Genomic DNA, 51,782 nt, shown 5'->3' with positions numbered 1-51,782 from the left:
CAGAGGGACAAGAAACCCTTCCCTAGCAGATCCTAAAATACTTGGCTCTGACGCTGGGGTACTGGTGAACTAATTCAAGACCACAGAGTAGTTTCCTTCATAAGCTTTAGAGGTCACTTTCCTCGAAGTTGTTAAGGTGTGAAGTTTAGAAACCGAGAGGAGAGAGAGTTTGAGACTTTCTTTATCCTTCTTGTCCTCTTTATGAGCTATGATTAAGTTTCTTCTCCTTGGGGATATTTTGGAGCTCTAGAAGTATTTTAATAATTTTGAAAACTTATCTCCTGGTACTAAATTGAGATTTTAACATTTTTCATCCTAAGTTTAAGTAGTTGGGAGGACTTTAGGATATTGTTAATACTGCCTTTTTAAAAGAAGTAGAACTGTTAACATGCTTTTAAGTGTATCTAAAAGACTCTAAACACCATAATGATTTTGATAATCCATCATCATCCATTCTACTTCCTCTGAAGAACTTTATTCTACTTTTATTATGTGTGAAGGTCATACACTGACGATTTACTCACACGTTTGCAACTACATTTGAAATTGCTTCCTGTAACATTAAGATTCTAAACATTAAAGTTTACGTCCAATTATTAATACACAGTTGCTCAAACTAGTATAAATGTATGTGGCAGAGACTGATTGATTGCTGAACCATTTCCTATCATGCAATTAGATTATTTCCACTGTTGTAAACAGGGAAGCTGTGTAACCGAGTTCTAATAAATCAGGTGAAGTGATGTTCAGGACTTCCAGGTCTGGTCTGTGAAAACCTCCGCCATGCAACCTTCCTCACCTTTTACCCTTCTACTAACTTGATGCAGAGGAGTATGTGGCTTCCTACTATACACTCAAGAAGGGATAAACTTGGCTTCCTGAATTACTGCTTAGAGGAGAACCACCCAGCAATCCTGGATATTCATTTTAGACTTCAGGTGAAGGGTGAACAAACATGTTCTGCCTCTGAATTTTTGAGGGTTGATCTGTTAAAGAGTTTTTAGTATTTACTAATGTAATATAGTTCAAATTTTGATGAACTGTTACTAAGGTTTTGTTTTTTTTTTTAAATCAGAAATACATCTTTTAGTGAGATGAACAGGTCTTAGGGGGTTTTCTTTCCCAAAATTTGTATCAGTATAATAGCATCAATTTTTTTTATCAAGTCCTAAGAAACTAAGCTATTCCAAATTAAAACACTTTTGCTCTGCAAAAGACCCTGTTAAGAAGATGGAAAGACAAAGCTACAGATCGGAAGAAAAAAAAAATATAAACCACATCTGACAAAAGACAAGTATCTAGGATATGTGAAAAACTCAAAACTCAACAGTAATCAAAATAATCCAATAACAAATAGCTACAAGAAACGAAGAGATTTCACTAAAGAGAATATAGATGGCAAACAAGCACATGAAAATAAATTATTCATCATTAGCCATTTCGGGAAGGTAAATTAAAGCCACAGTGAGTTTTCACAACATTCCTATCAGAATGGCTAAAATATAGTGACACCAAGTGCTGGTGAGATGCAAAGAAACTGAACTGTTCATTCATCAAATGTGTGACTATGAAATGGTACTCTGGAAACAGAGTGGCAATTTCTTGTAAAACTACACATTGAACCCAAACAGAAGTATCTCTCCCTTCACCCCTGACTCTGGGCAACCACTAATCTGTTCTCCATTTTATTAATTTTATCACCGCAAGGATGGTTAACATTAGAAAGGATGACAGAGATCATCAAGGATGACAGAAACCATGCCATTATATATATGGCATAATCTCTGTGACCTTTTGGGACTCGCTTTTTTAACCCAGTACAACTCCCTGGAGACCCACTGAAGTTGCTGCATATACCAACAGTTCCCTCCTTTTTACCGTTAAGTAGCACTGCTGTATTACACAGACGTACCACTGAGTTTTAAACTCTCACACATTTAAGCACATCTGGGCTATTTCCAGTTTAAGCTACTACATATAAAGCTGCTATGAACATTCACATACAGGTTTTTGTTTAAACAGTACTTACTTCACTGGGTAAATACCCAAGAGTTTTATAGGCATTGGAGAAACTCAGACCACTTCAAATGAATTATTGAACAAAAAAAAAAAAAAAAAAAAAAAAAGGACTGAATTTGACAACTCAGATGGAATAGAGCACTGTATTATATTTTTTTAGTAAGGGATTTCTTTATACACTATCTTAAGTGTCAAAGAAGCATCAATTGGCAACTAAGATGTCCTACACTTGCTGTGTCCTCCAGGGATTTTTTTTTTCCTATCAAATGAATTAAAAATATTCTCCAAAATTAAGTTTGAGATTAACATATACACACTACTATATATAAAATAAACACAAGGACATACTATATACCACAGTGAAGTATACTCAGTATAATTCCTATAATGGAAAAGAATATGAAAAAGAATATATATAACTGAATCACTCTGCTGTACACCTGTAACTAACACAACATTGTAAATCAACTATACTTCAATTAAAAAAAAAATCTCCAAACTTAACTGGTCCACCTCCTGAAGGTTCTTGGAGAATATCACTAATTACCCTGAGATCCAACTTCATGGGGTTACTTCAGAGGACCAAAAGGGTGAATACCACCTTTAAAACAATTCAGTTTTTGAGGACAGAAAATGGTCAGTTAACCCTCTACTGCCAGGTTCTTCTATACACAAGAAGAAAGTAGGTCTGAGTATTACAGCAACTAGATTTGAATTGCTAAAGAATTAATACACCACAAACTTTCTCTGAATTCTTTTATTTAAGGATAGGACACAGCCATTCAAAATCACAGAACACAATATCAATACAGAATAAAGTTGGAGAATTAAACTGAATTGTTATATTTCATTTACAATAATAAATACCTTAAAAGTAAACGTACATTTTAATATTCACTAAGATACTAATGACAAGTAACTAAGAGTTTCTAAGTTAACAGTGATACTGCTTGATTTTCAGGGTGAAAGATTATAATAACCTATATATTTCAATTAGATGGCAGCAAATACAAAAGCATTTTGAACTGTACAGTGCACTGTAAGCAGGAGTTTACAGCACTCCATCACTCCCCTGACCTCAGTCTATACGCAGAAGGCATGCTGGACACCAGCAAGTCACACCACATAAATCATCCACCACTCACAAGGTGTAAAATCTATTATGCATGTATTTGAAGAGAAATTATTTTTTAATGCCAGAAAGAATGCTAGTTACTTTGACAGACTTGGGATTTCCCAGCTTTGCTGCTGCTGAGCTGTTTAAGCCTGTGCTTCAGCTTCTTCATTTTTAAAATGAGAAGACTGGATAGATTTTGTCTAAGTATCTACTGAAGCCAATTTTGCAGTTTCTTCCTGTCCTGTCAAAAATTTACCAACTCTGATTTTCAAAACACACTTTCAAAGTGATTCTCAACAACCTCTTTCTAATGCATGATTATCCTTCTCAAAACTTTTGTCTAAAGTCTTCAGAGTTCCTAACACCTCCACTGAATGCACTAAACACATCTGCATGTGTTCGTCACGACAAAAACGAAGGTCACTATGTAGGTATGGAAGGCCATCCCTACCCAGGGAACATTACAACCTACTGGGTCTTCAATTTTGTACCCACCATCAGCAGATACTCTGACTTTCTTTGAAAACTGTGTCTCAATCTCCATCATAAACTACATACACTGTTGTCAAACACTCCATACCTGTATTAAGTTCCTTATCTTCATATGAAGGGAAAAACCTGAAAAAATTTTTCAGAAAATTGGCATTTAAGTGACTTGTTTATACAATTTTAGAACAGCCACATTCTTTGCAGTCTCCTGTAGGGCAAGGCATCAAATATTTCAAAAGGCAGCCATACGTTTCTATCATTTTCTAAAACAGCTTAAGTTCTAACAATTTAAAAATCAAACTGTTAAGCAGTTGTTTCTATTCTTATTTTTACAGGTACAGAGCAGAAGATAAACGTAACAACGTCCACTTCTCTTAACTTAACCACCATACTCACAAAACCCTCTGTGATTCATTCTAATACACACATCAGTGCGCTCGGCAAGACTACCACGGATAAAACGGCAAGCAGTAAAATCTAATTCATGCCAGAACACTGGAGAAGTTACATGGGAAACACACACATACACAACTTTACGAAAGCTGGGAATACTGTTAATTTCAAATAAGTGATGATCAAAGCGAGACCCTCATGCCAGAAGTCCCATTCAGTCAAAGTCACGGTTTGTAAGAACAAGCGGTGCTACCAGTGTCCAAACATACAGCACGATGCCGATCCAGCTAGAGGAGATCTTCACCCAGACAGCTGTCCACTGACTTTTCATCTCACGAGAAGGTTCATACCTAAAATTTAAGGACAACAAAAAGGGGGGAGGGAGGTTGGATTATCAGTCATCAAGTCACTAAACTTCACTACTTCAGAAGTGTTCTTTGTATGTAATCTGTGGTAACAGATACATCGTTGCTGGACTAACATCTGTTGCCTTGCTTTCATTACCACTTTGACAGCTACAAAGCAAACAATCAACTTTCTTTCAAGGAGTAAAGGACACAGCCCTCTAAAGTAGCTCCTTTACGTAATACTCAGAATCTTTATGTATTTCTGGCTCAGTAATTACAAGATAGCAGAGAAATGGAGTGTGACCTCTGGATAAATAAGACGCTACAACAAAGACCTACCAACCCTAACGTGTGTAAAGAATATAATTCGTTCAAGATGTATACGTGGGAACCCCATCCACCTTCTCAGATTTAAGAAACTGGGAAGGAAATCCATCCCAAATGTAGCTGATTCTTGTTTTAATGAAACGTACCAAAAATATTTTTGACTTAAAAGTCTTAACATTTACTATTACCTGACAGCCAAAGCTGTGAATTACTGAGAGCTATTTGGATTCTTGTACCTCAATATGCTGCAGTGTAGAAATTTTTAAATACATATTTTCTCAATAATAAATGCTGGTAAAGGCTGCTCTCAAAGAAATGAGGCAAAGAATAATCTTTTTTCTACATCTTTTGCTGGTATTCAAAGTCTTCTTACAAATTGTTAAGGGTATTATGCATTAAATTTTATTAAAAATAGAACTGCCCAAACCATAGAGTTCAACTGAAAATTTTAAATCTTTCAGTAATCCTTTGGACAAAATTAGAATTTTTAAAAACATAAATTGCTACCTTCCTCTTAACAAAAAAAGATTATTAGTTTTGAAGTTGACTTTTAAGAAGCCTAAATTACAGTTCTGAAGAGCTCGTTTGTTTTTTTTTTAAGAGTTCTAAGAACCCATCTATATTAATGTATAGGCACCCCAATTCTGAAATCTTCAGAGCTTTTAATGACAAAGTTGAACAAAACAGAACAAGACAGGTATCTTTTACTACACTATGTTAGGAACTGGTTACAATCAGTATTAAAAAGAAAACATTTGTTGGATCAACTGTCAACATGTATTTGCCTAAGAATGTGTTTCATAAAACTTCCTGCAAGATTTAGAAGTTTTTCAATGATTGCTATAACTAAAGCAACAAAGTAAAAGTCTGCCTTCTCACACTGATCTCACTATTTAGTTGTGAATTTTGAAATACACTCTACACATGTTTTACAACAGAATTACAGAAGAGCCACCAGTATTATCACAAGCAAAGTTTTCATAAAATGTAAGTACCTGTACCAGTTGGTAAGGGTCATCATGATATAAAGTGAAGCCAGGAAAAGCATAAAGTGAAAGAAGGAGTAACTGTAAGTGACACCATCTCTTTCGTTGTCTACAGCTCGGTGAACATCATCTCCTTCCTCCAGTGATCCATCACTTCTAGCTCCACCATCTTCTATTAATGTTGATTCATCACTTGTTAGAGTCAGTTTATTAACCTGACTATTGTTTGAAGTACGGATGCTGCATGAATGACAGTTTAGAGAAGGAAAAAGGGCATTTAAACAAAAGATGCATAAATGAATAGCAGGACTTCCTTAAAAAATAAAATTCGTAATTTTTCTTACCTTGAATAAAATACACACAATAAAAAGAGAATTAGTCCAATAATTCCTTGAGCATGCCACCACTGTACAGACTGCCCATCCTTTGGGATAGTGCTTGTTGTATTGTATCCAATTATGCTCAGTAGACTCGGGTTGCAGTCTGTTTCTGCAATGTAAGTTAAGGTCAAATTAAAATGTTAGAATAGTATAAAAACTAATTAAGAACAAAATTCAGATATTCTAAACTAAAACACTGTCTTTCTACTATATACTGTGATAACAATAGTGAGCTTATGAAATTTATCAATTTTTCAAAATACATTGCTATAAAGCAAGGTAGCAAACACATAAAGCCAGTTATTAGTATTTTAGCAAATAGTCTGTGAAAATGACCAAATAAGTCATAATGACCTAATGCCTATTCAGCTTCTTAACTCTTATAAGAAAGAATTAAAATGGGGTTTATATTCACTTAAGTGTCCCAGATATGTTTTTTCCCTCCCACAAAGTCAGATATGTCAATAGCCACCTTATTAATGAAAAATGATTCTTATCTAAAAGCCATTCAGGTAAGGACAATCCCTAGAGCAATTTAGTATTATTTTTTTCTACACATTTATTTTACAAAAACAGTAAGGAAGCCTTCTCTAATATACTAAAAAAAAAAAAAAAAAACCCCTTTCTCCAACTAGTGAAAAAGCACCTATGAAATTCATAAACTATATGAAATGAGATTCAGAAAACATTTTATAATTTTTCTTTACTTTGAGGAAAAGAGACCATTTTCTTCATTTTCAAAAAATAATGCAGCTGACTCTTGAACAACGAGGGGATTACGGCACCAACTCCCCACCAAGTGGAAAATTTATGTACAACTTTACGGTCGGCCTCTGTATCCAGCCCTTCGTATCTTCAGTTCTGCATCCATGGCTTCAACCAAATTCAGAACGTGTAATGCCGTAGTACATATTTTTGAAAAAAATCCATGTATAAATGGACCTGTGCGATTCAAAAACTCTTGTTGTTCGAGAGTCAACTATAATTAATTTCTCACTAATCTGTTATTATTCTCACTAATTTGTTATTATTCTCACTCATCTCACAAATGACATACATGGGTGTCTACTTCCATGAAGTGCAAAGTTACTAGCTTATAAAATGATTACAAAGACAAAATATATTCACCTGCAAGGTAGTTCCAGACAAAAAGAAAACTTTAATAATTAGTGGAAAAAAACACAAAACTATACTGTTTACAATTCAATCAACAAGCATTTTAACAGCTATTATTTCTTTCTACATACATTATCACATGCACTGTAGAAACTGGGTATATTTCTTACAATTTTCATATAATTTTTTTTTTTAGTTCTTTCAAAACTAAGTGAAAAAAACACAGCAACACATCAAAGATGAAAATCGTATTACTTCCCCTCCAGGAGTTTGATTCTCCTGGACAAAAAGAAAAGCTGCAGGAAATAAATCCAAGCAAACAAAACATACCTGGTTCATTGGTCATAGCAGACCATGTCAGATACATTGTGTAGACTGTAATTACTGAAGACTGTAACAAACCAGATCTTGGTTGTGATTCCTTCAAAAAAAAAAAAAAAAAAAAATCAAACACAGAAAAATATTCTGTTGGCAGTCAAGGTTCAGGAAAACTTAGAAGCTTCATAAAAACTAATGATATAAAGATCTTACTTGGATTTTAGGCAGGATGGACATTACAGAAGCACCAAGACAGAGAAGCATGTTGACACTGATGAATGCTTTATTTTCTGCACAACTGGCTGGATGAGTATAGTAAACAAAAAATAGGACAACAGCGACTAAAGACAGCAGATAATTCAGAGCTGTAGCTGATAACAAAGCTGTGAAAGAAATGCATTGGACAATTAGGCTTTATTACAAATATCAGGAATTAAGCATTTTAATTCATTTTAAAAACAATTTTATTCACAAATACATTTTAAGCAACATACGTTGTGTCAGCATTATACAGGTAAGTAAGGATATTAATTCTGAACTTTATCACAAGAAGAATTTAATAGTCTTTACACATAGCTCACTATTGTATTTCCAAGGACAGTAACATATTAACATGATTTTTCTTAGTAGGAATACTTATAGTACAGAGTTTCTAAAACACATTCACATGTTAGCCATTATTTTAAAAATTAAGAAAAATAACTAGAAGGTGAATATTACTTAAGGTTTTTAAAGAACAATAATCGTTTAGTTGTAAACAAGGGCATAAGAATTATTTTTATTAAGCTCACAAAACAATGATGCTTTTCCTCATCAACTAAAAGCTTTAAAAAAATTATGCAAGAATAAGTCATTATTATTTAGTGAGACAACATAAGTTTCTTCTATGTAAACTTCATCACACACAGTTTAGAGTGGGTGCAAATGTGTGCTTAATATACATGTATTTACGCAGATGTGCCTCACTGACAGCGGAGCCACTCAACATACACTTACTGAATGCCTACAAAGTTCCAGGCCCTGGGGATACAGTATGGACAGTATGGAACAAAACAAACTCCTGCATTACACTTACCGTTAAAAAATGAAATAATCTACATAAACAGATGTTCCAAATGACTAAAACTTACTTCTTGAATACCAAACTCTTTATTTTAAACACTGAGATCAAATACTACACACTAGTTGTGAGAGAGAAAACATGAAGCTAGCAGACATGCTGAGTTTAGCGTTCATTCTGGTTTTTTTATTATTATTATTATTATTATTATTATTATTATTATTATTATTATTATTATTATTATTATTTTAGCTGAAACTCAAGATCATTTCACATAAAAATCCAGACTTACAGCTTCTTTTGAAAAAAAATCAGAAAAATTAAGCAATACTGGGTTCACATTTCCACAAGGCAACTACTGGATGGAACTGAGCAGTAGCTATGTATTTTAGATAAGGACCTTCATACTCTCTAATTCATCAGTTTCTTCTATTTGCACAAGGATTTAAAATGCACTTAACCTGGTTCTCCTCCCTCGTTTTTGTCACCTGTTGTAAGCATCTGAATGTCAATCCCTATCTTAGAGTATAACCATAGGACTCAAGCTCATCACTGTAAATAAACATCACATACACTACTATAATAATTTTCTTTGGTGTTACTGTTACACATAAGACATCCTTTGCACTTATATATAAAATGTTTCAGAGCTGCTTTATTTTTCCTGCTTGCTGATGTTTAGGAATTGTACCACTGTTCGCTCATTTCTAGCAGTCCTTGTCCTTCTAATATTTTACTTTCAATCTGCTGTAGGCAGGTTAAATAAGGCTGTAAATTACAAACATTCAGCAATAGGCTTTGGAATTTCTACTGTCACCAGTCAGGGTCTTCTGGATTATCTCCTGGTTCCTGGCTGACATGCCAAAAGCTCTCTCTACAAAGTTGATGATATAATGCCACTCACAAATTGTTAAACTAAAAAACTCATCACAGAAAATTTATACCATAAAAATCATGATTTCCTCATAGTCTACATTATCTGCTTTCACTATCAAAGTTCAACTATCTTGAAGATGTTCTGCAAGACAAAAAGCTTACCTGCATACCAACATCTTGAGTTTCCTTCTTCCATTTTTTCAACCCATGACTCATTCCATGAATGGGCAAAATCAATAAGTAAGACTAGCTGTATGAGAATGAAGCAAAAGGCACCTGCCATTCCTACGTAAAACCACACTGAAAGGAAAAAAGCCACAAATGAGTGACTGGTTCATTTTTTATTATTTCATTTTCACAATGAATGCACAAAAGGGAAAATAAAATTTTACATAAATGCTTGATTTTGCCAACAGAGGCAGGGGAGAGGGGGAGGACAAAACAAATAGCTAAGTGCCAGGCAACAATTATTTCAATTTTCTTATAAAATATCAACATCACACAATTAAAAAAAAAAAAAAAAAAAAGACTTCTTACCAGTTGTAAAAGTTCCTTCTGGAATGAAGAAAGCCCCAATAATAATTGCAATTGCTGCAGCAAATTTAAAGAACCAGAATCTAAAACAAAAGAAATACCAGTTTCATATATGAACTCTTTAAAGAGCTATTCTTGAAGAATAGCTACATTTTATGTGACTATTACACAGTTTGTAGTAACTTTCAGCAAAGTTATCCTTCAGGTATGAAGGAGAAATAAAGATTTTCCCAGTCAATATCCAAGAAGTTTACCCCCACTAAAACTGCCTTGTAAAATATGGTGAAAGGAATTCTTCAAGTTGCAATGAAAAGACACTGTATTTGTGACATGAAAACATACAAAAGCATACAACACACAGGCAAAGTAAATACACAGATTTAGAAAAATATAATTCTTTAATAGGATGGTGTGTTAACTACTTAACTACAGCATAAAAGTTAAAGAGTATTAAAAAGATAATAACTACTATAATTGGTTAATAGGTATACAAATATAAAGAGGTAAACTGTGAGATCAAAAATATAAAAGAGGAGGAATAAATAAGTAGAACTTTAGTATACAGTCAGCTTATTACTATCAGCTTAAAATGGACTGTTTTATCTATAAGATGTTTTAAGTAAGCCTTATGGTAACCACAAAGCAAAAAGCTAGAACAGATTCACAGAATATAGAGAAGCATACCACCAATTTACAAAGAAAATCACTAATCTGAACAGGCATTAACAAAAAAAACCAATGGAAATACAAAACCAGAAAGCAATGAATGAAGATGGCATTAGTAAGTCCTTACCTATCAGTAATTATTCTAAACGTAAATGCAGTGAATTTACCAATCAAAAGGTACAGCGACTGGATGAATAAAAAAACAAGACCCAACTATGATGCCTACAATACTCATTTCAGATTAAGAAATGGTTCAAAGTAAAGGATAGTAAAAGACATTCCATGCAAGTGAAAATCAAAAGGAAGCAAGCACGGCATACTTCTACCAGACAAAATAGACATTAAGCCAAAAATGGTAACAAGACATAAAGAATGCTATTATATAATGATAAAGGGGTCGATTCATCAAGTACATAGCTGGAAAAATTATAAGCACATGGAAATGAAAACAAAGTCATTCCTGAAAAAAAAAAGGGGGGGGGCCCACAGAGTTCAAAAGGGAATCAAGAATTCTCAAAGTAAGTAAAAATGGAAATTTTAAAAAATAAAATGTATGCAATGCTGCAAAAGCAGTTCTGAAAAGAAGTTTATAGTGCACACAAAGAACTTTATAATTGCATATAATAAGAAAATGAAAAGATCTCAAATAAACAACCTAACTTTATGCCTCAAGGATGAGAAAAAAGAACTAAACCTAAGTTAGGAAACAGAAGGAAACAACAAACATTAGAGCAAAAGTAAATGAAATAGATACCAGAAAACCAACAAAGAAGATCAACAAAACTGAGAGCTGGTATTTCAAAAAGATAAAACTGACAAACGCTAGACTAAGAAAAAGAGAGAAGACTCAAAATCAGGAATGAAAGAGGTATTACAACTGATACTGAAGAAATACACAGGATTATAATAGACTGCTCTAAACAATTTATACCAACAAACTGGATACCTAGAAGAACTGGATAAATTCTTAGAAATACACAACCTATCAAGACTGAATCAGAAAGAAATAGAAAATCTGAACAGTAACAAACAAGGAGATTAAATCAGTAATCAAAAATCTCCCCTAAAAGAAAGGTCTAGGAGCACATAATTTCACTGGTAAATTCTACCAAACATTTAAAAAATTAATGCCAATCCCTTTGAAACTGTCCCAAAAAACTGAAGAGGAGGGGATACTTCCAAACTCATTTACCAGGCCAGCACCACTCTGATGCCAAAGCTGGACAAGGATGGGACAAGAAAAGGTAACTGTAGACTAATTCCTCTGATGATTAAAGATGCAAAAATCCTCAACAAAATGTTAGCAAACTGAATTCAACATCACATTAACAGGATTATATACCGTCAACAAGTTGCGTATAAAAGGAATATACCTCAACATGATAAAAGTCACATGTGAAAAATCCACAGCTAACATACTCAATGGTGAAAGTGTGAAATCTTTTCCTCTATGATTCGGAAAAAGACAAAGGTGCTCACTCTCACCACTCTTGCCCAACACAGGACTGGCTAGTTCAAGCAATTAGGTTAAGACAAAGAAATAAAAGGCATCCAAATTGGAAAGGACAGAGTAAAACTGTCGTTCTCTGCAGATGCTGTGATCTTATATACAGAAAATCCTAAAGAGTAAATCAAGAAACTGTTGGAACTAATGAATGAATTCAGTGAAGTTGCAGGTCATTTAAAAAAAAAAAAGCAACATAATCAACCGTGTTTCTATACATGAACAACAAAATATCTGAAAAAGAAAGAAAACTATCCCATTCTCAGCAGCATCAAAAACAGGACATACCTAGGAATAAATTAGAAGAAGTGAGAGATCTGTACAATGAAAACTGCAAGACTTTGATGAAAGAAAGTCAAGAAGACACAAACGGGAAGGTATCTCATGTTTGTGGATCTGAAGAATAGTTAAAATGTCCATACTACCCAGAGCCATGCATAGATTCAAAGCATTCCCTATAAAATTTCCAATGCCATATACAAAGAAACAGAAAAAAAAAATCCTAAAATTTGTATGTAACCACAGAAGACCCTAAATAGCCAAATCAGTCATGAGAAGGAAGGACAAAGCTAGACTATCACTTACTGATTCTAAACTATACTACAAAACTATAGTAATTAAAACATAAAAGAAATAAAAAGCATCCAAATTAAAACAGTAGTGCCATAAAAACAGACACACAGGCCAATATAAAAGAATAGAGAGAGTCTAGCAACAATCCCTTGCATTTTGGATCAACTAATATTTGACAGGGGAGTCAAGAACACTCAATGGGGAAAGGACATTCTCTTCAACAGTCTTGGGAAAAACGGGATAATTGCAGGCAGAAAAATGAAATTGGACTTAAATGTAAGATCTGATACCGTGAAAGATACCAGGAAGGTATGGATACTGGGAAGAAGAAAATGAGGAAGAAGTTTCCTGAACTTTGGTCTTGGCATGAGTTTTTAGATAAGACAACAAAAGTAAAATCAAACAAGTGGGACTACATCAAATAAAAAAACTTCTGCAGAGCAAAAGGAACAATCAACAAAATGAAAAGACAATCCACAGGAGAAAATATTTGCAAACAATATATCAAAGAAGTGGTTAATATCCAATATATATAAAGAACTCATACAATTTAATAATAAAAAATAAAATCCAACTTTAAAAATGGGCAGAGGAACTAAATAGGTATTTTTCCAAAGAAGGAATATAAAAGGCCAACAGGCATACAAAAAGGTGCTCAACATCACTAATCATCAGGGAAATGTAAATCAAAACCTTTATGAGACAGCATCACCTTATACCTGTTAGAATGGTTATCAAGGTGACAAGAAGTGTTGGTGAGAATGTGGTGAAATGCAAACCCTTATGCACTGTTAGTGAAAATGTCTACTATTCAGCCACTCTGGAAAATAATATGGAGGTTCTTCAAAAAATTGAAAATGGAACTACCACATAATCTAGCAAGCCTAATTCTAAATAAAGAAATTGAAAATAGGGTACTGAAAAGATACATGCATACCCATGCTTACTGCAGGATTATTCACAATAGGCGATATATAAAAACAACCTAAGTGTCTGTCAACAGATGAGTATATAAAGAAATTATAGCATATATACTCAGTGGAATATGATTCAGCCATGAGAAAAGATGGAAATCCTGCCATTTGTAACAAAATGGATGGAATATGAGAGCATTATGCTAAATGAGATAAGCCAAAAAAAAAAAATGTATGATATTACTAATAGGTGGAATCTGCAAAATCCAAACTTAAAGTCACTAAGAGACTAGATATTAATTGTTCTCAACAAAACTAACAAATAATTATGTGATGTGTTAGGGTTGTTAGCGAACAATGATGGTAATCATACTGTAATATATAAAAGTATGAAATCAATACTTTGTACAATTTAAACCTAACACAATGTTATATGTCAATTGTATCCCAATTAAAAAGATAAAAAATAAAATTAAATTAAAAACCAAAAACAACCAATGACTAAGGAAACAAAAAAAATAAAATAAAATCAACCTAGCACAGCACATTTTCTTTCCTTAATATCTACATTTCACTTGTTCATTCTTCCTCTCTTTGGTAGCATATATTAACAGATAAGCAACAGCAGATATTAAAAAATATTTAGTTTATGGGGGGGAAAAAAGATAAAATTCAAAACCTTCAAAACTGTCCAAGCTGTCCAGTACAACCATTTAGAAAATCAATCAGTCACCTTGTTAGGAATAAAGTTTCTCATGCTGGATGCAATTGGGTGGGGGGGATCTTAGGAAGTGATTTCAGTTTTAGGTAGTGAGACTGGTCCACTAAAAGCTAAGAGGAGGAGGAGGAATAAGCTCCTCATTATTAGTCACAAATGTGGTAAATCTTTTTAGGATGAAAATACAGTTGACCCTTGAACAATGCTAGGGTTAGAGGCATCAACTCTGCATGGTTGAAAATCCACATATAGCTTATAGTTGGCCCTCTGTATCTGAGGTTCCTCATCTGTGAATTCAAAGTCATGGGTTATGGATTATCTAGTACTGCAGTACTTACTATGGAAAAAATCTGCACATAAGTGGACCTGAACAATTCAAACCCATGTTGTTTAAGAGTCAACTTTATATTAAACATTATGCACCAGAGATTATACCAATAAATGACCCAAGGTTACTATTCAATATTTATATTTGCACATCCTGACACATTCTCCAGTAGAGACAAGAGGATTTTCTTACCTTGTCATTCATGAGTAACAAAATAATTCTACATACTGTTTAAGTCTATTTTACTTTAAACTTTCTTTAGGCAGACTCAAAATTACTAGAAGTGGCTACCCAGACTTTCCATTTATTCAGAAACTTACCCATTGTGCACTGCAGCTCGAGGATCACTGCTACTCTTCACTTTGATCATTAGTAAGGACAGGAGAAGATAGAACATTGCCAAGCCAAAGCACAAACGGTATACGGCTTTATAGCCAACCAGAATATTACAAGGGACCACCCCTTTCTCATTCTCACAAAATCCAGGAATCTGAAAAACGAAACAATTTGTGGTCTAGAATTTTTTCAAGTAAAAAATGAAAATTCTTTGTAGTCAAATAGTTTTTAAGATTTAGAAAATTGAGGCTGGCTTTACAGTTTATGCTGAAAATGTAATCAAGGCAAGACGAACATTTTCAAAAAATAGAAGTTTAACTTTTTTCACTTTATGTGAGCACAGGATAAACTACAAATGCCAATCCTAAAGTAGATGCTTGTTTTGACTTTGAGACATTCTAAATTTTTTTTAAAGTGGCATTCTACTGTGATATGCTGAATCACATGTATAAGAGAAAAACATAATAAAAGGTTAAAGAATTAGAGTAACTAAATCAGTTTCTAAATACTAGAGAGAACAATGATGGCTTTTCAAAGCCAGTGCTATTTAAAATCATTTTGAGTTTGGTCCCTTATTCTACAAGTGTTATTTCTGATAGTGAATGGATTTGGATTAACAGTACAAATGGCTGGCTGTACTTTTATTTTTTAACTTAAAATCTTGAAAAAGACTGATAACCATTTCAGAAAATCACACTGGAATCAGAGTACAAGAAAATATTTTTAAGTGACATAAATGAGAGTACATATACTATTCACATGTATCAGAATTAATCACACCCTCTAGAAAATGTTGAAGTAAACCCAACATGAAAATGTAACTGTTAAACTGTGCCTTTAAAACCAAGAAACTAAAATTATATTTAAGCTACTGGAGGTGCTCCTTTTGCTAGTTCCTATACAGTCTACAGGCTCTTTCTTGGTCTCACTTAAAACCTCCCTTCCCAACCCAACAATTAACAATTACAGCAATATATACTTATCCATACTCACTTGTAACATGTACTCACTAGCACCTCTAATTATCCCATGCCCTTAAATGAGATCAGCACATCACCTGGCAAATTCCCAGCATCAACTTAATTCAACCATCTATATTAGGTTGGGTGCTATAGTAACAATCTCCAAATATAAGTGGCTTAAGCCACAAAGGTGTATTCTTGCTCACGTACATGTACATGATTGGTTCTGAGTACTTAACTAAAGAATCCAGGCTGTAAGAGAAGCCACCATCTCAAATGATGTACAGGTTGTGACAGAAAAGGAGAACTTGCATCAGAAAGTAGAGGCTGATGTGTTACCACGTCTACTCATAACTCACTAACCAGTCCTAGAGACATGACCCTACATATCACAAGCACTCTAGGAAATGCAAATCTCTGAGGACCTTCAGAAACCAGAGAAGCAGAAATATTTGGGGATAAGCACTAACATCTACCAACTAAACATTCATAACAACGATCAACTGGATCCATAACAAAACCATCTGAACGTCTTTTGGTCTGTCTTTGCTTATATCCAGGACTCGCAGGATTTGAATAACATTAACTGAGCATCTGTATATGCCATGTACAACCATGCTACTTTCACAACTGTAATAAGCTCATTTCTCAAACTTACACTATTTTTCCTTTCCCCAAAGCCAACCCCAAGCAGGTAACTTTGTTTTAAAATGGAGGTTACCTGACATAAATACTCTCTCTCAACCTCAAATTTTCTATTGTCTTTCATCTTTCCTTGGAGGAAAGCTAACTTTCATATGCCTTCTCTTGACCACATTCTCTCAAGGGTTAGATCTCTTATGACTTTTTTCAAAATACAAATGATTAAATCTCCCCATCCTAAAAAAATTTTTTTTTTAAACTCAGCCTCCTGCTAAGACTTACTATCTTCATTATAAAACTCTTCAAATCAGCAGTTTATATCCATTGAATACATTTCCTCACAGCCGTTTGATTCTCCCTCCCACTCGTGGTAGCCCCAGCACTCTAAAAATACTGCTTTTCCAAGACACTAAACATATACTGGTTGTCAAGTCCAAAGCCTACTTCTTGATCCTGACACCCTTTTACCTTTTTTACTGACACTATCCTGTCATTCTGAAAACTGTTTCTAAGGCCTACAAAACAGGTTCTTGGTTCTCTTTTTTCACTGTCCCTTCAGAGGTTCCCTTTTCTCCACCAATGCCCATTAAGAGGTTTCGTCAAAGTTCTAGCTCTCCTCACTGTCTTCTTCAGCACACGCTGCCAGTTTCAACTTTCATCTCTATCCCTGATTTCTTTTTTGAGTTACACAACCCTGTTTTCCACTTCCTGCTGGATACACACACATATGTAGCACAGCATCCCCAACCCAACATGTTACAAACTATATTTTCCCCATCTCCATCCACAACCTGACTCCCTGAAAAACTTTTTTAAAAAATAAAACATCTTTTCTTTCTTTTTCCCTAGGTTAATAGCAACAGTTTCCTCTCAGTTATCTAGGATCAGAACTGGTTATTATTTACGATTCTACCACTGTCAATATTTAAATCAAGATTCAGTCAATTCTACATTCAGAAAATATATTTCAGGCCTTCTATGCACTTCTTGATTACACCATTGCAACAGCCTCCACTTAACTGCTAGCCTTCTACTCAAATTATCAGATAAATCTTCCTAAAGTATACATACTCTGCTCAAAGAGCTTCTATCCTCATTCTACTTCCTATTTTTCAATCTCTGCATATAAAAGTTATACTCGTTCTTAGAATATCCACTTTTCCATGAGACCCACAGTGATTGATATTTCCCTGACTAGAATTACTTATTTCCTCTTATCACAGCAGTTTCTGTACCACCTTCATAGAATTTAAAGAGCTGCCTTTTATTATTTGATTCTCCTAAAAGATTATGAATGACCAGAATTAGGATTAAGTATTATCTTACTTGGTATAGTATTCGGTTTCCAATACATAAGCAGTTTTATGCATATACATACTAAAGGTTCAGTAAAATAAAAAAGACTAACCTTATTCAGTTGTTCTTCCATTCCCGGTATCAACATTACACAAGCTACACACACTCCAACAAGCAAAAATAGTGCATAGATCAACCTAGTTACAGTGGAGTTGTTTCCACTAGGACAGCACCGGCACAGCAAACACGGGGCACTGCCACACAAGCATGGTATCTAGGAAAAATAATATTAAAAATCAATAGTTTAAAATGATACAGTGAAAATTTATATTCTATCTACTCAGAAAAGAACGGACTGAATTAAAGTAATTACCAAGGAACAAACGGTTTTTGGTTCACATATATTACCTCTAAGCTATAAAACTCAGGAACTTCTGGCTAAAGGAAAAATGAAGTAAGATAAAAAGTGCTTGCCCTTTATATCAAGCAAAATGAATAAACTCAGTTAAAACAAAGGGAAAAAAAATCACCAGCAACAATCAAAATTTAGCTGAAAAATGATCTCCAACTACTGCCCTTTAACCCCCAGAAGTCATGCTGGTGAATTCACAAAACTCAGATTTCTGACATACCCCACAGAAGGAAAAGAAGTGAACTGGTATCCCTATCTGTTCTCTTTTCTGACTTGGTGGCAGTGATAACAGTAAAAATTTCTAATAGAATTAGGCAAAATAAGGTAAGTGAACAACTGGGGCTACCTAGCATTCTCTAACAGAACTCGACACTAAACTAGTAGTATATCCCAGCGGAACAGGATATCTCCCTAAGCAGGAGAGGTGAACACTGGTAATGGCATTTAACAATATCTCAGAAAGGGAAAGTGAAAGTATTCTCATTGACCATAATCTAGGCTGAGCTCCACCATACCCAGATACCATAGGGAGTATTGCAGAAGCCAGACACACTGTAACAACCAATATAAAGCAGAATCAGAGCCTCTTATACTAGATTTCAGTAAGACAGAAATAAATGTCACAACAACAATGCAAACATACTTCAGCAAAACAAACAAGTCCACTCAGACAAAAAAAAAAAGAGCAAGGCATTTGAAAAATCCAGTCTGAAATAAAACAGCTCAGTTAGAAAAGGAAATTCCCAAAATTGCTTCACTTGAGCTAAAAAGAAAAGAAAAAGAAGCAAAAGGAGGGCTCAAAAATGAAACAGAAAAAGAACAAACAAGATGAAAAGGAGGAATGCAGAGCTAAGAAATAAGAAGAGGAAAAACAAGCTTAAAGCACAGGGAACTACATTCAATATCTAATAATAACTTATAATGAAAAAGACTATGAAAAAGAATATATATAAATGTATAACTGAATCACCAGAAACTAACAAAACATTGTAAATCAACTATACTTCAATTAAAAAAAAAAACTAGTAACTATCAAGGAACAAAACAAAACCAGGTGAAAACAAAATTACTCATGGATAAATAAAGCTTGGGATAAGTATAATAAATGCAGGCCAAGACAGAGTAAGTGACCAGACTTACCCTACTGCCTTAAACCATGGGGAAAAAGTAACTAAACAATGGTTTTCAGACAATTACATTAGACAATGTACGATATTAATTTCTGAGAGATGAAACAACATGAGCTCTATGATTAATCCAATTTTTCTGCCTGCAGACAGTTTTCAGTACAGGGAGGGGAATCCAGAGGCCAGCAGTCTACTTGAGCTGAGGAGACAGAGCTGGGGAAGAGTTGAGAGCTCAGAGAAGTAAAAGCAGCTAGAGTTCATATGGCAGAATCATGGAGAGGAGAAAGCTACGCGGAAAGTGAGCTCTGGAGATCTGCAGAGGCTTCAACTTGTGTCTTCAGCAAAACACTGATCAGTGTGCACATTTGATTAAATTACTCCATGTCGGGGTGGTGGTATTACCAGCCAGAGTGGAAAAACCTTGTAATTCTTGAGACCTTGAGTAGAGTTATAAGGCTATTATTGCACAGAAGTGGAGGGAACAAAAAACCAGCCATAAGGCTATAGGCCACTCCAGTCTCACTCTACAAACCCTAAAAACAAACACTGAAAGATCAAATTACCTTCAAATAACTCACCTATGTCTAAAACAGGGCTCAAGAATATTTTCTTAAAATATAAGATAGCTAGTACCCAACAAGGTAAAATGTACAGTATCTGACAGCTAATAAGAAATTGGTAGGCATGCAAAGAAGCAGGAAAATACAACCTATAATGAGGAGAAAAACCAATAAATCAAAACCAATCTGGAAACAACACAGATGACTGAATCCAATTATAAATAGTGGCAGATTTATGTTACTGTGAGTGTGCTTCATTTGCTCAAATAGAGGAAAACACAGCACGTTAAGGAGAGACATGGAAGATAATTTGAAAGATCCGTATCAAACTTCTGCATCTGAGACATCAGAACCAAAAAGTACTTGTTAAGACACTGCAGAAAAGATTAATAAACCGGAAGACATAGCAAAATAAGTGACCCAAAATGAAAAAGAGATTAAAAGACTAGAACAAATACAATAGAGGATCAGTGTTGTGAGACAACTTCAATCAGCTTGATGTATGTGAAACTGGGGCTTCTGAAGGAGAAAAGAGACAGGAGACTTTCCTTTTGAGGCAGTAACTGCCAAAATGTTCCTAAATTTAATGAAAACTACAAACTCACAGATCCAAGAAGCTCAACAAAGCCCTAGTGATATAAACATAATGAAAACTACACACAAGTCACATCATAATAAACCTGCTTAAAAACAAGGATAAACCGAAAAATCTTAAAAGCAGGAAGAATAAAGGCACATTATATAAAGAGAAACAAAGAAAGGTATCAGATTTCTAGTAAGAAAGACTGCAAGCCAAAAGTCAGTACTGAACAAACAAAAAAAAGCTGTAAAGATGTTTCCATTCAGCAAAAATCTTTCAAAAATTAAGCAAAATAAAGACATTTTTAGGCATAGAAAAAAGAATCCAAAACTAGCAAACCTAAACTACTAGAAATGTTGAAGGAAATCTTTCAAAGTTTACACCAGACAGAAATGTGGATCTACACAAAAGAAATAAACAAAGGAAATAATAAGCGTAGATTTTTCTTTTATAAAAGGTTACTTTAAAAGATAATTCTCTTTTTAAAGCGAAAATAACAGCAATGAATTCTGGGTAGTTATAACAAAGAATTAAAATATGTGACAACTGCAAAAAGTCTAGAAGCAGAAACATTCAACTCTACTACTGTAAGGTTCTTAAATTAGAAATGAAGTGATATGATATGATACAAGGTAGATTGTAATAAGTTAAAGACAAATACTATAAACCCTAACTAAAATGACTTCTAAATAAGCAAAACAAAGAAATACAGCTAGTAAGCCAAAGGATATAAAACAATACTAAGAAATGGTCAATTAACCCAAAATAAGGCAAAAATTAGGGGAAAGGGACAACGAATAGGGAGGACAAACAGAAAACAAATAGAAAAATGGCTGATTTAAGCCCAAACACAATCAATAATCACACGCATAATGTACAAATGGACTAAACACTCTCAATTAAAAAGCAGTTGGTTAAGATTGGCTAGAAGATCCAACTGCATCTTTTCTAAAAGAAACTCACTTAAACACAAAGACACAACTGGTTAAAAGTTTAAAAAAAAAAAAAAAAAAGGAAAAATACATACCAAGCTAGAGCAGTATCAGACAAAGGAGATCGAAGAATTTTACTAGGGGTAAGGAAGCCACTTTATAATGAAAAGGGGACATACATGGAGATATGGAATATTCGGGGAGGAGACATACAATCCTAAATATTTCTGCATTTTAAAAAGAACTTCAAAATGCATCAAGAAAAAATTAACAAAACTGAAAGCATAACAAACAAATCTATACTTATGTTCCCTCCTTAACTGAAATAGCAAAACAAAAATCAACAACTATATAGAAAACTTGAACAACATTATCAATCAACTGTGCCTAACTGATCTTTAGGAAATACTGCATCTAACCAAGCAGAGTAAAAATTATTTTCAAAAGCACATAGAACACTTAACCAAAGGAGACCATATTCTGGGCCATAAAACAAATCTCAAATCTCAATAAATATAAAATGATTCAAATCATACATGTATTCTTGGCCCATAAGGGAATTAAATTCTGATCAGTAACAGAAAGATAGCTCCAGAAACTAAGTAACGTAGTAATTAAACTCCAGGCGGAAGATATCAAAAAAGAAATTAAACAGAATGAAAATAACATATCACATTTTTGGGATGCACCTAAAGCAGTGTTCAAAGGAAACCTACAGCATTAAGTGGCTGTATTAGACAAGAATAAACATATCAAACCAATGATTAGAGCTTCTACTTTATTAAATGAGTAAATTAGAACCAAAACAGGCAGACTAAAGGAAATCATAAAGATAAATCAATTAAGTAAAAAACAGAAAAAACGTCACTGAAGATGATTTTAGAAGACCATTACAATTTAGAAACCTACAGTCAGACTGATCAGGATAAAAAACAGCAAGAAAGTGAACACACAAATCATCAGTGTTGGAAATTAGAGAGAAGACATTATTACAGATCCCATGGCATTAAAGGATTACAAGAGTAAAGTATGAGCAATTTTATTTAATAATTCAACAGCTTAGATAAAATGGACAAACTCCATGAAAAATCCAAACCAGCAAAAATCATTCAATGAGAAATACATATGATGAATAGCCCGTATCTCTTAAAGAAAGTATAGTTAAAAACCTACCCAAGCATAGACGACTTCACTAGTGAATTCTATTAAACATTTAAAGAACAAATCATACGAACTCTGCAAATTATTCTGGAAAAACTGAAGAGGGAAGACACTGACACTAAATCCAAAGACATAAGAAAACTACAGGCCAATATCCTTAATGAACATGAAAAAGTACTTAATATCTTGTCAAGTCAAAATCAACAATATAAAAAGTATACAGATTTCCACTTTTCAATCCACATATAAGGAACTTGGAAATCATCACTGCACTCTAACAGCAAGTAAAAAGCCAAAGAGACTATAAAATCAGCAACTCTTCTAGGATCCATAAGCTAGGTGATAACACAGGGTAAGTCACTGTCCCCAAGACTGGAGAGAGACAGGTGAAGGTGGGTAAGGGGAGTCATGGCTTACTAGAGCAAGGAGCTCACAGGTGGAAACTGACTTGGGAACCAAGTCTGATACTGCTCTAGCTTGGTATGTATTTTCCCTTTTTTTTTTTTTAAACTTTTAACCAATTGTGTCTTTGTGTTTAAGTGGGTTTCTTTTAGAAAAGATGCAGTTGGATCTTCTAGGCAATCTTAACAAAATGGTTTTTAATTGAGAGTGTGTAGCCCATTTGTACATTATTAGTGTGATTATTGATTATGTTTGGGCTTAAATCTGCCATTTTTCTATTTGTTTTCTGCCTGTCCTACCTGAACTATAACTGAAGAATTGCTGTAGGCTCACTGTGGACAAGTCTAAGAGTTTAAAACTCCAGAAAAAGCCAGTTATAAAAGGGCCCCCACAATTTTGTGAACTCTTCCTCTAGGAGTTGAACCAGATTCTCACAGTAAACGAGAGAAAAATTCCCTCATGCTTCTTGCAGCAGAGGGGAAAAGTAACCATTTAAAAATATGCTAGAACACTCTGTTCTTAACACCTGGCCTCAGGAGAAACCAGTTAAATAGAGCCTAGCCTGCTGGGGTATTATCAGAAGATAAATAACCTAGGGGAAGAGAAATACTCAACTCCAGCCTATTCCAGCCATCTTCTCCCATCTAAGGGTGGGGGAGAAAAAAAACGGAAGCATTTGTGAAGTTCACAGTCCATAGGCACAAGATTACTAAAATACTAAGAACTAATTAAAGAATGACTGAATGTTTCTCCTTCCCCCTCACCTCACCATGACATGATCAAAAGTCTAGTTATAGCAGTTCCTTTCACCTGGTACATCATGTCCAGCTATTAGGAAAAAAAGCTACACGGCATAACAAAAGGCAAAAATAATAATTTGAAGAGACAGAGCAAGCATCAAAACCAGACATGGCAGGGGTGCTGCACTTAGCAAACCAAAACCAAAAACCAACTAATAATTAATTAAGAGTTCTAACGGATAAAATAGCATGCAAGAAGCAGAGAGATGGAAATCCTAGGAAAGAACCAAAGAGAACAGCTAGAAATAAAAGGCACTGTAACAGAAATAAAGAATGCAGACATGGCTGAGGGAATAATTTCTGAGCCTGAGGTTATCTCACCAGTAATTGAAAAGCAGAGAGAGTAAAGACTGATACTCTGTTCAACAGAATATCCAAGACCTGCAAGAAAACTACAGAAGGTATAATATAATGGAAATACCAGAAGGGCAAGAAAGAGAAAAAGGAACAGAATATTTGGAAAAAAAAAAAAAACCCAGAATTTTCCCAAATTAACATCAGACATTTATGCCCCACTGCCCCCCAAAAAACCCAAACTACCAACAAAAAAAAAACCTCTACAATTAGTATATCACTTTCAAACTACCGAAAATCAAAAATAAAGAAAAAAATCCTGAAAGAAGCCAGAGGAAAAAACACCTTACCTACACAGAAACAAGGGTAAGAATTACATTCAAGTTCTCCTCAGAAAGCATGCAAGCAAGAACAGTAAAGTGAAATATTTAAAAGTGTGAGAAAAAACCACACCAACCTAGAGTACTATATACTGAGAATTATCCCTCAAAAGTGAAGGAGAAATACTTTTGCAAACAAAAATTGATTGAATTTCTTGTCAAACTGTAGACCAGCCTTGCAAAAAATGTTGAGAGTTCTTCAGAGATGAGGAAAATAATATAGGCCAGAGATTCTAATCTACACAAAAAAGGAAAGAGCATCGAAAAAGGAATAAGTAGAGGTTAAAAATAATCTTTTTCTTCTTAGTTGAACTAACATGTTTGTTGAAAGTAACAACAGCAAGTGATTTCAATAATGTATGCATATAAATATGTTAAGTCTATATACATATACTTGTGTACACATACGGATGTTTGTGAAATGAACGACAGTAACGTACGACAGGAGAAAGGAATTAGAATTGTTTTGCTATTATGAAGTATTCACACTAGCCGTAAAGTGGTACAGCATTATACCAAAGTGTGTAGTGTAGGAGTATATTGTTATTTCAAAGTGGATTCGTTGTAAATATACACTGCAAATTCTAGGATGCTATAGGTTAAATATTTGTGTCACCTCAAAATTCGTATGTTGAAAATCTAATGCAGAACGTGATGATGCTAGGAGGTACGGCCTTTGGGAGGAATTAAATCAAAAGGGTAGAGCCCTCATGAGTGGGATTAGTGCTGTCATAAAAGAGGCCCTAGAGAGATCCTCAACCCTACTACCATGTGAGGACACAGCAAGAAGTTGGCCAACTGCAACCTGGAAGAGGGCATTCACCAGACACAAAAGATAACCATAGGCACTTAATCTTGGACTACCAGCCTCTTGAACTGTGAGAAATAAACTTCTGTTGTTTATATGTCACTCAAAATACTGTGGTATTTTGTTACAGCAGTCCAAATGGACTACGAAATAGGGCAACAATGCAAAAATAAATAAAAATTTTAAAAGGTAAAAAAATATAACTGATATGCTAAGAAAGGAGAGAAAATGGAATTACATACAATGCTCAATTAAAACCAGATACACATACACACACAAAGAAACAGGAAGAACAGGGAAACAAATAGAAAACAGTAACAAATATGATAAATATTAACTCAAATCAATCAATAATCATGTTGAAGATCAAAGCTCTAAATGTATTAATTAAAAAATACTGTCATAGTGGATCAAAAAACAAGATCCAATTATGTTGCCTAAAAGAAACCCACTTTAAATACAAAGACATCTGCAGAATAAAGCTAAATGGATGAGGAGAAATCACACGGCTAACACTAAATGAAAGCAGCAGCTATATTAATTTCAGACAGAGTAGACCTGTGAATAAGTAAAGTTACCCAAGACAGAGAAGTGCACTACATAATGATAAAGAGGCCAACTCTCCAAGAAGACATAACAATTCTTAATATGTATTCAGCTAACAATAGGGCATCAAACCATGCAAGACAAAAACTGATTAAACTGCAAAGAGAAACAGAGGAATCCACTATCAGTTACAGACTTCAACATCCCTCTCAAAAATGGAGACAGCAAGAAGAAAATCAGTAAGGACACAGGTGAACTCAGTAACACCAATCAAATGGATAACTGACATCTACAGACTACTTTATCCAATAACTACAGAATACACATTCCTCTCAAGATCACATGGAACATTCACCAAGACCACATTTTCGACAATAAAACACACTTTAACAAACTTAACAAGAGTAGAAATCATACACTGACTGCTCTCAGACTACAATGAAATTAACTAGAAATCAATAACAAAGAAAAACTGGAAAATCCCCAAATACTGAGAGATTAATCAACATATTTTTCTAAATAAACATAGGTCAAAAGAAAGGTCAAGAGAAATTTAAAAAATTTTTGAATTGAAAATAAACAATTTATTGAAATTTGTGGGATGCAGTGAAAGCAGTTTGAGGGAAATTTACAGCATTAAATGCATTTACCAAAAAAGAAGATAGAAAATCAATCATCTAACCTTCCATCTTAGGAAACAAGAAAAAGAAAAGCAAATTAAATCTGAAGTAAACAAAAGAAATAAGAACTAGAGCAGAAAGCAATGCAATTAAAAACAGGAAATTAATAGAGAAAAATCAATGAAACCAAAAGCTGGTTCTTTGAAAAGATCAATAAAATCGATAATCCCCTAGCTAAGCTAACTAAGAAAAAAAGAACACAGACTACTAATATTAGAAATGTAAGAGGGGATGTCACTAAAGGTCCAATGGACATTAAAAGAATAAAGGAATACTATGAACAACTCTATGCCTACAAATTTTATAACTTAGGTAAATGGACCAACTCCTTGAAAGACACAAGCTGCCAAAACTCATACAAGAAAGTCAATCTGAATAAGCCTGTATCTATTAAAGAAATTTAGTCAGTCATTAATTGCCTTCCAAAACAGAAAGCGCCAGGCCCAGATAAGTTCACTGGTGCATACTACTAAAAATTTAAGGAACAAATTATATCAACTCTCTACAATCTCTTTCAGAGAATAGAAAGAGAGGAAATACTTCCTAACTCATTCTATGAGATCAGCGTTACTCTAATAACAAAACCAACAAACGCATTACAAGAAAATAAAACTACAGATTAGTATCTCTCATGAATACAGAGGCATAAATCTTCAACAAAATATTAGCAAATCAAATCCAACAATATATAAAAAGAATTACACACCACAACCAAGTGGGATTTATCCTAGAAATGCAAGACTGGTTCAACATTTGAAAATCAATTAATGTAATCCATCATATCAAGAGGATAAAAAAGGAAAAATCTATTATCACATCAATAGATGTAGAAAATGCATTTGAAAACTGAGCATTCACTCATGACAAAAACCCTCAATACTAGAATAGAGGAGAACTTCCTCAATTTCATAAAGAATATCATCAAAACACCTTCAGCTAACGTATCCTTAATGATGAGAAACTGGAGGCTTTCCAATTAAAAATCAGGCAAAGATGTTCCTCTCACTACTCTTTTTCAACATTTTACTGGAAGATCTAGAATGCAGTAAGGCAAGAAAAAAAAAATAAAAGATAAACACATTGGAAGGAAGAAATGAAATTGTCTTCATTCACTAATGACATTATCTAGGTAGAAAATGCAAAAGGATTAACAAAAAAACTCCTGGAACTAATAAGTGATTATTTTAAGGTTGTAGAATACAAGGTGAATGTACAAAAGTCAATGATTTCCCCTACACATCAGCAATGAAAAAGTGGAATTTGAAATAATACTATTTACATTAGCATCCAAAAACACAAAACAGTATAAATCTGATAAAGTACATACAAGATTGATATCAAGAATACTGCATAACTCTGATGAGCAAAATGAAAGTACTACACAAATGGACAAATATTCCATGTTTATGAATTAGGAACACTCAATACCATCAAGATGTCAGTTCCTCAAACTTGATCTATAGACTCAATGTAATCCCAATCAAAATCCCAGCAAGTTACTGTGTGGATAGTGACAAATTAACTCTAAAGTTTGTATGAAGAGACAAAAGACCTAGAATAGCCAACACAATACTGATGGAGAAAAACAAAAGTTGAAGGATTGACACTACCCAATTTCAAGACATTATACAACTACAACAGTAATCAAGACAGTGTGGTATGGCAAAAGAACAGACAAACAGATCAGTGGAATAAAATAGCACAGAAATAGATCCACATAACTAGAAAAGACATGGAAGAAACTTATTAAATGAACATTACTAACTAAAAGAAACCAATCTGAAAAGGCCACATGCTGTTTGATTCTAGGTGTATGACATTCTGGAAAAGACAAAACTATGAAGACAGCAAAAAGACCAGGAGTTGGGAGTGGGTGGAGGAATGGACAGGTTAAGGCACAGGGAGGATTTTTAGGGCAGTGGAACTATTCCGTATGCTACTATAATCAAGGATGTATGTCATTATACACATGTCTAAACCCACAGAATGTCCAACACCAAGAGTGAACCCCAGTGTAAACTATAGACTTTGGGTGACTATGATGTGTTAATGTAGGTTCATTAATTGTAACAAATGCACAACTCCGGAGGGGAATGTTGGCAATGTGGGAGGTCATCCATGTGTGGCGGCAGGGGATACATGGGAAATCCCTGTATCTTCCTCTCAATTTTTCTGTGAAGCTAAAACTGCTTAAAAAATAAACCTCTTGAAGTATACAAAAGGATAATACATTGTGACCAAGTAGGGTTTAACTGGGGGAAAGCAAGGCAGGTTAAGCTTTTGAAAATCAATCAAATTGATTCATCACATTCACAGACTAAAGAAAAACCATTATGGTCATCTTAACAAATACAAAAAAATCATTTGAAAAAAATTCAATATCCATTATAAAACAAACTACAAAACTCAGCAAATGAGAAACAGAATATCCCTGACTTTAAAAAAAGGCACTTACAAAAAAAATCTATAGCTGTCACTAATACTTCATGGTAAAAATCTGAATGATTTCCCTTAAGACCCAAAACAAGGCCAAGGATATCTGTTCTCATCACTTGTATTCTGACTTCACTCTGGAGTTCCTAGCCAATATAACAAGGCAAGAAAAAGAAAGAAAAGGTATATACTTTGAAAAGGAAAAAAAAAAAAAAAACTGCTTTCTTTCACACATAAAACTGTCTTAAATGAAAAATTACAAAGAACTTACAAAAATGCTACCAGAACTACAAGTGAGTTTAATAAGGTCACAGGACACAAGATCCATAAATTTGTTATCAATTATACTTCTGCATACTAGCAACAAATAATTGAAAATTGAAATTAAACAAAAACAGGTATAAATCTAACAAAATACACACTAGATCCTAAATGATTTAAATTAGAAAATCACTAATGAAAGAAATCAAAGATCTAAATAAACGGCAAGATAAACTGGGCTCATGAATTGGAAGACTCAATATTGTTAAGAAACCAATTCTTTCCAAATTAATCTATAAATTCAACCCAATTCCAATCATAAATCCAGCAGGAGTTTGGTAAGAACAAACTAGCTGCTTCTCAAACTTTTATGGGAAGGTAAAAGAACTAGAATAGCCAAAAGAATTTTAAAAAACAAAAGAGTTGGAAGACTCATACTACCTGATTTCAAGACTAACTTTAAAGTTACAGTAATCAAAATAGGATATTTTAGGCAAAAGTACGGACACATAAATAAATCGAACAGAGTTCAGACATAGATTCACACAAACATGGTAAAGGGGTTTTTGACAAAAATTCCAAAGCAAATCAATACAGAAAGAACAACCACTTCTACTCTTTGAAAGACATCATTAAGAGAATGAAAAAGCAAGTTACACACTTGAAGAAAATAATTGCTAGTGAGAAAGAAAACTGGTACAACAGCCATCTTGGAAATCAGTTTGGCAATTTCTTGTAAGTCAAATACACATTTACCGTATGAGTTACCAATCTCACTGCTAGGTATTTAGGTAAACAAAATAAGAAATTATAGTCACAGAAAAAAACCTTTATGGGAATGCTTACTGCTACTTGATCACCAAAATCTGGAAATGCCCCTCAACTGGTGAATGGCTAGGTAAGTACATCCAAGAAATGGAATATTATGCAACAATAAAAAGGGAGAAACTACTAATACACACCCTAATATGAATAAATCTCAAATTAATTATACTAAAAGCAGCCAGACTCAAAAGGCTATATATGCTGTATGATTCCATTTATATGACATTCTGGAAAAGCAAGCTCTGGAAACAGAAAAAACAGAGACTGTCCAGGATAGAGTAGGCATAATTTTTAAGGTGACAAATATTCTGTAGTGGTTACACAACTACATGATTTGTCAAAACTCACAGGGCCATATAACTACAAAGCATGAATTTTACATAAATTGTATCAACTAAAAAAATTAACAGAAAAATTTTATGGAAGGAAAACAAAAACAATGTAACATGAAAGTAACTCATACCCTTAAGAGAGAATCCTCAAAATAAATGAAGCAAAAAAGGACATTCAAAGATAAAATACAATAAGAATTTCCTTAGATGAAGAAATAAATCTGTATTTTCAAAGAATACTATTATCCAGAAGAAAATAAGTGATAAAAGACTTAAAAGTATAACAGACTTAACTAATTTCAAAGATAAGTAAAACTCTTCAGATACTCAGGCAGAAGAAACAAGTCAATTGAGTATGAGATGTGCTGGAAGTGGATGGCTATCAAGGCAGGTAAAACAGAACATAATCCATAGAAATAAATACAAAGTTCTGAAGGAAATGAGTATACTATTATGCCAGTCTACAATGTCTCTCAAGAATGCAAGAGGAATTTTTAAATATGAAAAAGTTCAGAGATTTCATCATTCATGAATCTTTTTTGAAAAATCTATTAAGCAACCAAATTTGGTCAATTATGAGATGACATTATAATTTAAAAAAAAAACTGGGAGAAGGAAGAAATGGTGAAAAGGAATGCTTTGAGTTTGAATCCATGTTAAGTACAGAACAGTGCTTTTCAAACTATTATCCATGAGAATCACCAGGAGAGCATATTAAAACAAAATGCTAGGCCCTAGTCAGTGTTTCCAGTAAGTCTCCTATTGTGCTGATTCTACTGGATCCAGGACACTTTAAGAATGACTGGTTTAGTTCTAAGATTAAACACCTTTGGGAATTATGGTTATAAAACAAAATGGCCACATATAAAAATAATACAAAGGGATTCTGGTTAAAGACGGCAAACTGAATATATGAATTTACTTTAGAAACACCAATAAAGTGAAAAATAAAAGGATTTTTAAAAGAACGAATAAACTTAGGTCAAAGGCAGGAGAATAATTTGGAAGGTACAAAGTAACATTGATTTAACAGGTCAAGAAAGTTGAATCATGAGCCATCAAAGAAAGAAGTTAAGAAACAATAAAATTTGTATAGAATACCCAAATCTATCAGGAATTGGTGGCACCTGGTGCTTCTGTAAGTGAGGCTGAATGTAGGGGGAAAATAGGATGATTGGTTGAACGTCTTTTTAAAGAGCAGTTAAGACTCCTAGATTTTAATGAATTTCTTGAACTGGCCAAGTAAGGAGGATGAGGTAAGATTTCTCAACCATGGCACTACAGACATTTTGGGACAAATAATTCTGTTGTTGAGGGCTATCCTGTAAACTGTAAAATATTCAGCAATATCCTTAGCCTCTTCCCACTAGATGCTATTAGCACCCCTTACCCCAAGTTGTGACAATGAAAAATGTCTGCAGACAATGCCAAATGTCCCCTGGAGGCAAAACAATGCCTAGCTGAGGACCACTGCTTCATAGAAACATCTCCTTGAAATCTTTTCAGGAACGTCACCTGATGAAGAAATGTTTACTTAACATCCAACAATTCCTTTACTTTTATTTTTCTTTTGTTAGATTAAAAAAAATAATAATTTAATGTTTTATTTAAAAACACATGTTTAGCAATACTACTATCCCTTAAAACAGTATTTTTGCCTATTCATTCATCCATTTGTATAAATGCACTGAGAAAGAAGGAATGTTACTGGTGGAATATTTTTTTGATGACATTTTCATTTTGTACTCTGCACTGCTTGACTATTCATAGCAACTATGAATCATTTCTAAAAAAAAAAAAAAAGCCATTGTACCAAAAGAATAAAAATCTAGCAGAGGCTGCACAAAATAAGCAGTAAGGAATCACTAGCTCTTTCTTCTCACTTACTTAACTACATTACGTATCTTGGGCAAAATATGATAGTTATTGCATACAAAGCCTAGCGATTCAAAAAAAAATCAATTCTATTAACTGACAGCATTTTAAGATTGGGGTAGGGAAATGCACTTAAGTAGGCATAAATTGCTGGTAATGTAGTTACAGGATTAGGCGGAAGATCCAGATGTTTACAATAATGCTTAAAGTAATCGCCAATCAAATAGATAGCCATGCATAAACCAAGGTTCATGATCAATCTAATCCTAGTCCATTTAACAGAAAGAAAAAAAAACCCACACACAAGATGAAACAGAAAATTTAACTCCAATCTCTACACAGTAGTGTTTACTTGTAATTTTTCTTCTTGTACCTCTTTCAGAGTTCACTTTCTACAGTTTTATAAAAAAGAAAAAGCCTTTACAAAGTTGATTAAGTCTAAAGGAACCTGAGCAAAACAAGGAGGTCTGTTTTAATTCTGGCTTAACTGATCTAATTTAATGACGTGAATACTTTGAACATTTGAATAAATTTTAAATTTGTCAAAACCTCTGAAGTAAATGAGCATACTGACTGTTAAGAATGTGGAAGAAATGGTTTGTAAAATACAAGGCATATTCCCTTTTAATTGCTATCGAACTGCACTAAAATTGAACAATTCAGGACTAAAGAGACTGAGGCACCAAGAAAGAAAGGAAAAAAGACCAGAATTGCACACTATAGAACCAATTCCCAGACTGGCCACCATAATCTAGAACCATGATGAGCACCTTTAGTCACGTAACCTCTCTATCAGAGATCTAATTACTAAAAATAAGAAAACTGCCTCCATTACTATCTTTCCAATATACTTTGATAGTAACAGTGACTAAAAGGCTTTGTTAATTTTATCACCAACACATTTTTTTTTTTAGTCAGTAAAGGTTGAGAACTAAGTTGTAAAAATATGATCAGGAATATAATTTTTCCCATATTGTTCACTAAAACTATTTTCTTCCTGATTTAAAACACAGACATATTTTTAAAGAGCCCTAAAAACTTGAATTAGTCCTTGAGGCAAAAAAATTGATCATCACTGATTTAGAAATCGAGAACAAAATGGAAAACATGTATTTCTCCTTTTAAATCTTTACTACATACAAAGAACATGCCCACTTGCTAACTGGAATCTGACTTTACAAATCGAATTACACATCTCCCCACCCCCCAAGAAATTTAGACAATTTTATAGTAATCATTTACTACTTCGTAATACATTTTATTGCACTAAATATGCCTCTTATGTATAAAACAGTTAATAGATTCAAATGGAGTCTCTTTCTCACTGAGAAAAAAAATGTTATCAGCTTTCCACGCCCAACTGCAAGAGAAAAATGTAACATAATCAAGACAATGACCTGGGTTGGAGTAACAGCCTCCAGGTACTGTTTTATTAAAATTTAACACAGTTCAAGTCACATGAAGAATTTTCTGAAAAGAGGCAAGGTACGTAAAATAATAAAAATGCTAGCTAATGTATATAATGGAGTTATTTGGAAAGTCAAACAATAATTGTTAGAAGTGTAATTTAGAAATCATGGATTAAAGAAATGATTTGAACCCAAATACATCGCCCCAAATCACAAATACCTGTATTAACTGTAAAGTCAATTTTTGTCTACTAGACGGCGTGTATCAATCTCAGGTTTATTTTGTACTACCTCAATTAAGAAACCTTGCCAATATTATGAAGAATGGTTTCACTCTAACAACGCTATCTAATCAATTTCAACGTACACCTAATTAAACCTGAGATGTCAAATAACACCAGGATCTTTAAGTCAAAAAAACAGGTATTTAATACCACAGAATTGACCAGTTTTTTCAGTTACATCAATTATTACTTGAGATTATTGTGTACATTAATTTTCTCATACCATGAAGGTCGAGGACCAAGTCGCAGAGCTGACTATTTAAAAAGGATATAATTACATCAGTATTACTGCCAAGCTGCCCCAGATACCCGGCACTTAATTGTAGTCTGCGCGACAGAACAAAGAGGCCGGTAGGCCTCCAGGGATGATAGTGCTGCAGTCTGAGGTCGTTAGGGGAAGAGATGGGATTCCCCAAAGAAAGGGACCTAAGGCCTTTGCAGAGATTGCCTAGGCAGACCTAAGAAAAAGACAAAAAGCGGCCTGGAAGAGTAGGGAGAAGCTTCCCCGGAAGACGGGTAGGGGAGAGACTACCAGCTCCCTCCTCCACTTCTTCTGGGGGGGGGGTCATCTTCCCAAGAGCACTCCTCCTCATGGCCACCCCCGTCAGCTCTTCCAAAGACTAGGCCCTGAAGCTAAGTCGGGAGTGATCAGGGGAGAAAACGGGGAAGGAAGGCACTCCCCGTTGGGTGGGGTAACACGGTCCCCCGGGCCTCACCCAGCCCCGCGCGGTGCCTTTCTCTTCCGTCTCTCACGCTAGCACCCCGAACGCTGCTAAAACCACCTTACCCAGCTAGCCATGGAGCACAGCCCCAGGACGCTCCCCATCTCCACAACGTCGCAGGCGCAGCCGAAGCCAACAAGATGGAGACAGCGCCTATCTCGCCTTTCCCCGCTTATTTACTAACTACGAGCCACTTCCGGCGCATAGCCCACCCCACCCCTCGTCTTTGCGTCACTTCCTTTGTGGCCTGGGTGGGGTGGGGTGGGAGAGGGAGGGTGTCGTGGTGAGGTTGCGCAAGCGCGGTCCTGAGACCGCCCCCCTCCCCCAGCCCCAGGCACTCTCCTTCCGATCTCTTGTAAGCCAGCTGGAGGAAGCATCTTGTGTTTCCACTTTGGCGTGTTTTTATTCCTCACTTGCATTTCAATTTGTTCCTGCATCCCACTGTCTAGGACAAGTTTTATTATAATATTTCTACTCATTTGGGTGCTTCCTGTTCTTTCTATCACAGTTTGTGGTTGCCAACGCATTTTAATTTCTTGTCCTATTAGGATGTTACAAGAAGTTTGCACATGTCACAGTTTTAAATTAGATAAGACGTACTAAAAAAACAAACAAACATATTTCATTTATTTTATTGAATGTCACGAATTGTTGAGATATTTGGAACCCTTGTGCATAGGTGATAATGGACACCTCCAGGGAATGTATTCATTAAATGTTCTAGTTATTTTTATAGTGATTTGTTACTGAAGATATTCCGAGAGAAGAGTGTGGCACACATAAACTTGAAATAGTCACTGTCGTAGCTAATAATGAGTCTTATAAAATCCACCACAATTAGGTGGGTGAAGTTGAGGTACCACCTAGGAATCTGAAAGAACTATGACCATTAGGTGGTGGTAAAAAGGAAGGAATGGGACTGGATAAAAGATAATGGGTTTAGTTTGGACTTGTTGAACTTGAAGTCTGAAATGCTACCCTTCAGCCCTTGAAAGTACAAGCTTAAAAACCAAAAGTTAATGAGATACTAAATTTAAAGTAATTTAACATTGCAGTTATAGTTGAAGATACAGAATTGAGAAAAATAACCAAAGAGAAATGTCATAGAGTTATAAGAGGCCTTAATGTAGAACCCAAAAATTAAACTCTGGAAGAATTATCAGGTGGGGAGAAGCTACTGACTTAGTTCTTATCTTCTTGCTTTGGTTGTTGATGTCTCTACACACCCCTCCTTCCAAGTTCTGCATTGTGAATTCTGTTTTGAGTATAAGTTGTGAAAATACCTTTTGTAAGATACTTGACTCCTCAGAATTTCACTATCCTTGTTAGTGGTATATCAACCCTAAAGAGTTGTGAGGGTTAAATACTATCACATGGTCTTATACTTGATAGCACCAGGTGTAGCATCTTGTAGATTTCATTACAAGCTAATTTCCTTCCCTTTTTTCCTACCAAAACTAATTAGCTTTTGTGGCTTGCCAACTTAGAACAGGCATAGTGTATACCCAAAGGGCCACTTTAAATTCTCAGATAATTTCCCCAAGTTATTTAACATTTCCTGGTCTATATCCTTGGGAAGGATATCATATTGTGACTTATAACATGGAAGCTTACTTCCCAGACTCCTTGATACTTTTATGGATGAAGCCCAGATAGCATTTAATCTTAAATGCTCATCTAGAGATTTTCTACTCAGTTACAATTTCTGATCTCAGAGCTGTGTCTTTTCCTTAGGCAGGCTTATAGTAATTTATATGAGATTGACCTTTTTTATGCAATCCAACAATAAAATGATATCTTCATTGTAAATATCATAGCTTCTATACAAGTTTGTTTTATCACAATCCTTAGGAAGACATTGGAAAATCTACAATTATAGGAGATGAGAAGATCTACCAAATCCAATTAAGAAGGAATGGCATGCAAATAGTAGAGAGTTTCAAGAAAAAGGGCCAGATCCACATTTTCATCTCCATAAGGAGATGCGTCCGGACACCTAATGGGCATTTAAATGCAACACATCAGAAAGTGCAGTATCACCCAATAAACTACAAACAGCTTTAAAAGTTGAAATATTTTGACTTACAAAAAGGTAAAGACAATAATGTCTTAACCATGAACTTTCCCATTTCAAGAAATAAAACATTACAACTAGAATTGGTCCTTAGTGCATTGCTCCTCCCCCTCCACCAAGAGATCATAATAAATGAATGTTAGGTACCAACCAGCAATCTGTGCTACAACGTCTTCAGTTTACTGACTGTTGCAAATTGTTCTTCAAAGTGGTTTTACCAATGTGAGCTTTCTCCAGCAGTGTGTGAGAATTGCTCCACATCTTTGTTAGCACTTAGGTGTGTCACACTTTAGCTAACATGAGAGAAATGATGTCTCATTATACTATCAATTTGCATTTCCCTGATAGCTAATAAGGCTGAGAACTTTTTGTTTATCAACCATTGGGACATCCTCTTCTGAGTAAAGTGCCTTTTCAAGTCTTTTGCCCATTTATCAGTTGGGTTATCCATCTATTCTTTATAGATTTGTAGATAGCCTTAACATATTTTTGGATACAAATTCTTTGTTATGTGTGTAGCAATTGCATTCCCCAGTCTGGACTTATTTACTTTCTTGTGGTGTCCTTTGATGACACCTCCATGTAGTTTTAAAATTTATTATAACGTAGTCAAATTTAGCAAACTTGACCCTTAAGTTACATGATTTTGTTGTTGAGAATGCATTACTAGTACCAAGATTTTAAAGATATTTTCCACTGTGTGTTTTCTTCTAAGTTGTAACATTTTGCTTTTAACACTTAGCTTTTTAATCCACTTAGAGCCAATTTTTGTGTATGGTATAAGGTAGAAATCCAATCAATGATGTGCTGGCTCTCCAGGGAAGAGGGCTGGAGAATAGCCCTGATAGCATTTGCTAATTTCCAGTATAAATACTCCCACCAGGGCTGATTCCCATCTACCAATGGTGTAACAAACAATACACTTGTGAAATTCTGGACTATTTAGCAGCTGGTCAGTTTGATCTAGCTACAACATACCACTGGATTTAACTGTATTCTAGTTTTTCTTATAGATAATCAGTTGTCCTAGTGTGAATCAGAGGATAGCAGTCCTTCATGTCTCATCTGTAACACCATTGCTGTCATATATCACATTTTCATACATGTGTCTGTTTCTGAACTCTGTTCTATTCTATGGATTGAGTTGTCTATCTACACATAATTTACTAACACATAGCTTTAATTATAGTTGCATCTCTAATACATAGTTTCAATTATGGTTGCTTTAAAGTCAGTCCTGATATCTGGAAGTAAGTAAATTAGGAGTTTTAAAAAATGCCATCTAATTGCTCAGTTCTCTAATCACATGACCTGATTCAGGGGTCAACTTTAGAGTATCTCAAGTGGGCAGCTTCCAAAAACATTAAAATATTAATTTTTTGAGGTGTTAATAGACAGCCACCCCAAAAAAGATTTCAAATAAGTTTGGATGGTACTGCATATTATATTCTTGTTATTGATGTTGCATGTTAACATTTGAAACTTATTTGACTTTTAAAAACTTTTTTCTTTTCCATGCAACATGTATTAATATCTGTCATAATTAATATTCTGTGGAATACAGTTTAAGAAATGCTGATAGAGGGAAGGACAGACTGCATAGCCTTCTGGCAGTCCTCCTAAAATATCATTTTTCATAACTGAGCTTTTTGATTATTAGTTCAAAAGATGAGGTCTTTTTGAATGTGGAGAGCTCAAGGTTATATTCTTTGGCAAGAATCTGAGCATGCTCTATGTTGCCAATTAAGGACAAGATACAAGTTTTACCATTAAAGTAAATGGAATTTAAAATTAATAGTCTCTCAGGGAAATTCAGGAGTAAGACCAAGACACAGGTCAGAATAGACATGGACAGAAGTGGGCTCAGAGAATTCTGGAATACCACAGGTGGGCTTGAGGTTTTCCTCAGGAAACATTCTGGATTCATTCTCACATATGGATAAACAAAGAATGGAAGCTCCCACGGACAGCATGATTGTGATAACTGTAGCCTGAGAAAAATGTAAAGCAGAGGCATCAGGCTTATTTTGTAATGGTAAAAGTGTCAGAATTACATTAATAAAAATCAGTTTAGATCTATGTAATCCCCAGTATGAATTAGGCACAAAATTTACCCTAATGTAATTAAATAAGTTATTCTGAAATTTAGACTTATTGACTTATCAGTCATTAAGTATTATGAGAATATCTACCTAAAATAATAATTTTGGTTTTGGAACTTACCTGCATGGCAGTAAAGTCGTATCTTCAGTGTAAAGGACAATACTTAGCTTTATGTTTTCTGTGGCAATCCATGCCTAGCTTCAAGTCAGAAAATGGGTCAAGATCCATCTCTGCTTTATAACACTCTGGAAATTACTATCTGATCTGTAAAGAGACCTATTTGTACTATCCTTAATTCTCAGATTACATTGAAGCACAAGTTTAAGAAAAACAAGAGTGGGCTGGGCCTCATATTGAATTCCTACAATCAGTCCATGACTGATTTTTTTCTCCAGAATAAGTGTGAGTAATGAAAAATCTTTTTAAAAACTGGTTAAACACCTCATAGTCATGCACTATTCTTCCCAGAGGGTTTATTACGATAGAGGAATACAGAACCGACATTCTGGGCTTCACAACATTGTACTTTTTGGAACTACCCCACATTTACTCCTGAGCTGCTGCAATTCCTGCTCCCTGAAAATTAACACTGTCGAAACTCTTCTTTTAAGAGGTTGAGGCTTTTCCTTTCTTACTATCTCTGCAAATCATAGACTGGGAAGAAATTAGTTCAGCATCTCATGCAGTGTCTGGAAATTTTAGGAAGCATATGGAATGTATAGAGTTCTGGTTGCAGATTATCAGTGATGACCTTTTGGACAATTTCCACTGCTACCTTGGCCAGTTCCTGCTGCCATGCTCCTTTCAATATTGTCTAGTGTTCATTCACAGACAATTCCTTTCCCACTGCTTATTTTGGGAAATACCTGTGCCCGGAAGTCAGAATTCTGTAGCCTTTCACCCTCTCCTGTAATCCCTCATCCATACTCATAAGGAAATGGTTTAGTATCGCATGTTAAAAGTTCTCAGTTTAACCAAGAATGAATGTCCCTACACCAAGGTTAACTGAAATCACTTACCTTTCGTCCCAAGTTTTTCCTGCCTTTATACAAATTTCTGTATAAGTTTTAAAGTTAATTTCCTAATGGACTATAGCTATGAAACGTTAAAATAGAACATATTTTTTGAGGAAAATAATTAGGTTATATTCTCCTGTGAATTAGAAATTATGCTGTTTAGCTTCTCTGTTCTCTGTAGATCAGGACTGAAACTACTGAGGACTAAAACATCTGGCTCTTAAAGGATAAGTAAAATTTGCATTGACAAAGAAAGAAAAGGCCCGTAAAAAGCATTTCATGGCTTTAATCCTAAATGTAAATATGTTTAAATATCTTGCCATGTGTTTTGTAAGAATAAGCCAGAAATAGATTAGGACATAATAACCTATAGGGGTCAGTATAAACTTAGAGTTGGAAGAGACCAAAAACACTCTCCTACATTATTAACTTCATATTAAAATAAAGGAAATAATTTTCTTTCCATGCAGATTTTCTTTTTTTGCCTAAATCTAAGCCAGTAAATCCCATGGACAATCAGATATGCTTTTACTAGTGAGGTAGATGGCTACAAAAATAAAATATTTATTTCAGAAAAAAAAGTATATAAATTTAGGGAAAAAAAGCAAATATTTACCATGTAAACAATGAAGTGGGTAGGGAGTTCAGATGTTTCTAATGTTTAGTATATTGCTTTAGAATCATTGAGAATGACTACTATTATTTATTATACTATAAGAAAAGAGCTAACTATTTCTATTTGGGCATTTTTACCCTCTGTTTAAAGAATAAAGTTAAACATGCCTTGTAAATCACCTGCTGATGTCTCCAGTCTCCTGTCTTTTCATTTCCTTATTTTTCAGTCATTTTTTTCTTCCCACAAATATTTTAAAGTTCTTAATATTAATACACATATCTTTTACTTTTTATAATTCTGTTTTAATAATGAAGACATTTGAAGAAATAGATTTTCCCCTAAATGATTTTTTCCTTTCTTGTAGATATCAGTATATAAAGTTCTCCCTTCCTTTGTTTTCTATAAAGATCATATTTCTTTTAAAACTCCCTTTTTGATATGAGTGTTATCAGCAATGTATTTCTTAATTTCAAAATAGAAAAGACTTTTCCAATGTTATTGGCTTATAATTAGAAAAATGCTATAAAAATTCTTATTTTATTAGTTTGTGACCAAGCATCTGATTTATGTTTCTAAATGTTCACTGACATAAATAGGAAAAAAGTATACTAATTATTAGAGGAATATAAAGATCCATAAATCTATTAATTTAGGTTTATTATATCTATTATTCAATTCCTCTGTCCTTACTTATTTTTTGCTTACCAGATAAATTCATTTATAAGTGGGGCCTAAATCTCCCACCATAATTAAGGGTTTTTTTGTTTGTTTTTCGGGGGATAGGTAATTAGGTTTATTTTTTCAATTTATCATTTTTCATTTTAGTGGAGGCACTGGGGATTGAACCCAGGACCTCCTGCATGCTAAGCACACACTCTTACCACTGAGCTATACCCTCCCCCTAAGTTTTTAAGTCACATTCTTCTTGCATTTCTTATAGTATTTACTTTGTATTTAGTTTCTATTTCAGGTTTATAGTTATATTAACTTCAATTATGACTTTCTTCATTACACTGAATCCTTTATTCTGTTATGTTTTACCTTAATCTTCACCTTCTCCAATGTTTATAATACTATTTTGCTTTCTCTTGATTTGCTTTAAATGATATTATTTGACCTTCTGCCATTTTAATGGATGCAATCAGTATTCTTATATTTTTTTTCCATATCTTCCTACCCTAGTTTTTGTTATTTTGCCATTTCTAAGGCATGAAAGCTTATAACATTTATATTCTCTTCTGATCCTCTTAGCTCTATGTTTATTTTAATATCCGTTCCATGGTAATGTATCATCAATATTCACCTGCAATATTTTGCTACAGTTTCTTGAGTCATCTTTGTGTTACTGAGGTTCTTTGTGGATTCTCCAAGAGAGGACTCATGAAAACAAGATTCCTTGAGTTCTTGCTCATTTAGAAGTGGCTTTTTTTTTTTTTTTTGCCTTTATATTTGTATAGTAGTTTGGCTGGAAATAAAATTATTGGATCACCTCCTCTTAAGGATTTTTAAGGTTTTAGAAACTGTCTTTTTTCTTTTTAATTAAATGTTTCTGTGAAGAAGTCTGAGGGCAGGCTGATTTTTCTCCCCCTGTATGAATAACCTAATTTTTTTTTTTAACCTGCAAAGGGTTATTTTATTAATTTCACATCACTTCAACCTCTGCTGTGCTGTCCTGTTTCTCTCTCTGACTCTCCTGCCTCTCCCTTTATCTCATAATGACTCTTGTGATGACATTGGGCCCAACTGGATAATCTTGACTGATTTCCCATTTCCAGATTCCAAACTTAATTATACCTGAAAAGTCCCCTTTGCATAGGTAGCATACTCATATGCTCTGGAAATTAGGATGTGGCCTTCTTTGGAGGGGCCATTATTCAACCTACTACAGGTGCTATGATTTTGGCAATAACTGGAGTTTGTCATTGCCTGGTTAATGAGTATTTTTATTCTATTTATGTTTATACAATTTTTGTCTATGGAAAGTAACTTTTAAGAAAATATTTCAGTATTCTTCAGAAATAAATAACACATTTGCAAAATATTTACATGAAAATGTTAATGAAGCTTCTGGTTTGTTTTCATAAGGTCTTCTCTGGAGAAGCATACTGTTATATATTTAAGCCATGTGCAGTCTTCACCTTACCCCAGACACTATACCCAGAATTTAATCACACAATACCTATGCAATTGACTGTATACACAGAATAAAAGCATGCCCTTCACATAATAGGTGTCTTTAAATAAATGTTTGTTAAATTAATTAATGAATTACAGAGCTGGTATGAAATAAACTTAACTATTCCTTTTAGTTCTGTTTCCCTACTTGAATGCCCCACTATAGTATAAATTACATAAGTGCATAAGGTCATAGATTATTTATATGCTCTGATGGTACTGGGCATGCTTCTGCATATAATATATACTCAATAAATACTTATAAATAAGTGAATTTAAGAGTGAACTTGATGGCAGGGAGAAATAAGTGAAGAAGGATTTTGATGACACTAAGTACTTACTTAGAGTCCCTTTTTGCCTTCTCTTGATCCTGCAATGAAAATATTTCTTTAGGAGATTAAAAATCATTTTCTTGGAAATAATGTAAGATAACAAAATCTGGAAATCATTTTTCCCAGATTAATTATTATTGTCTATTAAAAAATCAAACATGTATGTTGACAGTCCTAAATGAATAACTATTATTAAATCTTATAATATTAACAAATTTAGAGGAAAGCAATCTATGACATTATCAATTGAGAAAATCTCTTAGTGTTTTCTTCCTAACGCCTGTCTATCCCCCCAAATTCCAGCAAAATAGAAGAGCTTTAATGCTGTTGTGGGGAAAGAAATTTTCCTCTACCCTTCTAGGTTCTTGAGGCTGGTCTAAGAATGAAAGTGACCTGAGATCCATTAACCAGAGAAAATCAGACAAAATTCTAGTAACATGTATACAAGGGAGAGACCCTGAAAAACTAAGTGACTTGCCAAGATGACTGAAGCCCTCACCTTAAATACCGTCTTCAGCCAAAGAAAAAAGAGGATGTTGAGGGTGTTGCTTTGGGACTTCGAAGGAGAAGAAGGCAATTCCCATGGAAGATGGAAAAGCAAATGTTTGGTAAACAAATGTTTGCTGGGCAAAGTAGAGAAAATAGGACACAGAGCGGTCTCTAACTTCTTAAGTTTCCCCTGCCACATCTAGCCAATATTCATTACAGACATCTCTGGTGATAGCTCTGTTCTTGTAATAGGCCCTCTATCTAAATTTTTCAGGCAGTTAGGGGGAAAGTCAAAGCTTATTCCTGAGTCTTTTGGGCCTAACTATTCAGTTAGAAATAATCCAAATGCCAAAGAAACATTTTGGGGTGGCAAGTTTTGCTCCCCTATAGTGCAGTGTTAAGTTGAACTCTAGCTCACAAAACAAAATTTCATTTTCTATTTTGTTCTTCCTCAGTTATAGAAATGGTAGTAAGTACAGTACATTATGATGAAATATCTCAACAAAACTTCATTTGTCTAAAAAATGGGATCTGAAAACATTTGACCTCTTTTATACATGAGTGGGTAGAACAAGTGACTGTCTTGGAAACCAAACTTGAATCTATGATTTGTCTTAGAATTTAATTTAGAAAGCCAGAAGTTGGAGTTGTCACAATTGTAACACTTTGAAAGCCAGGAATGTGAAATGCCATGAATTTTAACTAAGAAAATCCTTACAGCCTTGAAGAATTTTAAAACTTTTTCTCTTAGCTGTTAAAAATATCAAGCCAATTTAAAGGTTCACAGCATTCAAATCATCCTCTATTTCAGAAGGTACAAGTCTTGACTTAGGAAATTGGGATTAAAGAGATGTGGAGAAGGAAGCAAGTCTTGCAGAAAATATGATTGCTTAATCCATGAGGTACTTTCAAGTCATTGAAGAGAGAAGCAAAAAAATAAACTGTACTAAAAAGATGAAGCATGACTGTGAATGTTATATAAGTGAATGAAAAATAAAACACCTCACCCACAATGTGATTGCAAATAATTCCATCATTATAAGTACCTCTTGTTATTTGTTGTTCCCAAAACTCACAGACTATTTTTTTAAATTGATATTTACTTCAAGTAAAAATAAAATGTTTTGAGTGTATCTACTCCCTCTTCCAAAAATGCCTGCAGTCAATGTTAGTTGTAAACAGATTGATTTTTGATTCTTTAAGAGCTCTTCATTGCTTCCTCAATAATACCCTCTTCTGTAGGCACTGGTGAGGGGACAATGACATGAATTCTTTCGACTTTCACAGCTTGACCTTTCTTTTGTATTAAAGGTAGAATGTAGGCTTCATAAAAAGCAGGCATTATAATGCTTGAGAGATTTGTGTAGGCATTATTTATGCCAATGAATAAGTATGGTAGGTTTTATATAAATAAGACCAATGTTTTATCTGAGAAAGTAGAACAGCTATTTCTTCTAAAAATAAGTTGTTGATTCAATATATATTTATTTTTGAAATGTGACTTCAGTTTTAAGTAAGATTTTATTCTATATCAATATTCAAATTTTATCTTGAAACTATACGTTAAACCACTTGAAAGTTGGGTTGGAATATTTAAGATGAAAGCATCCTGACTTATTTTATAAGGTTATAAGTTATGGCCTGGGGTAATAAATATATGGAGTGCAAAACAGACTGCAATTTACAAGAGATTGTGTATACTGTGTGTTTGCAGTAGTGAGGTTTAGTCTTGTCCAAGGCAAAGTAATGGAGTACTATACTATAGATACACTTTGAAATCTTACAACTTTGACATTTGTTTTAAATTATAATCAGGTTTGGGTTTTTTTTCCTTCTTACGCTATCTAGGCAGTCCTTGAATTATTAGAGTTATTTTTTTGTCCATTAATGACTGAATTTTTGTAATATATATTTCCTTTTAAAACATGAGAACCAAATTAAGAGAGCTGACACTTCTGGATCATTTTCCATTTCAAAACAAAAGCCAAGAAGAATATTTTAGTGGACTGTTTTACAAGTTAGTGTCTTGGTTTTATGTTTAGTTTAGAGGCACACACATTTATTCCAGAGTAGTAAAAGTAATCACCTAGCTGCTTTTCCTCTACATGACTTTTAACATCATTGTCATCATCAATCAATCATAATAGTAACAACAATAATTATATACTAACCTATAACCTGTAGTATATGAAAGCCATTATTATGAGTATTTACATGTATTAACTCATTTAATCCTCATCACAAATCTATAAGGAAAATATTATTAATATTCCTATTTGACAGATGAGGAATCTGAAGCCTGGAGATATCAAGTGACTTGCCCAAGGCTACCCCATCGTGGTAGAGTGGCAGGTAAGTGGCAGTACATCAGGTAGCCACTTACAGGAAGAGGAACTTCACTCAACCCTGTTGAAAGAAGAAAGTTTCTGAAATAAAAGGGCAGCCAAAGTAAAGAGACCTTTTTCAAATAAGTCTGGTACTTTCCCTCTCAGAGATTCACATTACACGTTACTTTTTAAAGGCTTCAAGAAATCCTGTGATAAACCTATTAAGCCAGGGTTTCTCAAATTTATATGACGTCAGGGCTTTCTGTCTCCTGAAACTAAATAACACATACCACATCCCATGGGTCAGTGTTTAGGGAAACACTGTTAAAATAAACTCTTTCAGAACTTGGTCTATATTTCCTTGGAGAATAAAATGAGACAAAATGAGAAAACTGGATTAATCTATTACATGGAATACAAATAATAGTTCTAAGTAAGAATTTATGCACTGAAATTATTTCCCAAAGGAATATTAGAATCTTGTTTTAGAAATAGAGCAGATAGTCTTCCATAAAGTATTTATTTGAGGAGTTTGGGTTAAAATATTAGAACAAACTGACATGTCAAAGCTTTGTTCTGTAGGTAAGTGGCAGATGTATCTGCAATAAAAACAACATGAAATTCTCTGGAGTAGTTCAGAGTCTAGATAAAATCAGTAGTATGTGACAGGAATATAGAAATTAGGATCTAAGGGAAGAACACATAGCATACAAGAAACAAATTAAGTGACAAAGGAGTGGTTAATGTATTTCAAGTCAAAGCTAAGAAAGAACAGAGTTGGTTAAGGATGGCTAGTTTAACGGCAGAAACATCAAAGGCAGTGTTACAGCAGATGATGAAGTTCAGGTTTATGACCTGAAGGGTGGTGATAGAAATCCTTTGCTGACTGAAGAATGCCTGAGGAGTGAACACTCAACTGCATCTGCCAATGTCTTCTTTGTTGTGAATTAACAATGAATGTGCTTGAATCCATTGAGAATGTTACAGACATGATACTCCCCTTTCTGCCTTGTGGTCTTCTAGTTAGAGGGATTCGTTTTAATAAGTTTCAAATTTTTTGGAAGAATGTTTGATCACAGTTTTAATCTACACCATGACAACATTTTTCTTGTATATTTTGTTCTTTAAAAGTGAAACATTTTAAAATTTATTCGTTGAAATAATTTCAAATTTACAGAAAAGTTTTAGAATAGTACAAAGAAAATAAGTTGGTCCAATACTACTCTCTATAGAGCACAGTCACATTTTGCCAATTGTCCTAATGTTATCTTTTATAGTGGGTGGACAGATGGATAGATAGACAGACAGACAGACAGACAGATAGATAGATAGATAGATAGATAGATAACCTGGTCTTGCAGTTTTTGAATACTTTCCACAAGAAGGGGGGTGATGTTTCATGCAGTTATGTTCATCGTTGTCACATGTTGGGTTCCCCAGGAAGAGGACTCTGAGATGAGATTTAGCACGAGGATGTTTATTAGGTAGTGCCTAATAGTGCAGGGATCAACACCTGCAGCAGGGAGGAGAAATAAACAAGAATGGGCAGAAGGAGAAGTTGTGCCATGATGCAAGCTCAACTGCAGCCTCAGCTGACTCCATGGGGAAGCTCTGGACCTAGAATGACCCTTTCGACTTGCCTGAGTGGGGCTAAAATGGCCAGACATTCATACCTTGGCATCAATCATTGTTGGTGTAGGGCTCTAGAAGGGGCATGGTGACAGACAAGCCAAGGCTTCCTAAAGGAGCAGACAGCTGAAGGCCATCTGAAGATAGCTCACTGTTCATGCAACAAGTCTTTCCTTCAAAATGGATCACACCACCCTGTCCTAGTGGATGTACTCTGGATATGCACTCTTCTGGGCTGTAGTCTTCATCTGATTTCAAAGCTATTCATGACTCAGAAATGTAAAGAATCACTGAATTATTGGGAAAACTTATTACGTCTGTACCTTAACTGTTTTTATCTAGAAAGCTTTGAGCTGAAGTTAATTTTCAAAACTACTTGGTAAAAATAAGTATTCTGCTTTTTACAGTTGGCAAATTCTCTCTAGTTGTATGTGAGGATTTTGAGTATCGAAAACTCTTTGTGATTTTGTTATGCTACTAAAAGCAAAGACTCACCAAGTGTGCTTTGGTTATGCAGGTATTTCTGAACTATTTCAAAGTTTTATTCAGAGGCTTTAAGCCCTTTGTCCCAGTTCCTGAGAAAGCATCGCCTACAACCAAGAGGGGGCAGCAGAGGGCCACAGAGCAGTGCACTACAGGTATAGGACATATCAGTGAGAAGGGCTCTGGCTTGGTCTTGGAGACCCAGACAGATTTATCCACTTATGCTAAACACAGAAGGTGGTGCTTGTGCTTAAGAAAAGTCAGTTATAAGCATACTGGGAGAATCACCAATTTTTCATGTGTAGTACTCCTGGGATTAAAAACTGAACAGAGGAAAAGGAAATAGAATCCAGGTTTTAGGGAAGCCATGGGCTTGCCAGGGAGCGTGTACATCTTTTGAATCTATGACCCAGGGCAACTTCAGGACTCTAGATCAGAATCTAATATATATATATATTATATATTTTGAATACTTTCCACAAGAAGGGGGGTGATGTTTTATGCAGTTATGTTCATCGTTGTCACATGTTGGGTTCCCCAGGAAGAGGACTCTGAGATGAGATTTAGCACGAGGATGTTTATTAGGTAGTGCCTAATAGTGCAGGGATCAACACCTGCAGCAGGGAGGAGAAATAAACAAGAATGGGCAGAAGGAGAAGTTGTGCCATGATGCAAGCTCAACTGCAGCCTCATGTACGTATCAGATTTAATTATATATTTATCATCTATAATATATATTTTAATATTTATATATGTCATGCCATGCTTTTCAACACATAAATGTTCATTGTTCTATAACTTTGATACTGATAATGTCTCATAAATAGAACCTTTTGCCTGAGGTCCTATTTTGTCTTTTTCCATGAAATTGAGAGCTCCAAGGAGTTTTCTACAATGTTTTTCTGCCTCATTAGTGTATAAGATTCACAGGTTGTCCTTTTTCTGAGCTTCAGGTTTCTATTTTATTTCCCTTGTCCCTTCAGAATCTTTTCCTAGTCCTTAAATTTCCTTAATCATCTTTACATAAGGGATTGGTCTAACCAGTTCAATATTTGCAGCCTTGACTCTGGGGCCTTCCTCTCTGTACTTTTACTCTAGGTTTATAGAATTCTCTTCTTGGGTCCATGGCCAAGTTGAAGGTTACTCATTATCCACATATTAAGTTATTTAAAATAAACTTAATTTTTAGGATAGTTTTAGGTATACCAAAAAGTTATAAAGATAGTACAGGAAGTATATGAAACCCTGCTCCCAGTTTCCAGTTTTTTTTTTTTTTAATACTTTCAGTCTGCGTGGTGGTGAGGATGGTAGGTAAGTGGGATGAAACAGCACAACTAAGAGGGTGGGACTTAGCCTTGCACCACAGGAATAAGGCTACATATAACCAATCCTTTCAACAACGCTTCTACAGATAAATCAGTTTTATGATGCGTTGATTTAGACAATGGGCAGCCTGGCCCATGACAGAGAAAACACTTTCCTTAGTAGCCTATTCAGTATTGAAGTCATTGACTCCCCAGTGAGATTAGGAATAATGGCAGAAAATTCTCAACAGGCTTTGAATTCCTAGATAGCAGAGGTTATGTCATGTTCATTTTTTATATTCAATATCTAGCACATACTAGGTGCTCAATAAGTATTAATAAAACTAAATTGTAATACTGAGGAAGGAAACAGAAGATTGCCTATGTCTGCCTTTTCCTATAAATTTTTACTTGCAGTACATTTACACAGCTAGAGCAAGAAATAATTTTCTTTGAGTCTTTTCACACATTGGCAGTTATAAAACTTTACACTGCTTAGCTGGGAGTTCACACACAAAAATGCTGTCTGGCATGTCTCTAGAATTAGTTTGATTGCTACAGAGAATTAAGAACTTACCCTTTGTTACATCCATAGAATCCTAGATATGGTTTATTTGTATAAAATAAGTAGATATTGCATTTTCTTAGGTATAAGGAAATTCATTTTGCTATAAGCTGTCTGTCAAACATATTTTCTTTGCTTGCTAAATATAATCAGTTCCAGATTTGGGGGAGATGAACTCTGCAGCTTGTGAATTATGTAGATCCTGGTTTCTTTTCTCTCAAAGATAACTTTTCAGTAATTTTTCATAACTAATTACATACCTTCCTTGAAAGAGTCAGGAAAGGGTAGTAAGTCTCTGAAATTTTCATGTAGCAACCCTTATAAAGATTTAAATGTCACAGAGGAAGTAAAAATTATGCTTCATGAGAGGCTTGTGTATTACTTATAAATTTATCCAAATGCTACCATTATTATGGGTAGTTGGCATTTGATGTTAATAATGTAATATACATGTTTCTGTTTCCTAAAACTCAATTCAAACTGGCTTCAAGGACTAAAGGAATTTATTTTGTATTTCAGAGTGACTGAATCCAGGGATTTAATGTCTTCAGGATTTTCTTTTTCCATCACTTACCTCTTTTCTTTTATGCTTGTAGCTTAATTCTCTTTGACTACCACAAGCTTCCTTCATGAAGGGTATATCATTCCAGTTGGCACCCCAAAAATAATGGAACTTGTTTATTTGGGGGTATTACAAGGCAGACTGAATATCTAGCTTTAGTCTTACCCACTCCTCTGCTATTTCCTGTGGCCAGGGCAGTGGACAACCATGGTCACATATCCACCTCTTGGGTCATGAAGGAGAGGCATTGTGATTTTTTAGCACCTATTCTCCAGGCTGGGGTTGAGAAAGAACAATTTTCCAAAGAAAGTAAGGACTCCAATATCAAACAAATTTAGGAGAGATAAAAAGAATATGGAAAGACCAAAAACAAACAAAAAGAGATTTATTAAGCCAAGCATACGCAACTCCATTTCAGTTTCTAGTAGTGACAGAGTTGATTCTAATGCCTTTAATGGCAGTTCCCAGAATATTTTCTAGAAGTTAAAACACACAACTATCCATATTCTTTGGAACGATGCTAACAAGGGATATATTCATAAGTGTTTTTTTTTTTCACTTCCTGGTTTAGTAGGTTGGGAGTACATTTATTATCTTTTGTGGTAGACTTTGCAGTAATGAGTATTGAGTTTCCTTTCTGAGATCAGTGGGTATCAAGTCTTTTGATCTTGAAGATTAGGGCTTTAAGTATCTTTAATAATCTGAATTCTTCCTTATATTAGACTCTTTACAATCAATTAAATACATTTTCCTTTTGATAAAATACTTTATTTAACGATAAAGCTCATCTTGTCTTAGGGATTATGGGCCATGACACCTGGAATAAACATGAGTTAAATGAAGCACTGCTTTTTTTTTTTCCCCCTACTATATAGTTCAAGTAACATCATACCATTAAGGGATCAGTACCTAGTGGCTGAGTGCAATTGCTCAAATAGTGCTACCCTTTATTTAAGATTCCTTGAAAGCTGATATCAGTCTCTCTTAATGCATTTTTTTGTCTAATTTTAGCATGTTCATTAGAGACACCTGGATGCTCAGAGGTAGTTACTGCCCATAACTTGAAAAATGATTTAGCACATTTCCACAAACTGTGCTATATTTTCTGGCTTTAAACTATTATTTTAAAGAAGTTTGCCATGTTATGCAACATTTTTCTTATTTTTCTTGTATTTTGGCATAGACATATCTGTATAGTTTATTCATTGAAAGACAAGCATTTTACATTATGGTAGTAAATAAAATGTTTTGGTTTAGAAGCGTATAAAGATTTGTATTGCATTTTTCAGGGCATATCCTAACTTCTTTAAATTGTGGTAGTATCTTAATATACCACCTTAATATAGCACCTCAGGATTATATTTTTAACTCAAGTCATATAAA

General features: G+C 34.4%; 1 protein-coding gene across 1 annotated transcript; it reads right to left on the bottom strand.

Annotated features, from left to right (window-relative positions):
- Window positions 1-2,761: 2,761 nt before the first annotated feature.
- On the bottom strand, window positions 2,762-34,936 carry SERINC1 (serine incorporator 1). Its single transcript, XM_010979173.3, has 10 exons — window positions 34,790-34,936; window positions 18,014-18,175; window positions 14,986-15,155; window positions 9,966-10,045; window positions 9,591-9,728; window positions 7,706-7,875; window positions 7,505-7,595; window positions 6,023-6,167; window positions 5,688-5,918; window positions 2,762-4,368 (listed from the first exon to the last, which is right to left on the bottom strand). The coding sequence occupies exons 1-10, from the start codon at window positions 34,826-34,828 to the stop codon at window positions 4,233-4,235; spliced, it is 1,362 nt and encodes a 453-aa protein (XP_010977475.1). The 5' UTR covers window positions 34,829-34,936; the 3' UTR covers window positions 2,762-4,232.
- Between the last annotated feature and the right edge of the window lie 16,846 nt (window positions 34,937-51,782).

Source organism: Camelus dromedarius, chromosome 6 (genome assembly GCF_036321535.1).
Source record: "Camelus dromedarius isolate mCamDro1 chromosome 6, mCamDro1.pat, whole genome shotgun sequence".
In the NCBI taxonomy this organism is placed as follows: domain Eukaryota; kingdom Metazoa; phylum Chordata; class Mammalia; order Artiodactyla; family Camelidae; genus Camelus; species Camelus dromedarius.
The sequence above is the reverse complement of the archived record's forward strand: the minus strand, read 5'-3'. Positions and strand labels throughout refer to the sequence as shown.

Excerpts from the sequence above, each read along its gene's own strand:
- SERINC1 (XM_010979173.3), bottom strand. The coding sequence starts at position 34,828 with ATGGGGAGCGTCCTGGGGCTGTGCTCCATGGCTAGCTGG. Across the intron at positions 18,176-34,789 it reads TGTGCTCCATGGCTAGCTGG|ATACCATGCTTGTGTGGCAG; the intron begins GTAAGGTGGTTT and ends TATTTTTCCTAG. Across the intron at positions 9,729-9,965 it reads AGAAGGAACTTTTACAACTG|TGTGGTTTTACGTAGGAATG; the intron begins GTAAGAAGTCTT and ends TTTTCCTTTCAG.